Genomic DNA, 57,937 nt, shown 5'->3' on the forward strand with positions numbered 1-57,937 from the left:
TTAGCCGCTTTTTTTTTGCCAATCTAGCCGGTCGGCCCAAAAAGTTCTGGCAACACTGCTAATGAGGCCCTCGTTTGCCTGCCGCTCTACTCTTGCGCTGCCCTCGTTTGCTTACTCGCTCGCTGGCTGCTTAGCGCGTGCGCTCGTACTTAACGAGTGCTCATTTGCAAACAGCCTCGCGTGTTGCTCGTGTGTTGCGCTAGCTCAGTGCAAACTAACGAGCGAGCGAGGGGCTAAAATGAGGCAAATCCGAACCCTAGATATGACCTTTAGCATTGTTGACTGTCACATTAATGTGAAGATTAAAATTATGCTTAGGATCCATTGTGATAACGAGGTCCACACAATTGTATACCTGTTCCCGGCTATGGTTACCTATTGTATAAGAAACAGGCTGAACAGCTCTTCGCGAAAAGCCCACTACTTTACATTTCTTAAGATTTAGAGGCATACGATTTACTTTACACCAGTAAGTGTTGTTGTTTAAGTGTGATTGTAGCGAAGACTTTTCTTTAATTGAAACATACGATATATGGAGTTTTACATCATCTGCATACATTCATACATTTTGGAAAATTTTTTATCTGTAGATATCGTTTATAAAAAGCAAGAAGAGAACCGGGCCTAGGTGGCAACCTACTCCTGAACTCCTGAAGTAACATCAGTGGCGTCAGAAATAGTATTTTCCAACTTTACCGTTTGTGATCTATCATAGAGGTATGAAGAGATCCAATGTAGAAAATTAGGTGTTGACTGTGTGAAATGCTAAAAGAGATAGAATGCGTCAACTCATTTGTTAAAATTGCTTCAAATAATTTAGGAATTGTAGAAAGCTTAGCTATGCCCCGGTAGTTCTCCACTAAAGGCCTGTTACCGCTTTTATGTAACGGGGTTACCCTCCTTAAGAGACAAATTGGATAAGGCTGTTAACGGCTCATAGAGGTAATCAGCACAATTTTTAAGAAAACAAGTAGGGATCTGGTCAGGATTATAACTAAGGGACTGATTTAAGGATTTCAGATAAACTACTACGTCATTGGGAGGTATTACTGCGATATTTATTGAGTTAATTGGACATAGTTTAAAAGGATAGTCAATGTTAGCATGTGAGTTAATGAAATATTTGGATTTAAAAAACTGAACGAACATGTTAGAAATTATTTTATTATCTCTAGAGACGGCATTCTGATACCTCATGGCGGACGGAAATCCCCGTACATTACGCTTGGAGTTTGCGAGATCATAAAATGATGTGGGGTTATATATTATACGCCGTTTGACTTTACACAAATAAGCTTTGTAACACTTTTTGTTTAATTCAAAGTACTTATGACGCAAAAATGAGTATTTTACATAGTATGAGTGTAAACCCGTTTTTGAAGTGAAATTTCTTTAGCGGCGGTTAGTTGGTTGGCAGTGATCAGACTTCTACCACACTTCTACCACTTTGTGGTAGATCTGCCACTTTTTTGAGCATCTACAACATCTACCACACAAGGTCTAAAATCTGCCACATATTCGCAGTTTTGAGTAGTTTTATTTTTGCTCGACATAATTTTCTTAATTTTAGGAGCAAAAATTGTCCAACACTAAACACTAACAACAAGCAAAATGGGATTCTAGAATAACCTGTAAAATATAAAATTTTTTCAATATTCAATTTTTCGACAGGAAACGTGGTTTTATTGTGTTAAATAGCAAAATATATGATTTATAAAAATAATTAAAAGCGAAAATGTTAAAAGACGGTGATTTTTGTGTAAGTATTAGCAAATTTCAGTGCATCTAAAGTTTCTAAAGCGTTCTATACTTTTACTTGAGAATTGTCAAAATCGGAAAACTCCAAGTAGCGGTTTCTGGAACATGCCACATTTGTTCGCTACATCGTAATGTGATAGAAAGAAAAGCTGGCAGCACTCCGAAAGGTTGCAGAAATCTTTCAAAATATTTTCGAAAAGTATCTAGATATGGAAAAAAACTCAACGCAATTTTTAACAACTTCAACCTTGCACTTTATTATACTAAAATATTTTTTTTTTAGATTCTAATTAAAATATTTGCAATTTAAGTGAAACCTTGCAGATTTTTTTTTAATTTTTCTACAAAGTTTGATCCAAAACTTGAGATCTACCACATTTTTTTAAAATCTAGCACCTTTTTTCCCAGATTCTACCGCACAAATTTTTTTCCAAGTCCGATCACTGTTGGTTGGGGTTAAAATGGCAAACTCAACGGAAATTGCACACGGAAATAGTGTAATAGAGAGCAGGTGTGAGAGTCTAGTGGCGAATAAATTGGTCGTCTGTTGTGATTGCAGCTTTTCGACGCTAAGACTCCGTGCATTGTTTGATGGTCATTTTTTGTTGCACAGAGGCGGGTGCTTATTTTGGCTTGAATAAGAAAGTGGTCATTGTTGATGTTGTCTTGCGTCTGTCACAATACTAGAAAGATTTTAAGTATGCAGTTTTGTAGCTTTGTAGCCCATTAAATTTTTTTTATAAAAAATTGCAAGAATGAAGCATCTGGCTCTAACCGTTTATTTGTAACATTTGTTTTTGTAACGGTGTTGCGCATTTTCTTCGTTTTTTATGGAAATTTGAATTTGAATTTAATTTGAAAAATAAAGTGAAAATATGTGCATACCTGCGTTGTGATTTTGTGTTTAAAAAAATTTCAGAATACGAGAATGTTAAAGACCTCCCAACTAGTAAAATTATACATATGTATGTACTGCGTGGAGTGACACTTTTTTTGTTGCTAATATTATTAAGTGATAAGAGTTCCAATTTTTGTTACGTAATTTTTACTCATACATTATTGTGTGATGTAGTCAATTTTCGATGGTTTCTTTTCGATTATTTTGAAAATTAATGGGTTAATCGCTCGATTAATCGAAAGGAAAATTTGGATACAATTAATTTGTTAACCGAATGAAAATAACCGATTATAATCGGTTATTCGATTAACCGTGCCATTATTAGCTCCGAAGCCCTGTCTGAGATAGGCAGCCGAGATAGGTCGATTTTCCGCTCAATTATCGATATGTAATTGTATTCGTCAATTGAACTAAATTAACTATATAAACTAAAAAACTAGTTCACTAAGGTGAACAAACTACAACTGGACGGTTCACGCAAAAGAACTAACGTGCCCAACTATAGTCGTTGCCCAGAGGTTAGCCACTCCCTTGTGAATGGCAGTCAAAAGCTTTACCCAGTTACGTGGATTTCTGCGCACGGAACCATCCTCCCCCTTAAGGGTTTAGAAATACCTATTGTTTTTAAGTACTTATAGTATAGTTATAGTAGTGTAATTTGCTTTTATTAATTTCAATGATCATTCTTTATATTTTAATTTTATTTAGTATATTTATTACGACGTTACCCTCTTTAGATTACGGCTAAGCTTTAAGAAGACAGAGAGAGAAAAACTAAAAAGAAAGTATCCAAGATGAATTATAGATCAGCTACAGGTTATCCGGACTACGAGGACTTCCCATCAAATCATGCGCCAACATACAACGATAGCCCATTGCACCCACTGTTGGCCGCTATTGGCGGGAATATGGAAAAGTATGCGTAAGTACTATGCTGTTTTTATTCACTTATGCGCACTTATGTACAAGGGTATTATAACTTCGTTCCTATCACGGTTGTTTGTGTGGACCAAAGGAATCGAGAAAGAAGATGGGTATCGAAGTAGAAAGGCTTTTCTCCTTTTGTTCGCATCACTCGACATTTAAGATGATTTTGGTGGTCGATCAGATTTTCTAGTCTTTACCTTCGGAAATTGAATGTTTTTTTTAACCATTCATTTAAATTTAAGAATCTACATACTACAAGCCTATTAGATTTTTTCGATTTTTTCGTTTCAGATACCGCTTTGTGTCATTTGAGTAATAATCAAAAGATAAAATATAAAACAGATTCTAACTACATATCGTCGCTGCGCCAACAAAAACAGCTATGTGATTTTCGTAAATTTTTTTATTGCATATTTTATTAACATTATCTATTGCCCACATTACTGCGTTTGCCCTTCTCTCTTTTCTTTTGGTTTTGAACTGATCAAAACCAGCTATGTGCTCGCAGTACTAGAACTATGATTTCAACTCAATCAAAAATTCCAATTAACCAGACTCTATAAGTGTCAAAATGTACAAATCTGTACAAATGTACAAATAGTGTGACCCCTGATTGAGATTTTTTTGTAATCAACACTTTGTGTGGCTCTTTTTCTTCTTTGTTTTTTCTTCAATAACCGAGCTAGACTTCTCTGCCCTTAGTTTTTCCCGCTAGTATTTTCAGCACGAAGATTAAGACTCTGTTCACATGGCGGGAGCTAAACGCGTGTTTACAACTATGCGTATTTAGTTGTATTTTACTTAACTCGCGTTAGCATGTGAACAACTAACGCGAGTTAAACGCAAGTAAAAATTCGTTGGTGTTAAGCGCCCGTCAAGTGAACAGGGTCTAATAGAGTTACTGAGTGAGTTTAAGATCGAGGTGAAACGCCTGTACTGACCATTCATCTAGTTTACTCTTCCACTTGAAGAGTGCAGCCTTGTATGCAGTGTTGCCAGAACTTTTTGGACCAACCGGCTAAATTGGCAAAAAAAATGGCTAAACTGTTTCAATTAAATTTCACATGTTTTATTTAAATAAATCAAGAGTAGAAAGACTAGTTCTTGGAGAGAAGCTGCAAATTCAAGCTGGAAAATATTTTGCCAGCAAGAATTTACAATTAGGAAAAACATATGATTGTGGCACTTGGCTGGATTTTTTATTGACGACAAATTGAATAAACAAGTTCGTTAAATTAAAAAAACTTACAAACTTGAGCGATTTTAAAATGAAAAATGTAAGTAAATACTTATTTACTTGGTACTCGGCTGCAAAAAAGACTGTATTCGCAATCGGAATGCAATCTCAACCAGAGGAAACCCTACAGTTACTACGACAAAAAAATGGAAACGTATGTTGAAGAAAGTCAGACTAACAAGAAATATACATGTAGATCCGGTTTTTGGTCCCTCTGAAAGACTTTTAAAAATTTTATATAAATTTCTTATAATTGAAATATAACGCTGGACACTAGCTGGCAGAGAAACTTGGAAATTCCTGCAAATTTGCATTCGTCCAGAAATTGCAAGTTTCTGGAATAATTTTTTCTTACTATCTGATACTTTGAGTCAGTGTTGCTAACTCTTGATTTTCAAAATGCACCAAAAACTTGGAAAAAAGGCGTTTTACCAAACTAAAAGTACCAAATTTTTTTTAATCAAAGGATGCTTTTTTCATAACAGTTTGTATTTAACAAAAGCAAAATATTAGCAATATTTATAAGCAGGAAACGGATTTTTAGGACCTAGAAACCTATAAAAAAGGCAAAATAAAATAACGAAATAGGCTGGAAAAGACTAAATAAAATAGCGAAAAAGGCAGGAAAAGGCACTAGGTGTTGCAAAAAAGGTAAAAAAAGGCAAAACAAAATAGCGAAAAAAGCAGGAAAAGGCACTAGGTATTGCAAAAAAAGCAAAAGAAAGCCCTAAAAAAATACGGAAAATACGAAGAACAATCAAAAAATACATTTATTTTAGAAATGTTTATATTACAAGTAAAAAGAGAAAAACTATGAACTAGTTTCATTATATGAAAAATTTGTACTTTGAATCTTTCTCTGATTTATCCTTTCGAGTTTCTAACTCATAAAACTTTAATCTGTATAGTTGTAGTAACATTGAACCACAAGATGCATTTTGAAGTTTTCTGGCAGCATTTTCATTCGATTTTCGCGAAGAAAAGCCTTGAATGTATTAAATGTGCGCTCGACGTAAGTTGATACAAGTCGAGCCCAATTTAAATATGGAACGTTTGAGCCGTTCATATTACCAGGAATAAGGGCGTTTTCCTCGCCCTTTATAATTTTATCCAAACCCTTTATTGTCTCCAAGCCTTCGTTAGTTGAGAAAACGGCTTTGAATTTTTCCAACACCAATTTGGCAAGAGGTCTCTGCGCTTCTATAAGCCACATGGGCATGTGTATATTTTTTAATCTTAAAAAAAAAATTGTAAATGCTATAATCACTTTTTTAAAGGTAGAAAAGGCAAAAAAAGGCAAATATCTTAAAAAAGGCAAAAAAGGCAACATCAAATGTGTATATATGGAATCAGGGATAGCTAAATCGTGGACATTCTTAATCGAATATACTCTATCTCTTTAGCAGAAAAAAAGGCAATTTCCATAAAATCCGTTCCCAGTTTATAAGAATACACGCATAAATCAATACACAAAATGTTTTCGCTCAAAACGATTGAATAGCCTCTACACATGCTATGATGACTCATGCTTACGACGTAATACCGAAGTACTATTAAAACTACTATATCTCGAGGAAGAAAAATGGAATCGCAACGCTCGAAAATAATGCCCTAAGTAGAAATAAGCAGAAAATTTGATGTTTTCAATATATAACCTCAAATGTCGCAAAAACTCGTGTTTTTGGCAATCTGGGGGTAGGATATTTAAAAATTCTAGTACTAGAGAAATTTGCGGCCAGATTTGGATTCAGCACCAAGAAACGATGTGTTTTACTCAGGTGGTAAAAAAATCAAAATTTGTACAAACAATTAGAAAAGAAAAAAAGAAATACTTAACTTACAACAATTCAACAAGGTGGGTTTGCAACTTCAGCTTTTTATCAATCATGGTTGTATTTTAGTGCATTTAAATTTGTATATTCTTGTAAATTCCGCATATTCATGAGACACCGCAGCTTATAATATTTCAAATTATTTCAGGTTTTAACTATCTCGAAGTAATATTAGCTCAAAAATGGCACTATCTTTTATAGCACTAAGCACTACGAAATATTTTTTGGCGTTTTAATTTTCAAAAAGCACTAAATCTAGTGATTAAAGCACCAAGTTGGCAACTATGCTTTGAGGGATAATTCTCGCTGGATTTTCTACGAAGAAACCTACTGTCTCCCCAGAGAGTTTTGCTCTACATAGAAATTTGTGCTCTTTTATTTTCATTTTGACGCATTTCAGTGTTGGTTCTTTAAATTCAAGTTGGCTTTCGGTGTTTGGAATTTAAATAAGTTCTCAGCAAAAAAAGTTTGTTTAAAACATACACATGTATGTGTACATAGTGCTTGAAAATATCAATTTTTCCCTTACCTTAAACCTTTAAGCGTAATTAAGGCAGAATTAAATATGCGCTATCCGGGAAAACAATACCTGTAATATTTGTTCTATGTGTTTGCACTATATCCAAACAAAACCGCGTGTTAAGCAAAGAGTGAAACAATTTGCTATTTTCTAAGTTTGCGAATAAAACTTCACACTTAAATTTAAGACGTTTATAACAAATATTTTATGAAGAAAATCCCCGCTACGGTCTTCTTTAGAAAAAATATATTCGTTTAAAATCAAAGTAAGCGAAACAGGCCCAATTTTATATAACACTGCCTGACATGAAAAATTCAAACATACATATATATTTGAATTTTAAGAAAACCAGGCAAATAACAAAACCAGCTAAAAACGCCTATTTTTTTACAAAACTGCTAACAAATCGGCTGCCGGCTAAACCGAAATTTCTCCGGCTGTTTGCTATCGCAACCGGCTAAATCTAGCTGGAAAACGACTAAAATGGCAACACTGCTTGTATACGTCGATTTATTTTGACTTTGGTCGGGTCATTGGAGCATATTTTCTTTGCATTATATCAGCGATGGGCAGAGAGAGCTTTTACTCTGCACGCGCCTATACAAAATGTTAAGAAAGCTTAAAAGAGCTTTGCCCGCGGGCAAGGCAGTGCCCATAACCGCATTATATTATGGACTTCGTCGCCTTCTCGTGGTTTTCGTTGGCAATTAAGCAGCTAGGATGAACAAAGCGCTTAGGAATTACAGTGGAGGAAAACAAATTTGCCTTCGTATGGGGTTTCGATACGAGTATTTGTTTTTCGATACCTTCTTAGTACTTGGTTCAAAAGTATCGATACCAAAGTTACTTGGTATCGAACGAAAAGTATCGATTATTTACTTGAATTTACTCGTATCGTTTCATCCCTATTGAAGTGAAAAAGTGGCGCGGAGTAAAAAGGAATATTGTGCTCTTGTAACGTTAGATGTGAAATATGCATTTAGCACTGTAAGTTGGCAGCACATAACGGAGCCTTATTAAAATGGAGGTGCCGACTGAAGGTATGACTATCATCAAGATATTTAGAACTCGCTGATCACAAAACAGATGTAGTATTGATAAGTAGCAGAAAGAGCTTAGAGACAATAACCCTCAGCGTTGGTTCAGAAACTATAATATCAAGGCCCTTTCACTAAATTATTTTATTTCAAATTTTAAACGCGGGAAAGGTAATCATTATTAGAAAAACAATTTAAATCAGCATTTAATCATTATTTTATGAATTATTATTGAGTTTTATTTTTTCGCGCAGAGATTATCATTAATTTTGAGTTTTATTTTTCACTTTAAAAATAATGATAATTTATAAAATTGAAAAGGCCATACAGGCGCAACCTACTGAAATTTTGACCTGAAAAGTTTGGGTTTTACTCCTCTTATAAGGGTGCGGCTACCTCTCAAAAGGATATGTCGGTAATCACGCTGGTATAGTTTTAGAGTTGGTTAATAATCATTATACTTAGTGATTCCATAAACAAAGGCCAAGATCCTGAAGGACAATTGAGAAAGGCAATGCAGTTGCAGAAAAAGAGGCATTTAAGAAAAAAAGTATCAAAATAATTATCACTTTCTCACTAAATTTATTTAAAAATGCACGCCACCAGAGCTACCTTTTTTTTAAGAAAAGACAAATTAATTTTTTTTATGCAATCCAGCACAGCACCTTAATACAGTCAGTCAATAAAGTTTAGGTACAACGAATTTTTTACAATACGGGCAACTATTTTTTAAATATTTTAGTTTTCGGTAATTTTTTATAAAAATATGGTCAATTCTACAACAAAATCCCCAAAAATCAGAGTTCCAAACCTTGTGCAAAATTTAAGAAAATTCTGCAAAATATCATTAAAATAATTCACTTTCTATTTACGCTCTCTAGAAAGAGTTTTTTAGCCCACTCAATTTTAGTATAATGAAGTGCAAGTGTGAGGAAGCAAAGACTTACCAAACAACAAAAAAAAGCTAAATATCAATGGTAAGTCCTAGTTACCTCAAACTTGCACTTTGTTATACTAAAGTTGAATGGGCTAATAACTGAGTACTTAACTTTTTTCTAAAGAGTGTAAATTGCAATACATAATTTTGCATAAGGTTTGGAACTCTGATTTTTGTGGTTTTTGGTGTATAACTAACCATATTTTTATAAAAAATTAGGGAAAAAGAAAATATTTAAAAAATAGTTGCCGGTATTGTAAAAACTTCGCTGTACCTAAACTTTATTGACTGACTGTATATCTTATTTAAGTACGACAAAAACTTTCGAAGTACTTCATATACATATAAGCTTAAAAAGAACTGAATTTACTTAAAAATCAATACGCTTAAATTTAGACAAATAAGACAAAGTGGACTAATATTTTTACTTTTAAGCAGAACGCACTTTTGTTTTTTACTTACTACTTAAGTTTAATACTACTACTACTACTAATGTGGTTTATAACTATTTAATAAATGCGTTTAAACATTTGTGATTGTATTGTCCTTCCTTCAACCGATCGTATTTAATATAGAAGGGAAATGTTTCGACAAGCCTGATTAGAAATGTAGATCTAAGGTGACGAATTTATAACAGGTTGGCAACTACATATAAAAAATGGATGCAGATTGAACTAGATCTCATCTGTTGAATTAGGAACTGGTTCGGAACTATAGAAAAAGGGATGCAAAACGAACTAGGTCTTATCTGTCGAATTTAGAACTGGTTCGGAACTAAAGCCAAAGGGATGCAACGGGGGACAATTGACACTTCCTAGGACATCGCAATGTTAAATTCGCCAGTCGCTAGCATGCAAAAGAGAATTAACGCGTACTAGTCATGGTTCCAAACGCACTAGAACCGAACCAGTTCCGCACTGGTTCGTTTCCCTACAGGGTAGTAGACGGGTATTGCTTAGTAAAGTGGTCAGCTTAGTCTTACTCTGCGGTGCTCCAATTTGGGCTGAAGCAATGAACCTAAAATATTGTGTGAAAGACCAGTTTAAACAGAAAAAAGTTGCAGAGCAGCAGAGATATCACTCTATGAAGATCTGGAAAAAGCCATATGATGAATCGGAGAAGGGGTAGCTCATTCCATGCAATAAAAATTAGCTGGGAAGAGCCCACGGAGACTCCAACTACTACTTAACACAGTATTCTTCGGGAAATGGCCTCTATGGAGAGTATCTGAAAAGATTTACGCATGGGATTCCCCACACTGTCCAACTTGCATATATTTTAAGATTTAAGACGATCTGAACAGGTTAGAACCGGTTAAATAACGTAGCGATATCATCCAACAAAAGTTGGAAAAAAATTCTTTTGGTCAAGTTAATATGCAGACCAAAAAAATAGTTCGCATCTTTGGAAATTTCAGCTCATGGTTTGTTCAAAATATGTACATATATGTCCACTCACATCTTTGCATTATTTTTTATTACAAAACTCCACGAAACAGGAGCAACAGGCAGTTAACTAATCGAGCCCTCAACTTCTCTACATTGCATCTAGGCCTAATGGCAGTATAAAATATGTACAAATTTGATACGATTCCATACCGCCAACAGCAAATTTAAATCATGTATACAAACGGCGCAAATCTTGGTCACGTCGTATTGGGTAAAAAAAAATTAAATTTTTTTCACAAATCAAAAAAAATATTTTTAATAGAATTTGTGTTTTTTTGGTAAATGTTTCCTACCCAACAAGCATTCCAGTAAATGATTTTAAAAATAACTTAAAGTAAGTTTGCTATAATAAGCGTTAAATAAGCATTTTTAATATTAAGCTTATTAAAAGTTTTTTCAAATAAACCTTTAATAAGTTTTGAAAGCGAATTTTTATAAATAACTTAAACTTATAAATGAAATGCAAATGCCAACGACATAAAGTAGTAAATATGACATTTTTTCAATCGTAAGTGACATGTTTTAACGTTTTTTAAAATATATTATTAAAAGAAAAAATTAAATAAAACCAATGCGGTAAAAAAAATCCAATCCAGGACCCGATGCGCTAATCGGTGGAGCATTCGAGTCTTCAAATGATGAGTTCTCCTTATCCTTTCTAAGTTTAACATTCAATTAAAAATGTATTAAATTTTTTTTCAGAAAAGTTCATCAATGAGAATGGCGGCGATGAAGCGGAATATATAGCTGCATCGATATCGTTTTTCCAATTTGCCAATAACCACATGTAATTGAAAGCACGCAACAAGATGTAATAATTAACTTTTTTATGCTTAATTTGTGTGTGTTATCGTGAATTTGTATACTAAAATGTGTATTCCCTATTTATATTTTCGCGACTGTAGATGAGTCCGCCGAAAATTCGCATTTCTTTTAGTTTCTAGTTGTTAAGCAATCTATGTATTAGTTTTTGATGAAATATCTTTAAATAAAGGGTTATAAAAATGTTTATAAAAAGCTTTCTTTTGAAAATTTTTAGTAAGTTTATATTCATACGCTTATAAACAACCTTTTTTATAAGTTTACACTTTTACGCTTATAAAAAGCTTTCTTTTGAACATTTATTACAAGTTTATATTCCTACGCTTATAACCAATGTTCCTTTTCGATTATTTTACGCTTACTTTCAAGCGTTTTATAAACAACCTATGTATGTATGAGTTATTAGTGAAATATCATTTTAATAAAGGATTATAAAAACGTGTATTAAAAACTTTCTTTTCAATAGTTATAATAGGTTTATATTCGTGCGCTTATAAAAAGCTTTCTTTTGAAAATTTTTAATAATTTTATATTAATACGCTTATAGATAGTTTTTTTAATACTTATTATAAGTTTATATTAATAAGCTTATGAAAAGCTTTCTTTTGATCCCTTGTTATAAGTTTATATTTATACGCTTATAAAAAGCTTTACTTTGAACCATTGTTATAAGTTTATATTTTTACGCTTATAACCAACGTTCCATTTCGATTACATTACGCTTACTTTCAAGCGTTTTATAAACAAAAAATCAACGTTTTGTAAGCTTAATGTTTATAATTGAAAACTTAAAAAAAACTTTCTTTAAGCTTATTTTGCTTGTTGGGATTGACATCAGGAATCAGTTTTTTATACCCGAGCGCACTTGTGCACAAGGGTATTTTAACTTTGTTCACATAACGGTTGTTTGTAACAGGCAAAACGAATCGAGATAGATATAGATAATTGTATACATAAATGATCAGAATGAAAAGAGAAATCGATTAAGCGGTGACTGTCTGTCCGTCCGTCCGTCCGTCCGTCTGTGCACACGATAACTCGAGTAAAAATTAAGATATCTTAACGAAACTTGGTACGTGTACTTCTTTCGGGCGTAGGACGGATGGTATTGAAAATGGGCAAAATCGGACAATAACCACGCCTACCTCCCATATAACGGTAATTTTCAGAAATACAAAAACTGCGATATTTTAGTAACTACTGAAGATAATTCACTCAAAATTGATATTTATAATAAAATTTAGACGAAAAATAGGAATATTAACATTTTTTTGAAAATGGGCGTAGCCACGCCCACTTATGGTTACATGGCACCGCCCACTTACGATCACGTATATGTATCTCGCTAACCGTTCTAGCAATTTGTACCAAACTCGGTATGGTTATTGTGCTTGCCACATAAAAGTAAACCATTGAAAATTGTTGAAATCGGACTAAAATTACGGCCGCTTTTCATATAACGGTAAATTTCAGAAATGCTTGAAATTTCAATATTTTGAAATTTAAGGACGCTAGTTTACTTAAAATTTATACACGCCGGCTTATCATGTAGCGGTAGCTTTCGGAAAGGTGGAAAACATATATTTAATACTTGCGCCGGGTATTTAATGTTCGGCTCCGCCCGAACTTAGACTTTCTTACTTATTTGCTCTTAAGAATACCCAACAAGCAAAATAAACTTAAAGAAAGCTTTTTTTAAGTTTAAAATTATAAACATTAAGCTTGCAAAACGTTGATTTTTTGTTTACAAAACGCTTGAAAGTAAGCGTAATGTAATCGAAATGGAACGTTGGTTATAAGCGTAGAAATATAAACTTATAACAAAGGTTCAAAATAAAGCTTTTTATAAGCGTATAAATATAAACTTATAACAAGGGATCAAAAGAAAGCTTTTCGTAAGCTTATTAATATAAACTTATAACAAGTATTAAAAAAAACTATCTATAAGCGTATTAATATAAAATTATTAAAAATTTTCAAAAGAAGGCTTTTTATAAGGCACGAATATAAACCTATTATAACTATTGAAAAGAAAGTTTTTAATACACGTTTTTATAATCCTTTATTAAAATGATATTTCACTAATAACTCATACATAGATTGTTTAACATCTACCCGCCCTTATTGTAGAACCCTTAATGTAACATATGTATGTATGTAGTAACATCGAAATATTCTAGGGGTCTTCATGAAAAGTGATAAATAAATGCTATAAATGTTGGACAAAGCTTTGCAATTTGGTTTGCATGTTTTTTAGATAGTAACCCATATTTTCATAAAACAATTATAAACATTTTTTTAAACAAAGAAAATAGCCAACACTTGCTAAAATATGTATTCCCTATTTACACCGTAAATTAAAGACATAAATTCATGATTACACATAACATTGAGGGCCAATTTCACAGTGCGTATTTAACTCAGAATCGACAGTTAACTAGAGATTTTCAGTACAAAATTCTGTAGTTAACTCCCGATTCTGAGTTAACTACGCATTGCGAAATTGGCCCTAAGCATAACAAGTTAATTATTATATCTTGTTGCGTGCAGCAGCTTTTAATTTCATGCGATTATTGGCAAATTGGAAAAACGACTTCGATGCAGCTATATATTCCGCTTCATCACCGCCATTCTTATGTATGAAGGTTTCTGAAAATAATTTTGAATTGAAAGTAAAAGTAAGTAAGCATCTGTCAGGAATCTGTTTCCTCTAGCTAGCTTAATAAGCTTATTAAATTGCTTAGTTGCGTTGTTATTAAGTTAGTTTATATACTTACGACGTATAGCTAAGGCAATCGTTAAACTGCGAGCGCAAATTTTCGCGTCGGTTCCTCTCCATGACATTTTTTCAGCCACCGCATCTGTCATTATTTTTCCCCACGCTTGCTTTACAAATGGCTTCGCCTTCGAAGAGGATGCAGCCTTGAAATCCGATTTCTAAAGTACATAGCAAGGTTAGAAATCTATTATTCTCAATAATACATTTGTATAATTATTTTACTAATACATATATTTGATATTTACGCACCAGTTGTCGAAACTGCTCTTCATCTTGTTGGATGTGTTTTTCGAACAAAAGAACATTTTCCAAACTGCTAAAAGGTTCTTCCGGGAAAATAATAGGATAACCCCTTGGCATAGTTTTTTCAGGTCACCTAGTTCCCTGCGGAGCGCTGTAATCTCTTCCAGTATGCGTAGTAGTACAGCTTTATTTTTTTCTTTCACTACTGCCTGTGCGTATGCATCGTGAATGAGGGATTGAGTGGCTATGAAAACAAAAAAAAATATTTAATAGTGGATTAAAAAAATAATAAAATAAATTTCATTAGTAACTAAACTAAATACTTACTTGATGAATTTGCCCTTGCTAAAGAAGATTCTCCACTATTAACAACTGGGCTCGGCTGCAGTACAACAAACGTTTGAGTCTCTTGCAGTTCCTCTGAACTACGAGTCTGCAATGTTGGTGTTGCATGAATGTATTTAAAATTAGAATGTGACATGGTCTGAGATAAGAGGAATAAAGCTGTACAAATTTTGCTCAATATTTGACAATGCTACAATCTTTGCAGTTATATCCTGAATTTTACACACTTCAATGGAGTTGTGGTACTTCAGCTCTCTTGTGCAATAGATATTAAAAAAGGAAGACGGCAGGGGATTATCAAACAAATTTTCTAAGTCTTGAACATGAACACCATATACGACTTCTTCAGCAGTGTGGACAGAATGCACTTTGAAAATTCTCTTGTCAACAACATAAAAATTGTCAGGTGCCCTTTCCGATAAGTAGAAGTTCTTATTTTTTATATATTTTTTCTTGACACTGTTTTTAATGCTTGCTCGGTTGGAATTTATGCTTTGCTCCACAATTCTGTTGTATAACTGAGAAGTTACGTTATTATTTTTTTTTTTTACAAGTGATTTTATTTTTCCAAGTTTATTCTCAAATTTAAAAGCGCTGATTGTCTCAAGGGAACCGAACTGTAATGAATCATCCGCCAGATGCGTTAAGCAATGAAAATTGTAGGTTAATAAATTTTCACTATATAAACTCTGAAATCTCTTCACAAACTCGTTTAAAAGCTCAGTGACACAATTATTTTTCCTTTTACAATCAATTTTACATAGCAAAATGCAAACACCGAGGCTTAATAGCAAAAAATGGGCATATCTTTCATCATTTAGAAAGCCCCTTAAAACGACAGGTCCAGTATACAACATAAATTGGCGAAATTCACTCGCTTTAAATAGATCCAATTCAGTAAAATCTCGTGGTTTGCGGCAAAACTCAAGAGGAATGCAACGTCTTACATTTAAAAATTCTAAATTGAGCGATCTAATTTTATTTGAATCCAAAGAATACGTTTGATTGTTTTTCTTAATCCATGACTTCAATAAGGCTTTCATAACGCCTAAGCAAACGACATGCATGTAGTCCTAAGGAAATGTTTTGATCATGTCTATAGGCAATTTTTCAAATTCTGTCATAGTTTTTACTTTATGATGTTCTTTATCACTTCTCTGTCGAAAGTCACAATCTCCTCGATTTGTATTACTTTGATAAGGAAATACTAATCTAAAATCTTTTCTTTCACCTTTTTGAAAACACTTTGTGCAAGAGCTATACCCAGTATGTCCTTTGACACCTAGTAACATCGCTCTGGCTGGAGCATCACAAATAAATGCTCGGCAAGTTACATTATAAGATTTGCCTTCGTAAACAAAGTTATTTTGTAATAACTCGTTGAGTTCTTCGACAAATTCGCTCAAATATTTATCAACATTTGTTGGATGAGACTTTCCACAAAATATACCAACGACAAAAACCTCTTCTGTACCAGTAACATTGACCAAAATTGGCCACACGCTTCTCTGTGAGCTTTTTGAAATCGGAAGACCGTCAATGTTAAAGTTTAATTCCAACATCAATAATTCCGGCTTATGTATACGCATGAAATCTGTTAGGCTGTCTTTTAGTCCATAGTGCGCATATTCCCCATCCGCCATTTTTACTGTTGGAGGATCTTTCGGTGTGCGTTTCAATGTCCTAACATCCAAAGGTAAATGCTCAATTTTTCGCTGCAACATTGTAAGCAACTCGTTCCCTGCAGCGTGACTTATATTGTACTTAAAAAGCCAAGCGGCTAATTCTTCATTGAACGTGGGCAAAACATTTTCGTCGTATAAGGATAACTCATCATATGAAGGCTCCAATGTTCCACCGATTAACAAAGCGGGCCCTGGATCGGATTGAATGTTATGTTCAATTTTTTCTCCGCAGACTTCACTACTCATAAGCAAATTTATAATTTCTTTAGACTGTCTTTTTTCACGTTTTAATCGCGACATTTCTATCTGTTTACTTTTTCTTTTAATAATTATAATTAAAATATATTTTAAAGAAAGTAAACATGTCACTAACAATTGAAAAAATGTTATATTTACAGCTCATGTCGTTGGCATTTGCATTTCATTTTTAAGTTTAAATCATTTATAAACATTCGCTCTCAACACTTATTAAAGGTTTATTTGAAAAAACTTTTAATAAGCTTAATATTAAAAATGCTTATTTAACGCTTATTATAGCAAACTTACTGTAAGTTATTTTTAAAAACATTTACTGAAATGCTTGTTGGGTAGTTATTGAAAAACACATAACTATTTTTGTTGGAGCAGCGACGATATGTTAGTTTTGCCTTCCAATTTTTTGAGTTTTCATCTTTTGTTTTATAATAAAGGGATTTTCCTATCACTGTAATGCCTTCTGACCCAATGGAGTATTCTAAAATAAATGAGATAAATATTACTATCACGCAGACCTTCAACTTTTCAGTGCTATAAGAAATCATCACTAACCTTTTCGTATTAAGCCCTTTAGTGCCAGCTGCCCCGTTCTCAGCTTCCATTATTTGGATAAGAATCTACTTTTATCCGACTTTTATAGAAATATATCTATATATATAAAAATTAGATGTCTTTCGTATGACCGCGATGGCTGACCAAACGGCTGAACCCATTTCGATTCTGTAAAAAGCAGTTTGTTGGAACTTCTGCGGGGAAGGTTTTTCGATAATAAAAAAATTCAAAAGCTTGTCTTGTTGTTGCCAAAAAATAAGAAAAGCTGACACGTTATTATTTCACAATTTCATAGAGTTTTCTGTGCATTGTGTTTATGTCACTAAACTACTAAACGGCTGCACCGATTTTGTTCGTATTTGGAACATATGTTGGTCAGCACCCTGAAAATAAATATTCTAACGAAAACTGTACTTGCTCGGTGGCGATGGGGTCGGAATATTCCTAAAACCTGCATTTACTTGCCAACTTGGCTCACATTTAGAACATATTTACATATGTTAGCAAGAATGATAGAATACAAGATTGCGCATTCCTGCGGGTGATAACGTCACGTTAGCAGCGAATAGGGGAGACTTAGGGCCGTTTTCTAATGTAAGCAGTAAAGTTGCCTTTACTAACGGCAGATAAATTGTTCCTCAATTTATAGTGTTTTCGTTTTCTTACCTTGCCGGTAAAAATAAATTTGTTATTCCGTAGAGTGAAACTTCACTACATTCGTCATAAAATTTCAAAGGTTGGCAATGCAACATAAGAAAATATAGAGCAAGAGCAACTGTTAACAAAAACCAAAACCTTAGTTGAAATATCTAATATATCTGGCTCATGAACCAAAACCGAACCAAAATTTAAAGTTGAGTACAAATTTTAAAGGTTGCATCGGGTGAGCAACAGTTTATCGGTTCGAGAAATTAATGCGCTGATGAGAAAACGAAAACTCGTATATCGAGACGATAAAGTGGCTGGTAAACTAAAGGTTAGATGAGAAAACGACCCTTAAGAGGGGAAAAAATAGCGGCGGCCGCCTTTTGTAAATAAATCATAGTTTTGATTACCTACTTTCTTAACAGAAAATCGTGGAACGGAGAAAAATAGAAAATTACGCCCAGGAAGAGCAAAATAAGGAAGAATGAAGAAACACTGAGGGCCGGTCCATGCATATAACAGGGAGTCGATAACGTCGGTAACGATCTTTAACGGGGATTAGTATTAACCAGAGATAGAGAAACCGGCCCTAAGCTAGTTGTCAATAAATTAACATGGCCTTGTATTGACTACTGCTAGGAATTGTCGTTTTGTTCAAGACATACCCAGTTCTTCCAGTGCTGGACACAGCCGTTTTACAGCCTGTCGTTGAACTACAGTCGATAGGATTGCTTCTGACTTTTCTTCTACATAAATACGTCAAATTGTATGTGAAATTTGATTCAATTGCTTCAGTACCATTCTCATCGCAGCCCAATATACTTGAAGCTCGTTAATTCGAAATTAACTGCTGTTGATCCAAAATAAGTGCTCCAGCTAATCCTGAGGATCAGAGGAATTTCTAATGCAAACACTAGTCAAAACGACCTGCTGTTGACTATTGCAGAGCTTCCTAAAGTAGATTACGAGAAACTCAAGGGTTTCGCAGAAACGTCACCAGGGTTTCTTGAAATGATTCATTTTTGGCTGCGTAATAGTTCACCAGATACATAAGTACAAATCACGGCTGGCTCGTTTACCATTACTTAAACTTCGGTAGATAGGCGCGTCGGCAGTAGGTTTGCGTTGCCCACATAAAAGGTTTGTATAGTAACTTCTCCAGTAAAACATTGCAGCGAGAGCATAAAAGCAAAATAGAGCGTAAAATTGAGAAGAAGAGAAAACTAGCAGAAAAAGTTATTAAACACAAAACTAGTAAAATTTGCAAGTGAATAGTTGCTGCACTGTTTTGATATTCTGCCGTAAACATTTTACTATACATCAATACATCATTAATATTTTAATTTCCACTCATTTTACTTTTGTTTGTGCTAAACCAATTCAACAAATGGTGGCTTTTGACATTTCTTCTTCTGCTAGCTAATTTCTGCTAGTAAAAATTTCACTAAAATCTAACCGAATTAGATGTTCTCATAAATGAAATGAATCTAAGCACAATACATTGAGATGCGCATAGGTGCATTTTATTTTGAATCATTTCATGGTTTTATTTTCATAGGAGCTTTCTTTTTTTCATTCACTACAGAAATGCTGAAGACCGAGCAAGATACCACAATCACATGATGCAGCGGCCTTTAGTAGACGACGGCAGTAATGTGCATGGTGCGTATGCTAGTGGAGGTGGTGAAGGGGCTGGTTGGGGTGGTGTTCCCACTGGCACTGGTGGCACCGGATACTCTGGTTATGGGTAAGAAAAACGATTCTCATGAAGCAGACCAGCATTCACACATCCCGCACTAATTGTTAATTAACATTTACTTCCTTTGGCCTTTGAATGCATTTTGACTTACATTTTCGCCGGCATATCAGCTATCAGGCCCCCTCTGGCAATGGCGGCGGCTATGACTATCATCCTAGTGCGCCGGTACATGTGCCCACTGGTGGCTCATACTCTCATCATGCCACAGTTGGTAGTGGTTATGGGGTACCTCCCCCACCTAAGCATCTGCCGTATCCCCAACCTACGCTGGCGACCAAAGCAAAGGATAAAAAGAAGAGCAGCAGCAGCAGCAGCAGCAAAGCTTCTACAATGAATGCCTTGACTTTGTTGGCGTTTTTCTTCTTTGTGAATTTGCTGCAGACTTGCCTCAAGGAGAACATGGACGCGATGAACCCCACTGTGATGGTTATGACGACGAACGTGGTGCGCAATCGCAATACCAAATTGGCGGAAATGAACTCGCGCGAACAGAGCACTTCACCCGCATCGACATTCACATCGGGCGCGAATATTGTCTTGCAGCCAGAGGATTTGGTGTCGGCGGCCGCAGTCAACCCAGTGGCTGCGGCAGTGCCGGCTGTGTCTAGCGTGAAGTTGCAAACATCTCCGTACAGTGATGGGGGGGCCAATGGAAATGCGCCAATTACCGCGAGTGTTGGCAATAATTTTGCAGGAAGTGCCAGCTCCTTGGGTAGCAACGACAATTATAACCACAATAACAACAATCAGGGCATCACCCACACTGACGATCGAAGACCTACTGATCCACAATACAGTTATGGCAGCAACGGCGCACTAAATGGGCAGCATCAATATAATAATATGAATTTAAACAACAACAATCATGCATACGATGATACCCCAAATGCTGCTGAGGTGCCTTTTTCACTAACTCCAACACCATCTGTCGTAACCGCAAATCGCTATCCACGACCAGATTTTCATAATTCAGCGCACCCATATCCTAATCAAACGATCTCCACATCTTTAAGCAGTGGCAATCATCATCACTACCATCAACAACAACAACGCCCATACCATCCTGGACATTATGAACAAGAATCGTTTGAGCAACAGTTCCCGCAACATCATTCTCAATCACAACATCAACACCACCAACATCAATATGATCAAAATAAATTTCAAGAGCATCAGCACCAACATAATCATGAAAGCTACGCCCAAGGCCACTTCCCTCAACAGCAGCAGTCAGATCAACAAGACCACCATCAAGAACCACCGCCACATGACCACTTCCAACACCATTACCCGGTACAGCATTCGCTGCAACACTCGCACTTCCATTCTCATCAGTACGGCCAGCATTCCAAGAATCATCCTCTTCTTCAACCCAGTGCCACCCACAGTGAATCCTCACACCCATGGTCCTACAGTCCTGGGTTTTCATCACTAAATGCACATAAACGTGGCTCGAGTTACTCTCCGCTTTCTTCGTATACGTGGTCGTCTAGCTCACGGCCATCCCATGTGAGCGGCAATAATAATTTTGAGGCTGGTAATGATGACGACGATAGCCGTTACGACGATTCATTTTACACACGTTCAAATAGAAAATTTTAGAAATCAATTATTAAGAGAGCTGTTACTTAGTAGGTCCATTCCTTATCTTTTCTCATGGTGAAGTTATACCAGGCATGATAAAAACAGTACAAGGTAAAATCATTGAGAGGCAGCCTGATGTTTGCCAGCAATATAATTTTAAAAATTCAAACTCAAGCTCGCACACACACATTCTCATTTTTGAGGCATCCACACACCTGTGCGATTCCGTCGGAGCGGATCCGAACCGTTTTGGATGCTACAGAATTGACTACTTCGAAAACGCAAGAACGCACACATCTGTGCGATTCTATCGCAGTGAAAAATGTCATTTTATAAACAAACAAAAAATATTTTTCCACAAAATATTAAATTTTTAGCATTTCTACAATAAAAATGTTTCGTTTTCTTAGGTTAATTTTTGTTTTAACTTTACAAAATCCGTCTATTGACCTTTTTAGTTTTCAAAACGTGTCAGTCTGTGATTTCGGCTCGACGAAAAGAAGAACTGTGAATGTTCGAATAAATCGCTACAGCAAAATCGTTTAAGTGTGTGGTTCCTCATCTAAAACTATGGTCGGCATTGTTTTGTAATTTTTGTCCGAACCCTGCAGTACGGGGGAGTGACTACAGGACTGCTGAATGGGTAGCTCCCTGATAAACACCGTCAATTACCGACCGACTACTTGCAGTGTCCTAGGCGGTAGTCACCATCGGCTCTCTCTGCACTACCTGGAGTTACTAAAGTAGTCACTTGCGTGATTTATGGGCGCCCTCTGTCGTAGTTTTTCGCTATTCTGCTTACGACTGGTTCGACTCTGCACTACCATGTGCACGACCACGGGTTAATAGAGTAGCTACTTACCTAGGAGTCGGTGCAGTAGCGGTTCAAAAGTAGCGATTGACTCCAGCAGTACTGGAGGGAACAGATTCGCACCGACAGAATCGCATAGGTGTGTGGATACCTTCAATCTCAAACACCAACAATTGTGAACAATTTCATTTTTTTATTTTCAATTTTAAATGATTTTGAAATGTTTGGAAACGTCAGAAAAAAATCATGGCCGACGGATTGAGAGGACGATTTTACCTTTTAACATTTTTATCATGGTAGAACCCATGGTGGAATAATAATAAGGTGTTGTCAGTACCGACGTGTTTGTTGTAATTTTGACAAGATCGGCATTCTTTTTTTCAGTGCTGCCGATCTTAATTTTTATACTACTATTCGTTGGGAAATAGTATGCCAAATATTCGTTTTATCGCGATTTTTAAAGAACTTGGTGTTTTCAGAACGATATTAATATTTAAAATTGATGGATTTGTATAATTTTTGCCCTCAAAATGTAAAAAAAAATAAAAGATAACCTGGTTATCAATGGAAAAAGACGTACACAAAAATCGTATGGAAACCAAAATGTTGTTAATTACTACATGGGAGGTGGGCGTGGTAATTAACAACGTTTTGGTTTTATTATTATTTTTATACGAATTTTGCTGTTCAAATTAACATTTCAAATTATCAACAAACATTTGGCGTATTTTTGCACCGGTCGTTGCCTATGGATTAATGACAAAAAAAATCATATACATGCATAATATTTCATGTATTAATTTTCAAATAATCATATTGTCAATGGCTGGTTTACTGTATACTGTGCACGTGGTATCATGATAAAAATATAGCAAGGTAGGACCGCTGAGAGGCACTTTTAAAATTCTTGACGTTTCCAAGCAATTTAATTTTAAAATTTACTCACTAACTCACACACACATTTTCATTTTCAATCTCAAGCAACAACAATTTTGAACAATTTCATATTTTACTACGCTTTTTATTTTAAAAAAACATCAAGGCCGACAAATTGAGAGAACGGTTCTACTCATGGTGGAATAATAACAAGGTGTTGTCAGTTACTTAACCTAACTTTTTCGGCAGGTCTATTCCGGGCACGCATTTTAAAGTAGTAGAAAAGGTATTAATTATTATTCGTATGCAAATAATAATAAAACCAAAATGTTGTTAATTACTATCTGGGAGGTGGGCGTGGTAACTGACAAATTTCGTCAAAATTTAATACTAACCTAAATTATACCAAAGGCAACTTCGGCTTCGACTTTCGTTAAAATATTTAAATTTTGTTCGGGTTTACAAAGTGTGTACAAACAGACACGGCTGAACTAATTCATCTCGTCATTCTGAATATTTTGATAAATATGTATGTATGCATATGTGTCATACATATTGTCGGCCGCTGTGGTGTAGTGGTAAGCAGTGCGCGCTTCCACTCCACAATGCCTGGGTTCAAACCCTGGTCAAAGCAACATCACAAAAATATAGAAAAAAGGTTTTTTCTTAACAGCGGTCGTCCCTCGGCAGGCAATGGCAAACCTCCGAGTGTATTTCTGCCATGAAAAACAGCTTCTCATAAAAATACAATCGCCGTTCGGAGTCGGCGTAAAACTGTAGGTCCCTCCGCTTTGTGTGACAACATCAAGGCGCACGCCACAAATCGGAGGAGAAGCTCGGCCAAACACTAACATATGTGTAAGCGCCAATCTATTATTATTATTATGCATATGTGTATATGTATATACATTTTATACGGTTGAAGTGTTACCGCTGAAATTTTTTGAAAGTCACAAAAAAAGGGTCACAGCCGAAAAGTGTTTTTAAATCATTCAAATCTTGTATACCATGTATGTAAAGACTTTCATTATTTTACCTTTCGAAACTCAGTAAGGCGTATTCTTAGTCGAAATAAAATCGACTCTAAAGCTGCTTAGAGTAGAATTATCTATGACTATGCCCTATTATTTTTAATAAATTGTTAATGGAGATCATCATGGGATAGGGGATATAATAAAAAGACGCAATATGCATATTTTGCATTTAGTATGAAAACAAAATTGCAGTTAAAAAGAGTACTTGTATCATTAAATAAATAATAAATTTAACACAAATAAATTGGGGGAAATGCTAAGCTACAAAAACATTGCATTAATTCATGCTACTTCTTGACATTTAATCGGAAAATATTTGTCATAATAAAAAGGTTGAAATCAGTCAAAATCTGGCTAGAGGTGTAATTTTTGAGTGCCTTTGAACGGTAAATACTAAAAGCATTTTTAAACACGCAAGAAAAATATAATTTATGAAGGAATTGTCAAAATGTGTATATAGAAAAAAAAAGTGTCAAAATAAGCCTTGTTAAAAAAAGTTGGTGTCAAGGGGCACCAATCTCCAAAACGTGTCAATTTGACATGTTAGTCGCACAACGGCAACACTGTATGGTTGACAAACGGGCTCGCTTATCTGCATAAACTGTTTTTATTTGCATTATCCTCTTGCAAATAAGAATAAGCGGCTGGACAAATACATACAAACTTCGTGCGTTTGTCCGAGTGTGGAGATGTAATTGTGTGTACATATTTCATAAAAGGTATGCAGGTCTACACTATAACAGTACTTAGTATATTTGAAAATTAGAGAGTCCGTCCGTCTATCCGTCCGTCTGTGCACACGATAACTCGAGTAAAAATTGAGATATCTTAACGAAACTTGGTACGTGCACTTTTTTCGGGCGGATGGTATTGATAATGGGCAAAATCGGACAATAAATATGCCTACCTCCCATATAACAGAAACTACAATATTTTAGTAACTACAGAAGATTATTCACTCAAAATTGATATTTACAATAATTTTTAGACGGAAAATAAGCATATTATAAATTTTTGGAAAATGGCCACGCCCACTTATGGTTATATGTGTATATCTTGGTAACCGCTAACATACTAAATGGCTGAAATTTTTAAAATCGGACAATAACCACGACCACATCCCATATAACGGTAGTTTAGAGAAATACGAAATCTTCGATAAATCACTAAATATTAAAGCTAATTTATTCAAAATTGATGCTTGCCACAATTTTTTACCAAGAAATACGCCTATGATAAAATTTTGGTAAATGGGCGTGGCACCGCCCACTTATGATCACATATATATATATGTACCTCGGTAACCGTTCTACCAATTTGTACCAAGTTCGGTGTGGTTATTGTGCTTGCCACATAAAAGCAAAACTTGGAAAATAGTTGAAATTGGACTAGAATTACTGCCACTTTTCATATAACGGTAAATTTCAGAAATGCTTAAAACTTCTGTATTTCAAAATTTAGGGACGCTAATTTACTCAAAATTGATACTAACAACAATCCCTTGAAAAAAGTAATATTATTTGGAATTTTGAAAAATGGGCGTGACATATGACTTTATAAGTTTATCTCATTATGTCTAACTGAAACTTCCATCGAAAATGTTTACAATCGGGGTAAAACCACCATGGAGTGGTGGTTTTCGGAAAGGTGAAAGACATATACATATTTAGTACTTGCGCCGGATATTTAATGTTCGGCTCCGCCCGAACTTAAACTTTCTTACTTGTTAGTTTTGAATTTGAATTTTACAATTAAAAAGCATACATACATTTTTAAAATAGATGCGTTTGGTCGTCGCGGTCCTTATTCGTTATTCTTTGCATAATTTTTTATGTTTATTAAAAAAAGTTATTGGTTTCAGCAAGAGGCTGTTAACGCGCGCAAAACGGCAGGAGTTCGTGTTGCTTTGGCGACAGCATTGCCTATGTGAACAGCTTCATATAAACGTATGTATTTATCTTAGCTGTCAAAGCAAAACTATCGCCAAAGCAGCACGGAGGCTGTACGTGCCGGAGTTGTGTTCGGAACACGGTATGACTTATGTAGGGACTGCATCCGGTCATAATCGCTTACGCTTCACGCCTGATGTGCTTGGAATTTTGTTTTCTCGTTAATTTATTTTATGTGACTTGAAAATATATCTCACTATAAGAAAATATTGAAATTGGATTTCATTTGGGTTAACGAAAATGACAACTGCCCAATAGAACTTGAAGCGAGATCTCCTTATGTGAGGAACAAAAGAGTACTCCCCTCAACCTGATTTGTGAGCAATAAGAGAGATTTGTCGGTTTTGTACTCCTTTATTACTCGTTTAGGAGTCTAGTAGGAGATCTCCTAAGCAAGCCCATGATCCATGATTTGGGAGCGGTAAACGAGATTTGTCGGTTTTGTACTCCTGTATTGCTCGCTTAGGAGCGTAATGAGAGATTTCCTAAGCGAGCAATTAAAGAATGCTCCCTGAGGCATGATTTGGGACTCCGTTATTACTCGCTTAGGAGCAAAAAGTGATGTCTCCTAAGCGAGAAATCGAAGAGTATTCTTTTTGATTGATAGGAAAAATTATCATAGGAAAAAAAAACAACGGAAAATATTTCTTATAGAAGCATAAGGAGGACACAATAATTTAATTTGGATAACACAGAGATTTTAATGAAAGTCCGTTAGTATGTACTTCAACTTTTGTTTAAACATATTAAGTATTATATTACATACTTATAAATATACCGTTAAATACTTTTCAGATTGCGCAAATTAGTCTTTGCATGTAAGTGTGACCCCCGGGTTTAAACATCGCACGGGTGACAAAGATGTTAGATGAGAAAAGTCAAATTTACAATTTCCCCGCTTGGTGGATTCCTGAACAGGCAAGCATCCTTGACACCAGGAAATCATATACGAGTACATACGAATATGTGCATATAGGTGCATATATTTCAAAGCTTATCTTACCGTTATTATTATTATGTTTTACTTTCATATGGTTTATCTGCAATATAATTCTAAAATTAAGCAATTATGTAAGATGTATCATTTATGTTTTATCTGATCTCATATTTATATCTGTTAAGATCTTGTAATATTGCACAAATGCACGTGATTAAAAAGTTAAATAAAAAAAAAATTTCTAAATAGCAAAATCTGTTTGGCTAATGTAAAATGTTCGTTATCATTGCTCTCTTATTACTCCTACAGGAGGCTTTCGGGATGCCTCTTATGGGAGCACTCCCTTATTGCTCGTTCGGGAGGAATATGGGACGTTTTTCTATGTGCACTCCCTTGTTGTCTTTTTGGGAGGTTACTATGGAGTACTCCCGTATTGCTCCTTTGGGAGGTTTGTTGGATGATATTTTTGTGTGTGCTCCTCGATTGATCGTTTAGGAGGTAAAAGGGATTACTCGCCCTCCTAGGACATACAATATTAAAGGGAGTATACAAAATTACATGCTTATACACAGAAGCATCGGGAGTAATGGAGAGTATTCGTATACTTCCAAGGGAGTACACCGAGCAATCGTACGATGTTCTACTGGGCGTGAAAAAAATATCAACCAATACATTCAAACAAATTGTCAAATAAGCATATTTAAATTTTTTGTTTTGTCTATCTGGATTACCGTGTACTGTGACCACGTATAGTAATAAGAGCGAGAAAAAAGATTTTACGCTATCTTATATGAAAATGTGCTTGAAAAAAATTCTATAAGATAGCCGAATGTCAAGAAAACTAACAGCCGATTTCTCACTACATGTTTAACTACAATCAAAAGATTATCTCTTCTTGTTAGTTTCTCAGTGTACTTAATAGATGATTGACTCATAGTTAATTCGCCAACATTGGGAAGTTAACTATTGATTTACTAATTAATTGTTAACTTATACTTATTTATCAATTGACAAAATATATATTTTTTATTGAATTTGTTATCGGTAATTTTATCGGTTTTGTTATCGATAATTTTATTGATGTTACTATGCTATTTTGTTATCGATACATATTACGTGACATCTTATGACAGAATACCACATGATATAATATCACTTGGCATGAAATCACACACTGCATCGCATTAGCTGACATCACATCACATAGCATCTTATCACGCCATCGAAAAGATAAAAACAAAGATAAATACCTATGTAAATTTAAACACTTTACTTTTGTAAGAATACTTGAGTATAAAGATAAAGGAAAACAGAATAACCCAAATGTAATTAGAACTAAAAGGGTGGAGGTAGGGATCTAGATAGAAAAAAGATAAAATATAAGCTTAAGCAAATGTATATGCACACATATGTAGGTAAATATTGGTTATGAGGCAAACTAGATATATAACGTAAGTTTTACTTCTTCAGTGTGGCCCAGGAGCCCTTACTTTTTTTCTAACAGTGGTCACCCCTAGGCAGGCAGTGGCAAACCGACGAGTGTATTTTTGCCATGAAAAACAATTTTTCATAAAAAAAAAAAAAAATACAATTGCCGGTCACAGTCGGCGGCGTAGGTCTCTCCCCTTTGGGTCCTTGGTGTGGCTACCCGTTATTATATATCGTCGTTTAGAATACAAAACGGCGTATCGTCATTCTGCAAAACCGCGTACCTGACATTTGCTGCAAAAAATTGGATTAGCTCAATCCTTATCCATTAGTGCTGGAATATACAAGCCAGAAATACGATTGCTTTATAAAAAAGGGGACTATTTTGAAATATGAGTGTTTTTCCTCTCTAAAAAACCAAGGTCCGGGAATATCTCTGTAATAAATCTAGACTGACCGTGCGTTACTGATCAAGAAAATATATAGCGGTAGCGTTTGAGAACACTTATGGCTAAAGGATTCATTTCACCGGAGATGTAACAAGAAGCGACATCCTTATTTATGCAAACAACCAAACCTCTTTTAAACCTATTCTATTTGTTACACGTAGCAGAAACAGTGATGTCACATATTTTTTCCAAAAACAAACAAAAGCAAAATCATTACAAAAATCTGTTACACTAATTTAGTACCCACACTACTACCTATAGCGCGTACTAACAATAAAAAAAACAAGTAAGAGCAGCGCTGTCTTCCGCTACGCCGCAGGCTGCATACCTTTAATAAAAATGTGAAAATTTTAACAGATAACTGCATTTGAAAAAATTTTATATTCACAGCATACATTGATGGAGGAGTTATATATATATAAAATCATATCTAAACAATCAGAGGGAAGGAAGATATACATACCTAATATAGCACCAACCTAAGCGGTTTTCACTGCTGTGTGATCGGTATGAAAACCGGTAAGACAATTTAATGAGCTTAGCTTCCTACATAAAGGAGATATATCGTAAAAACTGGTATCTGAACAATCAGTGGTATAGGAGATAAAGCTTATGCAGCATAGACTTTGACGATTTTCTCAGTAGTCTTTGTGTTATTATTTATAAAATAGCTTACGAAAATAATCGCTTTTAGCTGTTCAAATAAAAGAGTTTTTCAGTAAAAGCTCATATCTGAACAATCAGTTGTATGGAGGCTATAGGTTATAGCGACCCGTTCTTCTCCATTTCCACTGTACGTAAGTATTCTTTTGTTTTCAGTATTAACAGTCCAAAATTTCATGTTCCTATCTGCATAAATGGAGGAGTTATAACGAAAAATCTTATAACTGAACAATCACTTGTAAGGGAGATATAGGTTAGAGTGACCCGATCTTTGCAATTCTCACTGTTAATATTTTGCTGATAATAGGTGGAAGTATTGCAAACTTTCATGGTCCTAGCTTTATAAATGTAGGAGTTGTAACGAAAAATCGCGTATCTGAACAATTAGTTGTATGGGAGCTAATATGTTATAGTGGTCCGATTCTTCCGGTTCCAACAAATGATTAAAACATTATAAAAAGACATACGCCTACCAAATTTGATCCCGATATCTCGAAAACTGAGAGACTAGATTGCGTACAAACAGACGGACATGGCTAAATCCACTCAGCTCCACATTCTGATCATTTAAGTATACATTTAAGTATATATTTTAATCTATCTCTATCCATCTCTTCTTATTCTGGTACTTACAAACATCGAACCAAAGTTATAATACCATTTCATGCTCAGGAAAGGTAAAACATATATTGTACCAGAATAATATTTTGGAAAGGAATGTTAGTACAAACATATTTACGGTTACCAAAAATCGGGACATTTCTAAAGCGTCGAATCCAAGCCCAAAATTTTGTTTTTAGAGTAAAAGGACATAACACCTTTAAATAAAGTTTTATTCAAAACAAAACAATTAGAAAAATACACAATATATACAGTGGCGAGAATGTAAATAGGGAAACGACATTTTAGAAAGTTTTGGGTACTTTTCTTAGCTTAAAAAATTTTTATTATTTTTTATCAAAATACAACAACATATCTAAAAAGAACCTCTAAATTAAAGTCTCAAACTTTGTCGAACATTTATAAAAAATCAACAAACTTTAACAAATGTCGATCAGAATTTTAAATATTTCAATAAGATTTTCTAAACTTTTTTTGAGAATGCATATTTGTTGCATATTAAATTTTAGTAGCTTGGACTTACCCCTGATTGTTGGCATTATTCTTGCATACAAGGCACATTAAACAATTTTTTGTTTAGAGTAAATGAGCAACACCTTCCACAAAAAGAATTTACTAAAAACCAACGGCAAGTCCCAAATAGTTGAAATTGCTTTTTGAATTGAATGGGTTACATAACTCCATACTAAGAATGTCTCCAAGAAATCTAGCTGAAGAGCTAACAATTTTTATGAAACTTTGTTGAATTTTGCAAATTTTTGTACAAAGTTTGAAAGTTTGACTTACATGGTCTTTGTTAGATAAATAGGTACACTTTCCTAAAAAAATAATAAATATTAAAAATAGAAGGGGGAATGGCCAAAAAATGCTAAAACGTCTCTTCCCTATTTCTACTTTTGGCACTGTATCTACTCATATTTTCATATCCATGATTTTTTGAGAGAAAAGCTTGTCAGATGTGGCAATATTTCCAACTTTTCCACGCAATTCGCTATCAAACTGATAAAGACATGCTCTAACATGCTCTTTAGAATTGTTTCATTAAACAAACAAAAAAAAAAAGCTTAACTAATAGTTATACAAGCAATTTTAAAACAGAAAACAAAACCGACTTCAATTCTTACACAAAAATTTAAGGATACCGTTAATTTCTCAGCACTAGTATCCGACTACCTCTTCCTAAAAACAAAAAGAATTATAAAATCGGTTGGCGTGGTCAAATATTATGTGGTGACATATGTATGTACATAAAAAAATATATATTCCGACGAATTGAAAACCTCCGTTTTTTGAAGTCGGTTACAAAACTGAAAACAAAAAATTTAGATAAGAATTATAGACTGCAAAATAGCGAGAGTACAAGCTTAACCGAATAAAACATAACCAAAGATCATAGCAAATAAGGATGTTGGCTATGTTTGTGGCTCCCATATATTCTATGGTCTTTCTGATAACGAAAGTGCTGCCACGTTTGTACGAAAATTTGTTTTTAGGCCCGAGTACAGGGATACCCTTATTAAATTAATAAATAAAACACTGAAAATCGGGATATAATCGGTACAAATATGACTTAAAAAATACTCAGCGGGACAATTTTCCCAAAATAGGTACTTTCCCGCCAAAATCGATACGAATGGTCACCGTATACATTAATATATGTCAGTGTATAAAAATAATATTGATAGTTCTTTTTGGTCATCAGCTATAAAAAAGTCTACTCAGCGCTGGTAACACAATTTATGCAACTCTTTTCGATTTCTAAATTTCGTTGTCATCCTTGTAAGATGGTTATATGATACTGTCACACAGTTTCCAAAAAATCCATTGCCAAATAACTAGAATTGCGGTTGCAAAAAATGTAAACATTTTGAAAACAACATTTTCCGGTAACGAGCAGAATATTAAATGTACTTTCGAATATCACAAGTTCAAAAAGTGTAGAATATGATTAACAATTGATTATTATCTCTAAAAAAATCTCCTTAAAGTTTGAAACTTTTAAACTGAAGCGACACACAACTCAGCTTGTGAATTTGCATTTACGATGCGTTGTACCATGTCCTTTGAGCTCAAAGTTCCCAAAGCCGGATCAGAAATTCTGATTTATTGTAAAAGTACCAACCCACCTTTGTCTTTGTTACCTATTCCATAACAAAAACACAAAAGCGGATGAATACAAAGGTGAGCTCGTCAAAGCCTTATTAATTTCGAGCTTATTGTAGAAATGAAGAACCAAAATATCAGTTAGAAAAAAAAGCACATACCATGCACCTAAAACTGTTATCCTTTCTCAATACTTTCCAAATGGAAAACCGAAGGTGGGTGGGCGCGGAAAATCTATTGCAGTGTAAATGGCAACATTAAAAAAGAGATTAGCATGTAGCATGTGGAGAACCAGCAGGGTGAGATGTAATACCAGTAACCCTGAAAGCAATTGCTTACATCGCCACACAGATTGACACTTGAAAGTGCAGGCAGCCGTAGGGCTCTGGCGGCTTGTTAAGCGCCTGCTGGTGCATTGCCGTTGCCATAAGCAGATGCAGAGACTGTGCGTGTCAGTAGCACAAAGGCATTCGCCCCAAATTGATTCCCGCGCTTCCAGAGTAGAGAGGAAAGTGCAGAAATGGAAGATATTGCAATAAAATTAACACAAAAATAAATTTAAAAGAAATATACGAAGAAGGAAAAAAGACACCGAAATATCTGCATGCGAACATGAGCGCATGCTCAGGAGCATGTATGAGAACTCTGGCTTGTTATATCAAGTAGCTGTACTACGGCAGCACTACGGCGCTTCCAATGCAGAATGCCGAAAAAAGGAATTTTAAATTATCCTTTGAGTGGAATATTATCAGGCGAAAATTGTATTGCTCCTATCGCCCCTTCAACTTTTTGGGGTTTATTTTTTGCATTTTATTCTTCGTTGGCATCTTTATTGATTATTGATGATGTCAAGTGCTGTTAGTCAAACGTGCTGCGTGCAATGGCATTAACGCTGCACTGTGCTCTGACAGCCGCTATGGTACGCAGGCACGTACGCAAGTTTCGTGTTGGAAAAGTGGAAGTTACCACAGAAATTTCGCGGAGGTGCGCTATAAATTTTATTTATTTTTCATCCTTTAATTGCAAATGAGGTGTTGACAGTTGACATACTATGTAATGATGCACGTATTCACATTCTCTCACTCGCACGGGATGACACGCAGCCGCAGCACATCCGGTGCGAACGACCTTTAATCAAATTTGTAAGACAACTTGGCATCTCACTCACTTCGCACAAAGTCACTTTCATTCATTGAAATTGCGCGAAGATAAATAAATTGAAAATGCAATCCAGTGCGTTATTTTAACATTGTATGCTTTCATGTTGCATCCCAGATAGCACTTTCTGGCACTATGTGGTATGTTGGCAATTAAGAGCACTCACCTCATCTGCTGCTGTGTCTGCACCCTTAAGGTCTCTATACGTTGTTTTAAGAGTGGCTATTTGACCCGCATGTGAATGTGAAACTTTTCGCGATAAACCGAAATTTTTCTTTACAGTTATTGCACGCCTTCAGATTTTTAAACTTCCCTCGATTTTATGTTTTGATGGCACTTTTATCTGCAGTGTACTTAAAAGTAAAACTTTTGCAAAAGCTTATTAAATGCATCTTCTCATTTAAATTACCTTAATGCTAATTTTTTACTGTACTCTTGCATTACATTAACGGCGGTTATCAGGTTGCAAGCATTTGAGCTCACACGGGTACTTATAATCCGTTGCTACACTGAAAATTTTAGTCCAAGTATTTCAATAAAACTTCCACATTTGAATACATAGTAACAAATAATTTTTATTTTAGTAGTGCAATTCAGACACGATAGTTTCAACTAATTTAGGTTTTGTTGAAGAGAAATACGTTTATGATGTATTTTGGAACGAGTTTCCGTCAACTCTTCTCAAAGCTCGGGGAACGAACAATTACCTGAAGATGGTACGTCGAGGAAACCGGTTTGTTTCCAAACAAAATTTGGCACATAGGATGACGGAAACTCGTTCCAAGATACATCAGAAATATGTACATAGATTATTTATGAGAAATACAATGCCAGCTATCAGCGGACCATCAAAAAGTGATGGCACAAGTTTTTAGCAGCACTTCGGCAGGCACTGGTAAACTACCCATGCTGTTTCCACGAAATGGCTTATTATAAATCTGGGTAGTTGCTCGAAATAAAAATTTGCAATGAGGACAGCAGCAGAGCTAGCCTACACCAAAACGACAATAAACTCAAAAGCAAACCTATGCATAGACAGTCAGGCGGCATTAAGGCAGTTAGTTACCTTATATAGTATTTCATCCAACGTCGCAGCTATTGACCAAGGACAGAAGGCTGAAATCCATTGCGTGCCCGGATACAAGGGAGTATAGAGTAATGAAATAAAAGATGAGACTGCCACGAGCGCCACAAGTCTGACTCTCGAACAGACAAACTACATTAGTAGACCACTCCCACATTTGTAAAACAAAATAGATGACAATGTGATTAGGCAGTTCAAGGCTAGCTGGAATGATGTAAAAGTGCAAAAGTGCAAAAATTATTTGCGAAAACAGCGGAAGCCTCTCTTATGGCTATCAAAGAAAGATTGCAGAATTGTAACCGCATTGCTCATACACAAAAAATGGGTATAACTAACGTGGACAGGTGCAGGAAGTCTCGTGACACTACTAAAAGGTGACAAGTAACAAGATCAATGGAAATAAAGTCAGTTGACGCTATTTCATGTGTTGGTGTGAAATAAAGTCAGTTGTCATTATTACCTTTTCAAAAAAAAAGTTTAAAATATTTGGGTGCAATTGTTAAAGTTTTTTGAATTTTCATAATTTTTGTACGAATTTTGAAATATGCATTTAGGTAAAGTGCTAAACTTTTATAAAAAAAAAATATAAACATTAAATAAACGAAACAAAAATGGCCAAAACTAGTCAAAATGTCACTTGACTTAATCGCCTAATCACAAGTCTATATTCTTAAGTGCTGTTTTAAAATACCACGTTCACAATTATCAAGCTGAATTCCGCAGAATTCTGACAACTCCACATCAATGGACTCCAGAGTGAATCATAACTAGTATCCAAGAAAGAAAACAATTTTCTATCGTATTTTGTTCAGTCAGTTTGTAGCTTTCAAGAAAACAATTAATTTAAAAAAACTTGTTAAAGACAAACTTTCATTGGTGGTTAGTACAAAAAAAAATAGAAAATCGCACCATCTAACGGCTACATTTTTTATGGAGTTATTACTTTCCATTTAAATAATGTACGATGTACCCAAGTATGATTGAAATCGGCTCATAACTTAGGATTTGCCAAATATCTCGATTTCTGCCCCATCTATTGGGCAAAATCGTTTGTCAAAATATTCGTTTTCATATAAGTAATATACACTTGTGGTCAACCAGCACCACATAAATCTACATTTCAAACTTTATGCAAAAATTATAAAAAATCAACAATCTTTAACAATTACACCCAAGATTTTAAAGTTTTTGTTTTAGTTTTTAGAAATATTTTAGATATGCCCATTCAGTTTTAGTACGTTAAAGTGCAAATTTTTTGAATTTTTGTATGGGAGAAAAATTTCATCGTAGACATCAAGGCATCCTCTTGGTTTTTTTTTTTTGGTGTTCGTTATACATATCTATACCAACTTTAAATTATCTACTGTACCAATACTGTGTGCTCAATAACTTTGAAATACGCTACTGAATCCCTATGAAACTTCAAAAATATTGGTGATTTTTATAGAAAGCTAGTGTTGCCATCACAACTGCAGCTGGTAATGTTTTTTTAGCTAATTTAAATTGGAAATAGTCTTAGATTGCTTAACTAACCTTTTGGTTAATATATATATATATACACCCCTATGCTGTAATCCGAAAGTTCGTAGTTACGAATTCGTAGCTCCGTTCCGAAAATTCGAAAATTGGTATGCTGTAATCCGATCGTAACTATCAACGGCGTTACCAACTAAAATAGTGAAATTCGAAGTTCTTAATCAGCTGCTTTGACAGAAACAAATCAAAATAAATATAATCGCAAGTGAACAGTGAAATTAAAAAAAATTGTTTAATCGTATTTGAAAAAGCTTTTCCTTAATTAAGTAAAATAGAATGGATTCAGTGGCCGGTGCACTTTTGTCTCAGGAGGAAGAACATGCTGCAGTCAACTGTTGCATTAATATACAAAGGAGATTGCTACGAGACAGTTCTGATCCATTTAGTTTAAATGTTAAATATATGCTCCCTCTTTTTAAGGGCGTCCATTCAACTAAATATTAGGGGTATTCTCCAAATCTTGCAAAGCCATTGCACGTAGCACGGATTGCACGGATTGCATAAATTGCAAACACACAACAAGAAAATTCATGGGAAACAACATTTCCTATCGCTGCAAAATATGCAACGTCGAAACCCATGTATATATTTTGCAAAATAGCATAGCAAGATAATAGCGACCCTGTGCTAGTTGTTTTGTTGTTGGAATTGCTACATATTTCTCTCATTCCTCTCATCTCGCTCACTTAATTTTTTTTTGCTGTCTCTTGTTATTGTATTTGATACATAATTTCGCTGCTTGCTCCCCATGCATGCTACCACTTTGCAATGGGGTGTTCTCGTACTCTTCGAAATTTGGAATAGTATTTTTGCATTTCGTGCAATCCGTGCATCGTGCAAGACTTCGAGAATACCCCTATTGTGTTGCTTTAAATCTTGCAACGCTTCCCAAAATTCCACCACATCCTCTTTAACTAATACAAAGCCTCGGGCAATGTCCGGCCTTTCGCTCATGCATTCCACCAGTTTTTCGTATTGCGAGCGATTTGTTCTGATTGTCGACTTGATAATTTTGTAAACATTTAATAATACATTGTTTTTTATTCACACTTCAACTTACATACATATTTTTGCGTTTCCACACTTTATTTTATTGATATTTTAAAAGAATTCGCTTCGCTCCGACACCAGTTGCTCTTCGTAGAAAATTTCCGACAAATCCATACAAATTACAGCTACGTTGGATTCAGGCATACCAACATTACGAATTTCGAAGATGGTCCCCGAATTTCGAAATTACGATACGGCAACGCGGATTACAGCATACCAATTTTAAGATTCGTAGCAAAATCGAATCTACGACGGATTACAGCATAGGGGTGATACTAGCTTATACCCGCGGCTTTCACCCCGCGCTTTTATACAAGTATGAAAAATAATTTAATGATGTTAGATTTTATTTCTGTGCCCATTTCGGTATAGCTCGTTATTTTTAAAGTGAGTTAAGGTATTTAGGCCGTTTAAAACTATGAAATTATAAAATCTCGTCTGCGCGCTAGGCATACGAAAGATATCAATCCCTCTAAGTTTACCTTAAAATGGTTCCAGGTACACGACGCGTGAACGTGTAACCTTCTTTGAAATTCCACGGCGGGTTCTAATATTTCCAACTCAAATTTAGTAACCTGATCTTGATAAAATACCACTTCTCATTACTGTAGCAAATGCCTCAAGAGAGCTTTAGATTATAAGGCCGAACCCGGCTCTCCCTTTTTCATTTAATGAAATTTATTCCGTCAGTACGGCACTTATAAAATAACAAATTTAAAAAATATTTATTATGTATTAAGAAGTTTTTAGTATGTATGGGAGGCGACATGCCTCCTTTTTTAATAACTCACATTTTTTCCAATTGATACATTTTGTATACACAACTCCATACCAAGTTCCAGTATTCTTCCACAAATACTTCCAGGGATATGTGGCAAGAAAAAGTAAATTTGTACTGGAAGTGCCACGCCCCTGTTTCTTATAACCCTAATCTTCTTCCATCAATTTAGAATTGGTCCAAGTCCCAGTACTCTACCATGAACACCTCTAGAGATAAGCAGTATAAAACAGTAAGTTTGTACGGGAGGAATCATGTCCCCTTTTCGAATAACGCAAATTTTTTTCCATGAGTATGGAATTAATTTTGTATACACATCTCGGTGCCAAGTTCCAGTCCTCTGCAATAAACACCTCCATAGTTATGCAGCAAAGAAAAATCAATTTGCATGGGAGTTGCCACACCAACTTTTCCAATAACTCTCATTTTTCTCCATGAGTATGGTATTAGTTTCACATACATACATATGTATTTCCATACCAAGCTTGAGTGCTTTACCCCAAACATTTGAAGAGATATGCAATATGAAACTTTCAGTCAGTATGGGAGGTGCCATGCCAATTTTCCAAAAACCTCCGTTTTTCTCCGTGAATATGAACATGATTTCACAGTGTTGGCAAACTGTTAATCTGATTAACGATTAAAAATTAACGATTAAAATGTTAATCGCGCTTGACGATTAAAATTAATTAGTCGTAATCAACTGTACGATTAATGATAACATTTTTTTAATCTTAATCGCTGGCTGCGATTACGTTTAATTAATTTAAAACATTAATCGTTAATCCAATTAAAAATAAAATCTGATTAATTTCTATAGTTTGTCCGAGTTTGAAACCAAACACCAATTATAGCAATTATTTTGTGTTTTACGCTTATAAAAAGCTCATAATATAAAAAAATTCAAATTATTGTTATTAGTAATACATAAGCTGGGAACTTTTACAAACCTAGTTTGTAAAACGTTTGTTGGTATATATGTATCTTAATGAAAATGTACACCAAATTGCTTAGATTGATGAGGAAACCCGACTTAGCCATACCGGATTAACTTGCTTTATGTGCACAGAGAAATTCCATCATAACTTAATTAATCACCAAACCTAATTGATCAAATTAAGAGTTAATGATTAAAAATTAATTTTTTAATCGCGGTTACAATTAAATGTTTAGTCAGATTAAAATTAATCATGATGAACTGTAACCAGATTGAATTTAATCGAACTCACTAACTGATTAAAACATCAATCGATTAATGCAAACATTGATTTCACATACATATCACTATACCACAGTTACCCCCACAAATAGTTTCAGAGATATGTATGTAATATGAAAATTCCAATTTGTATGGGAGGGGCCTTGAGTTATCGGACTTACTTTCAGTCTATTTCGTTCTGATCGGAAAACCGGTTAAGGAAGTAGCCTATTTTTCAATCCAGGTCATAAACTATCTTTGAGCAAAATTTCATTTTCGAACAGGTGGCAATTCCTAAAAAAGTACCCTATTTTCCAGTCTAGGTCATAAGCTATCCGTGTGCAAACTTTCATGCAAATCAGTTCAGTCATTTACGCGTATTAATTTAATTAAACTTTCCTAATACGTGATAACTCTTAAAATAGTAGCCTATTTTCCAACATAGGTCATAAGCTATCTCTGTGCGAAATGTCATGCAAATTTGTTCAGTCGTTTCCGCGTATTAATTTAATTAAAACTTTTTTAATAGGTGGCAACTCTTCCAAAAAATTAACCTTTTTTCCACTGTAGGTCATAAGCTATCTGCTTGCAAAATTTGATGCAAATCCGTTCAGACTTTTCCGCGTATTAATTTAATTAAACTTTTTTAGCAGCTGGTAACTCTTAAAAAAAGTAGCTTATTTTTCAACCTAGCTCATAAGCTATCTGTGTGAAAACTTCCATGCAAATCAGTTCACTCATTTCCTCGTATTAATTAAACTAAACATTTCTAATAGGTGACAACTCTTAAAAAAAGTAGCCTACTTTCTAACCTAGGTCATAAGATATCTGTGTGCAAAATTTCATGGAAATCCGTTTAGTCGTTTGGTAGTTGCCCCCAACCCAATTTTTTTGGACCTCTTTAATGGATGTACTATAAGTTATATATATAAAAAAAATAATAATTTTAGTAATGAAGTCAGTCGAATAAGTTATCTTTCAATCATTTATCCCTATCTGGAGCGAAATTTTCTCATGGTGAAGCGTAATATCTCAAGAGCTTCCCCAGATATACGCTATATATCAGATGAAAGCTAAGATTTTAGGTTAGGCCTGAGCTAACCTGGAAATAAATGGACTGACCAGGCTTCAAGAAAATTCCCAATGTTTAGTTTTCAGTCAATAATGCTGTGGCATGCTATAATCGCAAAAGGAAACGCAGGGAAAATTGTTTTACGATTTTTTCGAAATAATTTAAGCTAATTTTTAAGAATTCGAAGTATCATTCCTGAAACTTGAATACATTTTCTGGACACACCCTGTAAGGCCCTTTCAATAGTGCCACAAACGTGTGGATGGAGTGTGACGTGGAGTACAAAACACAGAGCAGACGTGTAATCAATTTGTCCTGAAGACGGTAAGCGCGGTGTAACCGAAATATATTGGAAAAAATTAAAATTATTGTGTTTTAATTAAAAACTTGTCTAAAACCATTTGACTTCGAGCCGGCACAATTAACAAATTAACAAAAAAAAAAAACATTTGTAAATAAGACACAAAGCTTCCCAGAACAGTACAGACGAAGTACTAAAAGAGCTTTATCGCTTTATTTACTTGACATTCGGCTATCTTATAGAAATTTTAAAAGGCAAATTTCTTCTCGCTCTAATTACCACCTTGATGTAGTTACACCATGAACAATTCAATTTGTTTTGATGAGTGGAGCTGGAAAACACGTTTCGTTTTCAATGGGTAACTAACGCTACGCTTTTATACTAATTATTATTTTTGCTTCATTTACATACTTACATACATATTGAGGTGATTGATTCAGTTTTTCCAAACGGCCTTGATTTTTCGAATATCAAATAAACCGGATTTTTTTTACCGAGCAAACCGTTTTGCTTCATTTCATACAAATCTTGACCTCTCAATAAAAGTTTTGAGTTTTTCGAAGTTATCAAAGATTTTTTCCTATATAAGGATAAGTCCTAATTGGAGAGATGTATGTATACTTTTAATCCAGCTCCGAAGATGTACGCTCCGAGGTTTGTTTTTGATGTCGACACTATCTTCTTCTTCTTATTTGGAGCTATAACCGCTTAAGCGCTTTCGGCCGAGTTCAAAAAAGTAAGCCAGTCGATTCTTTTCTGTGCCAACTGGAGCCACTTGGAAATGCCAAGTGAAACCAAGTCCTTCTCCACCTGCTCTTTCCATCTCAGTGGGGGCCTTCCTCTTCCTCTGCTACCACCAGCGGGTTCCGAGTTGAATACTTTCAGAACTGGAGCGTCGGTGTCCATTCGAATGACATGGCCAAGCCAGCGGAGCCGCTGTATCTTAATTCGCTGCGCTATGTCCATGTCCTTGTAAAGCTCATACAGCTCATCGTTCAATCATCTTCCGCAAAATCTTTCTCTCGAATACTCCAAGAGCCGCCTCATCGAATGTTGTCATTGTCCATGCTTCTCCGCCATATACCAGCACGGGCATGATGAGTGACTTATAGAGTGTGGGTAGAGAGAGGACTTTGCTCCTGAATTGCCTACTCAGTCCAAAGTAGCACTTGTTGGCAAGAGTGATTCTGCGTTGGATTTCCATTCTGACATTGTTTTCGGTGTTAATGCTGGTTTCCAAGTAAACGAAATTCTCTACTTTTCCGAAATTATAACTATCAGCAGGGACGTGGGTGCCAAGACGCGAATGTGCTGACTGTTTGTTTGATGACAGGAGATACTTCGTCTTGTCCTCAATTACCACCAGACCCGTTTGCTTTGCTTCCTTATCCAACTTGGAAAAGACAGAACAGACTTCGCGGTTTTTGATACCGATGATATCGTTATCCTCGGCATAAGCCAGCAATTGCACGCTCTTGTAGCAAATTGTTGCTGAGCAGTTCAGTTCTGCAGCTCTTATTATCTTCTCCAACATCAGATTAAAGAAGTCACATGAAAGAGAGTCGCCCTGTGTGAAGCCCCGTTTGGTAGCGAACGGCTCGGAGAGGTCTTTCCCAATTCTGATAGAGCTAGTGGGATTGCTCAACGTCATTTTACACAGCCGTATCAGTTTGGCGGGGATGCCAAATTCAGACATAGCGGCTTATAGGAAACTCTTTTTAGTGCTGTCGAAAGCGGCTTTAAAGTCGACAAATAGGTGCTGAGTGTCGATTCTTTTTTCTTTTCCAAGATTTGGCGTATTATGAATACCTGGTCTATCGTCGATTTTTCAGGCCTAAAGACACACTGTCTCTCACACAGTACGCTCGATAAGACCTTGTAACCTATGTATTTCGACACTAAAGATATGTGAATAGTCAGAAATTTGCAGTGAAGTATTAAAAAAAATTTTAAAATAAGACCAAATTTGAATTTTTCGCTGATTTTTATTTGTTTTTTTTTTTGAATAAAACAAACTTTGAATGTAATGTGGAACGATATTCCGTCATCCCTTGTCAAATTTGGTATAAAGATAAACCGATTTCGACGTTGTGCCATCTTCAGCGTAATTTTTCGTTCTGAATAATTTCTGTTTGCCCATCACTATTTATAGCCGTGCTAAATCGTCAGTGGTTCTTAGTTAGGTACGTTTCAGCGGATTATATTCTTTCTATCAACTAGTAATTTCGTTCTGTATGTACATCACCTCTTCATGATTAATTGTTGCAGGAATTCGCATGTAGGTAAAAGTAAGTTATTTTCTCTCTCTTTGTTTATGTTGTTTGGACCTGCGTTTCATTGCTTATGGTAGTCGCCGGGTTTCTGTCCTGTTTTGCGTATAGTAGCCTAAAGGCCCGTTTACATACAACTTTGGCGTTGCGTTGGCGTTGGCGTCGCTTCGACAGCTGACTATGAATACATGCACTTATATTAAAGTCTCTACATAACCAAAGTTGGGCAACGCCCATGCCAACACAACGCAGAAAGATGGCCAACTCGCAACTTTTCACGCGCGTCGTTCGTTAGTTGTTCCAAATAATCAAAATTACCTGATTTAATTTTCCGTTTTAATCAAATGCGGACAAGAAATATAGTTTTTAATGCAATTATTGATATAAAATTTTGATTTATATGCCGCTGGTATGTAAATTTAGTGACCAAAGTATTCTCTGCTAAGCGTTCATTGTAGCAAGCACGGGCGTTACTCGCGCTGCTGTCAAAGCGACGCCAGCGCCAATGCAAGGCCAAAGTTGTATGTGGACGGGCCTTAAGTGGTTCGAATAATATATCAGACGCGGTGTTTATTTGCTAATTTATTATTTTTCCGACTAACGTCTTTTGTTTTTATATCTCCATATTCTTTAATAAGTTTAGGCGTTGTTCTTTGTGTTGTACATGGAGAACTTTGGCTGTCTTTCCTATTTTCAATGACGTACAATGCTTTTCTGCCATATGGTTTGCGAAGTTCGATTCCGGTGTGGTAGATGGTTTAAGCATTTTTTTGTGGTAGCTCCTTATATGTTCACGATATCTTGTTTTAACTTGCGCTCTGTTTGTCCTATGTAACTATGTTGGAATTCGCAAGTCAACTTATATACGCCTTGCTTGTCTAGTGGGTCGACCTCGTTTGCGCTATTTCGTAGTATCCTCCCCACGTTGATCTTCGTTCTAAATTCTGTATTTATGTCATACTTTTGGAACACCTTAGCCAATTTATATGATATTTTGCACATATAAGTTAAGTCTGCCCAAGCCTTTTCATTATTTTCCTTCTTATTTCTTCGTTTTTATTTCTCTTCCTATCTTATTTACTAGGCCCTTTCTGTTTCCGTTACTTTCCGCGATTGCGTATATCGTATAAAGTTCTTTGCAGTAAGCTTCTTTTTCCAATGGGGTTCGTTCAAGCCTGGTTATTAGATGTCTAAAGGCTGAATTTTTGTGCAGTTGAGAGTGGTTTGAAGTATTGTGTATTATCGTATCTGTGGCTGTGGGCTTTCTATATATCTCGAATTCGCATTCTTTGAACTTATGTTACTTTTCCTTTTTCTAAATAAAAGCTATCTTTATGTTAATAGATTTATTATAATTTTTGGTTGTGACTTAGTTAATACCAACACAAGCATTCTCACTGTATGAAAGCCATGTAAAATAAAACCAGATAGTAGTGTTTCTTAAATCTAAAATAGGGAACCGTTTTTTTTTTAATTTTCTATTTTCCAAATAACTCGAAAGCCGGTTTTGGGAAAAAGACAAATAATCGAATACCCTAATGCGTGTATATCTAAACGAAGAAGCCTATCCACAAAAAAATTTACAATGAATATTGCAGGGTTGTGGAAATAGAGAGGACAGTGTCAATAAAAGGCAAAGCATCGATAGTGCCCGATTCTTTTTCAGCTCTAGTAATGCATTTGCCTTTCTTTTAGGGCACATGGGTTAAATCTTTGCGTATTTGGATCCCTGAGAGCTCATTCTGCTTCAGTTTGGTAGCCAGTTTCAGCTGATTTATGACCCTCTGGTGATTTTCGAGTATCGCCGCGAGCACATTCCCGCTGCCTTTTTATGAATAAAATTGTATAATGTCGTCGTTTGGGAGATTTTACGGTATTGCACCACGTTATAGATCAACTGAAAATTTACAAATTAAAAATCGAATTTTTGGACGCTAAGGTGTGTTTCTTCGTGCGGTCTCACATATGTAAATACATATTTCGATAATCAATCACAAAAATGTAGTAAATATTTGAATTGCAATCTTGTAGATATATGTTTACACTTTGCTTGATATCACTGGGTCATTCGTTTTATTATTTGAACTACAAATGATTTCTCTGAGTGTAGTCTCAGCTCAACGCTCTTTGTATATGTATTGCATATTATTTTGCACGGCAACATTTCATCGCTGACATTGTTGTATTCATACGGCATCTCTCTGGAAGAGGATTTACATTATCCAACTCCAGAAAGTAGGTAAATGTAGGTGAGCACTTAAATATTCCATACGTACACATAACTGCACTCAAACACGATAAACATTTCACGTAATTATTTTAAGGATTTCACATCTACCGCAACGCTTTTCACTTTCCCTCACTGCCCCCCTTTGTCTTTGCTTTCGCATGTTTTCTGTTATTGCCTTTGCACTTTATTTCTGTTTGCTATTTATTCCTGCTTTTCAACACGCATTATCCTTATCTATCGCCAACACATAAACATCTACACACACAAAAACTGCAAAATATAGTGGGAAGTTCAGAACTGTGGCAAGTGCTAATATGCGAAAGGGTTAGATATTTCACTTTAGCAGAAAAACTGAATACGTACTTAGGGTACTCACACACAGACACACTGTACAAGCGCTTAATAATTTTCTCCGCAAATGTAGCTGCAACAACAAGAACTAGAACTTGGAAAAACAATCTGCAATAGCAGCATTTCATAATGCAACACTTTCACAAATTGCCAGTGTTTCTGCCACCAGTTAGAAATGGAAATCTACAACTTCAGTAAACGCAAAAAAGTAATATTCATTGTTGGTATGTGGCTGCAGGAAAGCAAAAGCGAATGAGCTGCCTGAATGTGACCACGAATGTGTATCTGCAACAACGACAACGCATATCATTGCAAAACATATTAGCAATCCCATGTACATACATACATACAAACAAACGTAGATGCCTATAAATTAGGGTTTTATTTCAGTTAAATTTCGGGTGCTGTTTTGCAGAATTTTCGGTTGCATTCTTGGATGCTACGATTATCTCTAAACATACATATTTGCTGCAGTTAGTGAATGTATCTGTGACAATAAGCCGGGTAGCTCACGTACTTATGTGGTATTTTACACCCAAGTACATAATTGCCAAGAAAAAACTTCATACGTACATATATATGTATATATTTATGTATGTAGATACATACATAACTAATCTATGCTGAGCTAAAAATACCACAAAATGACAATTTTCCTAAACTCAACTCGCAACTCTCCGTGCACCTCTGTTGTTTGCTTTTAGATGCATTCAATATATGCAAATATTGTGTCTGTTGCATAAAGTAAACTCTTTTTGCAAGCAAATATGGCGCAACTTTAAATTCCTTCCAATGTTGCTCATACGCAGTGTTGGGCGCTGCTTCAGTTTGCTTGTAATTTGCTGTGTATAGCTTCTTGGGGGCTGGAGAAGCTGCCTACTTCTAGAATTAGAGCATTATTGTGAAATGCCGTTAAGTTTTTCTGCAAACAAATTAGCATTCATTTTAATTAGAAATGCGGTAAATTGCTTATTGAATGAACTCTCGCACGTAACACTTTCAACTGCTTCTTTGCTCGAATGTTTGGCGTTAGATAATAAAGTTTGGTTTTTGGTAGGAGTGAATAAAATTTTTTGAGTTATTGTAAAAGCACTATTATTTGTTACCTAAAACAAGTTCTTAGTTCTAATGGGTTTATACAAATTACATACCGGACCTAAAAACTAACTAACTATCAAATACAAAAAACATACTGCTCATCGGTGGAAACATCACTTAAAAAGATGTGTGTTGAAGGCAAAAAGATTATGTAAATAAAAAACAAAAAATCTAAACCTACTACAAAAACTTTGAGTGAACTCTAGCTTTCCCAGGAGACGTCATTAGAGCATAATTGACAGCAATTCTTTTTTATTTGCATACTTCGATTACACAGGTTTGTTGGGGAAAGTTCATTGAATAAACCGGAAAATTCAACCGAATTTTTCTGAATTTCACCTGGGAATGACATCTAGATGACCTTGAAGAATCAAGGTTCCCCATTTGTGAAATTCAGCGACAACAAAACTAAAAAAAAAAAGATTTTTATTGAATAAATTCTTTGTCCTAATTGACCCTAAAATGACCTCGAACCTGACATTACGGTGGTTAACGGACCTCGGATTTTGGTTCAGCGAGTCTAAAACCCCATATACATAAAATCTCAGTTTTATTCAAAGAATTTTTGCCTACTTGACCTTCAAATGACTCGAACCTGAGTGATGGGGGCTAATAGACCTCGAATTCGCATTCAGCGCGTCGAATAACATAGAGATATAGAGGCTTGGTTCAACATGCAGATTTTTTTTTTTTAACTTGTATTACTATTGTTATTTTTACAAGCTTTTATTTAACTTAATCATCCCGCGGAAATTTTTATAAAATTAGTTTTTAACTTTTGGACAGACAAAAGAGCTCCATTAAGGAATGATCACACGATTTCTACATTTTTACAGATTTGTACATTTTAATAGTTGCAGAATGGCGTTTTTTTTTAAAAGTTGTTATTGAGTTGAACTTATTTCCGAAGAAAACGTCTAGACAACACTACTCTGTGACTGCCAAAATGTACAAATCTGTACAAATGTACAAAGATTCACCAGCCCAATTAGTTATCGACACGTCAACTGATTCCAATAATATGACTAAGTATGTTTGTAATTCATAATAATCAGAAAAATTAATTTTGCCATACACCTGAAAACATATATTTAAACGAAACTCTTTATCCCATCGAAAAAAAAATCAATACAATGTCTTAAATTTTACTTCAGCCATATCGTGAACGCTGTAGCCGAGTGCTTACTACGACCAAGGTGTGACGCGCAAAGCAACATCGTATCGTAGTCTATTACCAGTTTACATGAAAATTTTAAAGATTTATTAAAAACCAGCAAAGTATTGTTGTATTTTTTGATACCTGTATTGTAATATTTCGTTTATTCTATTAACTTACTTTTTACAAATTTTCAAACAAGTGGCAACCCTCCTCAAAAATATTTTCGGCAGTAAACTTTCCTAAACGCCTGCAGGTTGATACCCATATTGCAATATTTAATTTGTATTATCAATTTAATTAAATTAAAATTTTTAAAAAGGTGGCAACCTCCACAAAAATGTTTTCAGCTGTATGCCTTCTTAAACCTCTTTCTTTTCACAGCCATATTGAAAAATTTACTTTATCTTATCAATTTACTTAAATTGCAATTTTAAACCAGGTGGCAACTCTCTAATCTTTTTCTTTTTAAAGTTAGACCTCTAGCAATATATCGGCGAAAACTGCATTCAATATCAGACATTTTTTTCGAGTGATGCGCGAACAGATATACAGACAGACAGACGAAAATTCTAAAAACTGTCGAATGGGCTTTTATTGCTATAGAAAAGATCCCCCTGTTACAATATTGTTATATGTATAGATGTGAAGATAATCATTTGTTTAAACAATTTAAAATCCATTTCTTTTATTGTGTCAGGATAACCTCTTTAGATTTTTCTTAATTTTTTTGCCATAAAATTCACCATCAACTGTCTTCATATTTTTGTTTGAAATTTGTGACAGTTTACATGCTAGTGCCCCGCAGCCATTATTACTTGGGAAATATCAAGTTGACATAATTCCTTTGTGAAGCGCTAGAAAACCCTTGCAGGAAACAATAAATATACTGGGTGTCCTCGACCTTGCGTCCACCCCCTCTAAATTGGGGGCAAATGTTTTTCATGGAAACATGCAAAACTATGACCTCCCAAGCCTTGGATGCTTTATCTTTTGGTGCTATTACCGACTTCCGGTTTCGAACGGAAGTGGGTTAAACTGACCGGATATCGATTTTTTGAATTGGACATACTTACATGTTTTTACTACTGATTCGGATTCTGAAAATAAAAATTCGAAGCTTCTGTTTGAAACTTTTTTCGTGGAAGCGCCATTTTCAATCCCTAAATGGCCTTCGAATTTCAAATTGTCCTGGACTTCTAAAATCGACGAAAATGTTTTTACTGAAAAACGAAAAAATACGAATTAAATCGTCGGGATGCTGTATCTGTTTTTACCGCAGATTCGGATTCTGTGGAAAAAAATATATAACCTTTGCCCGATACTTTTTTGGAATGGACTTCCAGTTAAAATAGTGCACTTCCGGTCGGTTTAACCCACTGCCCGTTTTGACCGGATACTTTTGCGTTTTGCAATAAAAAACATTTATAGGGTTGGACAGGTGGTCTAGGGCACTTTATTTTTTTCTGTATTGGAAAGTTACTCAAGGTTAGCGTGTAAGCTACGATGTTTTCAAAAGAAATACTTTACCACTCCCGAGCTTACCACTCCCGAGATAATTGAAAAACCATAAAAACTAATTTTAAATTGCTAAAACAAATGATATTCTACATGCTATTTAATTAATTTTTACTTGTAATAGAATATGATAAAACAGTTGGATGGCCCGATGCTCCTGTTGATTTTACAAAAACAAACTCCATGCTCAGGCATAACTCCTGCGCTGCAAAGATTTATATGTACATATGTATTTGCGCAGTTGAGGTTCACATACAGGATGTAAAAACTGTATGTTTCTTACACTTTATGTTGGCGTGCATAAGTCTCGCACTGGGTCACCAAGCCTCTGTGTGACAATAATTCATTGAACGTATCGGGTTGTTGGACATTGAATTGACCTGTTAAGTTTGGAGATAATCTATGCCCATTGTTTTACGCTTGGAAATAAGTAAGTGTAATGATTCAGTTTGTTGTACAGAATTAATTTGTGAGTAAATTGTCATTTTCCCCATAAGATCTCACAATTGTCTACATATGTACATATAATTTGTATGACAGCTCCGAGCTTCCTTTCCCATTAAGGAAAATAATTACTGGTGTTAATTACACTAACAAACATCGAGCGCTAATAAAATCGCCCAACTCCTTTGCAATATTAGCTGGTAAATACTATGAACGATATTGGACCGTATGAATAAAAGCTAAGCAATTTCTTTTTCTATACACTTCAAACCTTTTACTTAAATTTATTTTAATAAATCGACACCTCGTTTATTGCTAAAACTTCTGCCTGAAAAACATGGCAGTGGTCCTGAATTCGGACGGATAGTTCCAGTCCTAGTTCCTTAGCCAACCCTATTGTCTAGCTTGGATCCATCTGTGTAAAAATTCAATTCCCTCCGTCTCCGTGGTCTTGGTGTTTGCTATTCTCTTCTTGACGGGATGCTCGTCTTAAAGAGCCTATCGAAGATTGGTTTGGGAGCGGAGTAGTCAACTTCTTGGTTGTAACTACCCGGAGTGTGAAGTATGGAGGCGTGACCAAACCGCCGATGTTACTTATATTTGATTAATTAATTGCGCTTTATTTGTAATTGCTGCCTGAATGCTGATTTTTATGGAGCCACACTTGGTATTGATCCCGTTGTGGCTGGATGCCGTCCGTCATTTTAGACAGAGATCCAATTTATTTTTCTTATAAAGGTAAACATCGCAATTTTTTAACTAGTTTAGGTATTATATACCATTGAAAAAATGTTGATTAAGATTACGTAGCCTAATGCCGAGTTTCCACTAGGACAATGACAAAAAATGGGTAAAAATGTCATGTGGAAATGAACTTAATGACTATTTTTTTTTAATGTAATGACACGATTATTTTTTAATGCCCGACTTTTTGATTTGTCGTTTTTGCTATTTAATGCCTGGTGGAAATCCAGCACTAGTCTCGCTAATGTGGGACATCGTCTGAGATAGCGCTCGATGCTTTCGATTTATTCTTCGTATGGACGTTGCCGACAAAAGTCATTCGGTAAAAACTTTTAAGTGCGGCTTCGAAATTCTTGCACACAAAGCGTAGGCGTGGATTGGAACCTTGGCCATTCCAACCGCAAAGGCAGTATACATTCTAATACCGTTTTGAAACTCGTCTTTTCTGTAAGCCAGCTCAATGCAATACCAGTGATAAAGAGTAGATATAGAGCATGCCATAACTTTCACGTATTTGTTTTTACTAATTACAGGAGCTAAATAATAAGTTATATTTATGTCTACTTTGTAAACGATGTAATTCAAGCTAGCCAAACGACTCTAAGGGCTGGTTTCTCCAACTCAACTTAACTTAGTTAAGCCAATTTTCTTGACTTAGTCAAGAATAAGCTGTGTAAAACGTAGGCTAACTTGTGACTTAAGTCCAAAAAGTGGCTGAACTAAGTTAAGTTGAGTTGGAGAAACCAGCACTAAGTGTTGTTTTCACAGTGAGTCGTTAGCCCAAATTCAGTTAAGTTAACTTTCAATTTTTGTACTGAAAGGCTATAGTTAACTGCCGAATTAGAGTTAGCTCGTCACTTTAAAAATGGGCCTAAGGGATATATAAATAAATACTTAACATTTCTTAACACACCTTACGGTCTGTGAGACCATGTGATCATAAATATATTTATAGCTTGAAAACAAATAACGGAAACTGTCTCATTCTTTTAGTAGCTTAGTTATTTGTGATTCCGCAAAATTTAGTGTGACACGTGCGACCTGGGTAAGTAGACATTCAGCGCTATATGTTTTAAAAGGTCAGTGAGACCGGGGTGTGTGTTTGTGCAATTAGTTTAACAGGTAAGCAAGTAGTAAAAACTTTAGTGAAGCTGATTAAAACCGTAAAATTTATTTTCCATTAATTATTTGAAGTGTAAGTAAAATAAAACCAAGGAAATAAAAGATTTTTTCCTTGACTTCATTGACTGTCAGTAATATTTAAAAAAATTTTAGTAACTTTTATAAAAAAAATTTTATGACCAATTGAAAATTAAAAAATAATACTTGGATGAAAACATCATCATACTTAACTGTTTAAAAAATGAGCAGAATCGGTATTACCAATTGCGAGAAAAGAAATAAAACATAAACAACTTTTCTCTTTCCGCAATCTTGTATTCTATCATCCAATGCCAATTGAAATAAAATCAAAGACAGACGGCAGCGTTGAACAGGATCAACTCGTTAATTTTGAATTATCTCGGGATTTAACTGGAACTAGTCCTCAAAATAAATGCCGATCAGAGGAATTTTCGATGACAATACTGGCCATAATAGCCAGGTGTTGTCTATTTCGCAAGTAAGCTAAAAACAATTTTTTACGAAAAATGCAAAATAAGCATGCAAATCGCAAAAAAAACCATAAAATCCAAGATGGCGGTATGTTCCCATATGAAATTTAGGCGCAAGACTATGGATCCACTGTCTACGTGTTAAATAGAGGTAAACTGCATCAAAAGTTCGCTACTAAAATTTTTTTCTTCGTCATTTGAGCTTATTTTGCTGGGCTAAAAGGATATGTAACGACGATTTCGTTTCTACAAAAAATGTTGTCTTCTCAGCGCCCTCTTCTTAGTGTTTGTGCCTAGAGGGCAAAGAGAATGTTGCATTTTTCTGTATAAATGAAATCGGCATAAATGTTGTTCTTTCTTATATGTAAAGTAAAGCTACAAAAGAGATGTAACACATTTACTCAAAAACAACTGGATCAATTTCGATTAAATTTTCATAGTTTGTTAAAACGTTTGTAGAGCATGTTTGAGTTATGTTTGTTTGATATCCGATAAATAGCTTCGAGTTATGGTGAAAATATTAGTCACTGCTATTTGCCCATATAATACCCTATATAAGAAAAAACAATAAAGGGAAGGCCTACATATGAGAAAAGACAACAACACATAAAAGTTGCACATATAGGACAAAACAACAAAAAATAAAATAATTTTTTCTGAGTCCTTCGCTATTAGCTCCGGATGATTTATGAAATATGTATTAAAATTCGAATATGAGGTTTAAGGAAGCGTCATCAAAAATATTTTTGAAGAGGATTGCCACATGTGTGAAAACTTTAATGCGATTAAATTGATAAGATTAATAATATATTGTTAAAACATGGGTATCAAACCAATGCGGCTTAAGAAAGCTTAATTACCAAACTTGCTTTGGAGAGTGTTTCCATATGTTTGAAAAATTTAATGCAATTTAGTTCATAAGGTTAATGAACTGTTGCAATAAGGAAATCGAAATAAAGCGCCTTAAGAAGGCTTAGGTTGGAAAATATTTTTAAAGAGGGTTTCCAACTTATTGTAAAATTTAATTTAATTAAATTGATATCATAAATTAAATATTACAGTTCCGATATCAAACGAAAGGTATTTAGGAAATCCTTGGCTTAGAAACATTTTGCCATATTTTAATCTAAAAAGTTAAGAATACTAATTTAAGATGGGTACCATAAGAAAAATATTTGAAAAAGCTTTAGCAGAATAAAAAAAAATTTAAAAGCTCTTTGATCCAGACATTTTTCAAAAGGGTTGCCATTAATATTCACTTTTATAGTGAGGGTTTGAGTAAATAGAACTGAAAAAACTAATTTTAAAATTTTTACGAAACGAAAATTATTGAAAAATTTCTTGATGAGTAGTCATTTGTGTCATAAATTTTTTTTAAATATGGTCCAACCAATTAAGTTTTTTAACATAAATATGGCACAGTTGCCACGCATGTTTAGCGTTGGCTTTTTCTCTTTATAAGCTATCTATGAAATATCTACCTGCATTAAAAATACAAGCGTCATATATCTACATACATATATCATATTTAACCTTCATCATTTTATTTGAGGACTTTTTTGAGCAATTAATTTGAGGAAAAAACACAAATTAGTGTCATGAAATTTAACCCTCTACTTGGAATAACCAGCGGTTATAAATTTACAACATTATTTAATTTAATGGATTTCATATGGAATTTTCAACAAAGAAACACAACTACCTCTTTAGATTTGTTATTATATTCATATGACACTTTTGGTTGACCTATGTTGTAACTAAAGTGCTATACACAACTGTCATCTGTTCCGTCCGGATGTGTAAAAGTGATTACATTTCTCAAGCGGTGTTTCGTTTTTTCGTAAATAAAATATTTTAGATTAACAAAAGACTCGGTTAAATTTAATTTAGGTTCATTTATTTTGATTTGATTGGCTGTTAAAACAATTCTGTCTTACTTTATAATTTTCATCACAATGCCGGGGAAAAGACTTGCTAACATAGGTCGGCAAGGTCAATAAAATGAACGACGAGCTACCTTTGACGCAAACCACAGAGTGACAGAAAGTTAACGACAAGTGCAAAGAAAATCAAATAAGTTCTCCTGTTGATTTTATATTTCCATTTTATTAGATTAAGCCACAGCAAGGTGTGGGCGTGTAACTCTAGTACTTTAGGAATGAAAGCTACGAGCGCAGCATTTTTGCTGATTCGCGCTAAAACTTTAATAACATTTGCTGGTCACAATTATAATAAATTTTAGCATTCCAGTTCAATGTATGTAAATATTTAAGTACATTTGTAATGAAAGTGTCGTTTTTGTTTGCGTTATAATATCTAATTATTAGGGACATACAAAACCGATGTTATTTTATGCGACCCCTTTGTAAATAGGCGTTTGTTGCGATATTTTTGAAGAAAAATATTTTTAACTTTTTGGGTATGAAAATTTGTTTTTAGCTTTTTTCAAATAATTTAGCTATAAGCCTCACAATTTTCTGGCAACGCGGATAATGACTGTTCGTACTCGTTCTTTCTAATGACCGCTTGATCACAAAACGGTAATCGAATGCTTGCAAAATCCGAAAAGTATTACAAGAATTTAAACTGGGACAGATTTCTACACTTCCTTTGGTTCATTTAAGTTTTTTCAACAAATGAATCATCGATTTAGGGCAATTTACTCAAAGCCTGGTTGACACCAATCTGCGGTTTAACATCGTTATCGACGTCGTCGACTCGTTAAATAATTTTATAGAGGTGATGTGGTCCATCATTGTCGATATCCATTTAATTGAAAAATGTACATTAAATACGGATGTTATTACAATTTGTTTCCAAATTTTGCCTTAAGTTTGCTAGTTTCTAAAAAAATATACTTCGGTGTCTGTTGTAATCGAAAAGTGCAATTACAACAATGTTGTGACCTTCAAATCGACCGTGACTTCAAACAAATTAGGATACGATTGCTTTCGTAAGTCATAATCCCAATTTATTCAAACGACTGACGACTCACTTAATTTGTGTTCGTACCATTGCCATCTCGGTCACTTCTGTCACTATACGACCCTGAATTGGACTTGGTTTACAATGACGCTAGAAGCACTAAGGGACTTTCAGAATGCGTCTATTCTGGCTTTGGTATTACGCCGCATTGGAACGGCAAATGGACTTTTATGAACAGCTTTTCAAGACTGAAATACATTCGAAGATTTGTCTTTGCCTGCGGAGATCAAGGATTGAGTCCAGGTCCTATGGAGTAGTAGGACACACCCTTAGTCACTCAGTCTCCTAGGTACATCTATATATAAAAATTAAATGTTTTTCGTATGACGGCGGTGCCTGACCAAACGGCTGAACTGATTTCAATTCTGTAAAAAGCACATTTTTGGACCTTCCATGTGGAAGGTTCCTTGATTTAAAAACGTTTGGAATTTTTTGTTGTTGTTGCCGAAAAATGAAAAATGCTGAGACGTCACGATTTCACAATTTCATAGAGTTTTTTTGTACATTAAATGTCACTAAACTATTAAACAGCTGCACCGATTTGGTTCATATTTGGAACATATAGCACTACCATGAAAAGAAATATTCCTACTAAAAATTTGCTCGCTAGGTGGCGCTGGGGTCAGGATATTCCTAAAAATTGGATTTACTTGCCGATTTGGCTCACATCTAGAATACAATTTAGCCAATTGAATGAAATATTTGGACTTAAAACTTACATGATAGGTGGCCCTGTGGCCGAGATATCCCCAAAAATTATTTTTCGCTAAGAGAAGGATAGATATCTACTATATTTATATATATATTTATGGAAGCATGTATGTATGTATGTATGTGCCAGGTTGCAGCCTAAACGGACGGACAGAATCGAACGAAATTTTGACAGAGTATTGCCATGATACCTGGGCCTATAATGGGGAGTAAAATTTGGGATTTGACAAGGGGGCGTGGCACCTCCCATAAGCGTGAAATCTTTATCACCTATAACTACGGAACAATAAGTCGCGTGAACTTGATATTTGGTATGCAGGCATATCTACGGTAGGTGCTTATATTAAGCTGTATATGAATGAGTTTATAAAAGAGGGCGTGGCACATAACGTAGGCGTGGAATTTTTTATCAGCTATAAATTGGGAACCATAAACCCCAATAACTTGAAATTTGGTATGCAGGCACAGCTGCGGTAGGCGCTTATAGTAAGCTGTATATGAATTAGTTTATAAAAGGGGGCGTGGCACATCCCATAGGCGCGGAGTTTTTTATCAGCTATAACTTCGAAACCATAAGTCACATGCTTATAATAAGGTATATATGAAGCAGTTTGTAAAAGGAGGCGTGGCCCGCCCCATCCCGTAGATGTGGAATTTTTTATAAGCTATAAATTCGAAAGCATGAGTCACATGAACTTAAAATTTGGTATGCAGGCATAGCTATGGCAGGTTCTTATAGAAGGCTATAAATAAATGAGTTTGTAAAAGGGGGCGTGTCACATCCGTGCGTGGGCGTGGGATTTTTAACCAGCCATAAATTGGAAGCCATAAGTCACATGAACCTGAAATTTGGTGTGCTGATATATGTATGGGAGGTGTTTAGAATAAAGTATATATAAATGTGTTTGTAAAAGGGGGATAAATATGTATTCAACTATTAGACCACTCGGATACTTAGAACTGTGCTTTTTTGGAACCTTATAGTCGTTGGAGCATTTTGAAATGGAAAGATTTAATCATATGATCCCGCGATGCTGTCAAACAAAACATGTTCGTGTATAATAAATAAAACTAACTACTTCTGAAATAGGCATTCTACCGGAAAAGTGCAGCTATACTAAAACAGCTTAGCGAATAGGAAGCTAAACAGAATGTACCATAGTATACTAATTTTAATTTAAAAATTCTATCGTTTCCTTAATTCAGCTAAAATTAAAATTTTTAGTACAGAAAGAGATGATCAATATATATTAGTTGAAGTACGATAAAACTAAAAGTATAGCTCATAAGGATGCCTTAATTTAAACTGAAAGAAAATAGTTTTCCTTCTATAATTTATGCTGAGGTTAATATTTGTATTAGATACTGTTTTACATTTTGATGTGTTTACCCCGAACGACGTCGGGTGCTCTGCTAGTATATATATATATATATTACTTCTGCAGAATTAAATATATATTTAAAATTAAATATCATTCACATTGGAGTCACTCCAATCTTAGGCTATTAATTAAATTAAGCACTTTGGAGGGTTTCATGTTCCACATTCTGGATGGAGATGTTACTCGCTCTCCAATGTGTGTCCAAGTCGAGTTATTCGCCACCAATCACATATATGCTACGAGTTTCCCCCTCTAGCCCACAAAACCTGCAGTTCGTTTCCTCTGAGGGTCCCATTTTTTCTGTAGATGGCCCATCAGTCCGCAGTGTCATATCAGGTATCCGGTGAGAGTTCTTAAACATTCTGTCTTGAGATTTAGCAGCAGCTCAGAGATTCCACGACAGAGAGTTATGAATCTTTTGGAGTGCATTTTGCCCTTGTCGTGCGCCAAGAATAAAAACCTCGATGTTTGTGAAGGATGCATTGATGTTTTTTCGATAGAGCAGTGTTCCCACAGCCTCTGAAAAGAACCAATCACTTAACATTGAGGTTACCACGATTCGTAAGTAGATCATAGCGATGCTGTATTGGTATGTAAACAGTGTACACATGTTTGTGGTAACTCGAAATGTCACGTTCCAGGCTATCGTTCGTCTAAGTTTCGTTAGAGGATTCATTGCTCGAAACATAACTACCAGGACAGATAAATATGAATTGCTAAAGATAATAGTGAAAATGTTTTGAAACTTCGATGCAACACCCTAAAAGTGACAGCCCTTTCGCTGCCATCGAAGCCTTCATAGCCGCCGGAACTCGCCACAGGGTTCGCTAAAAAGCATAAGTAATTAATATTAAGTTGATGTTAGTCCTTATTCTTAGAGATTTGAATAAAATTTTGGATGATAATTTTACGGCTTTTACGGAGTTTCGCGAATTTGCTAGGAACAGCTCTACACCTTTGAGGTAAATAACAATTATTACAGAAATAATATTATGATTAACTTCAATAGATTTTAAATTTTCTATGTTTACTGGTGGCGTGTTTTAGAAAGTACAAAGATGACAAAACGCATAAATACGTAGGTTCCGGGTTAAAGAGTGGTAATTTTATTCAAATTTTTCGTC

The 57,937-nt window shown here is 35.0% G+C and overlaps 1 protein-coding gene across 1 annotated transcript; it reads left to right on the forward strand.

Annotated features, from left to right (window-relative positions):
* Positions 1–3,450: 3,450 nt before the first annotated feature.
* On the forward strand, positions 3,451–21,368 carry LOC118738305 (transcription factor mef2A). The gene is made up of 3 exons (XM_036469228.1): positions 3,451–3,578; positions 19,506–19,667; positions 19,790–21,368. Exons 1-3 carry the CDS (start codon positions 3,451–3,453, stop codon positions 21,279–21,281), a joined length of 1,782 nt encoding a protein of 593 aa, XP_036325121.1. The 3' UTR covers positions 21,282–21,368.
* Positions 21,369–57,937: the final 36,569 nt, after the last annotated feature.

The sequence above is a fragment of the Rhagoletis pomonella genome, unplaced genomic scaffold (assembly GCF_013731165.1).
Source record: "Rhagoletis pomonella isolate Grant_MI unplaced genomic scaffold, Rhpom_1.0 Rhpom_scaffold_00004, whole genome shotgun sequence".
Taxonomy (NCBI): Eukaryota; Metazoa; Arthropoda; class Insecta; order Diptera; family Tephritidae; genus Rhagoletis; species Rhagoletis pomonella.

Bases quoted from the DNA above. Each gene is read 5' to 3' on its own strand.
- LOC118738305 (XM_036469228.1), top strand. From the start codon at position 3,451: ATGAATTATAGATCAGCTACAGGTTATCCGGACTACGAGGACTTCCCA. The intron at 3,579-19,505 runs GTAAGTACTATG...CATTCACTACAG, and splicing joins GGGAATATGGAAAAGTATGC to AAATGCTGAAGACCGAGCAA. The intron at 19,668-19,789 runs GTAAGAAAAACG...CCGGCATATCAG, and splicing joins ACCGGATACTCTGGTTATGG to CTATCAGGCCCCCTCTGGCA.